The 72089-nt window shown below is 46.8% G+C and overlaps 1 protein-coding gene, 1 long non-coding RNA gene and 1 pseudogene across 3 annotated transcripts; all 3 read right to left on the bottom strand.

Moving 5' to 3' along the window:
* Positions 1-18631: 18631 nt before the first annotated feature.
* Positions 18632-34166, bottom strand: LOC148140868 (class I histocompatibility antigen, F10 alpha chain-like; annotated as a pseudogene). The gene is made up of 7 exons (XR_015753093.1): positions 34115-34166; positions 25236-25496; positions 24537-24812; positions 24142-24420; positions 22035-22154; positions 20315-20350; positions 18632-18952 (listed from the first exon to the last, which is right to left on the bottom strand). The product of XR_015753093.1 is annotated as a class I histocompatibility antigen, F10 alpha chain-like (transcript).
* Positions 34167-48390: 14224 nt separating this feature from the next.
* On the bottom strand, positions 48391-56676 carry LOC148140867 (uncharacterized). The gene is made up of 2 exons (XR_015753097.1): positions 56603-56676; positions 48391-48841 (listed from the first exon to the last, which is right to left on the bottom strand). It is a non-coding gene; the product is annotated as an uncharacterized LOC148140867 (long non-coding RNA).
* A 671-nt stretch (positions 56677-57347) lies between these two features.
* On the bottom strand, positions 57348-61153 carry LOC148140866 (class I histocompatibility antigen, F10 alpha chain-like). Its single transcript, XM_087979779.1, has 4 exons — positions 60883-61153; positions 60488-60766; positions 58308-58427; positions 57348-57388 (listed from the first exon to the last, which is right to left on the bottom strand). Exons 1-4 carry the CDS (start codon positions 61091-61093, stop codon positions 57348-57350), a joined length of 651 nt encoding a protein of 216 aa, XP_087835905.1. The 5' UTR covers positions 61094-61153.
* Between the last annotated feature and the right edge of the window lie 10936 nt (positions 61154-72089).

Here is a 72089-nt window from a genome sequence, read left to right as displayed (position 1 = left end):
GACAGAAAGAAACTGGGATGGGGAGCGGGGGGAGGGGTTGAGACCAGGGAGGGAAATGAGACTCTGGGGAAGGTTGGATAAAAGATTGGGGAGGTGATGGGAAAGAGGCTGAGGGTAGGTGGAGAGAGAGAAAAAGAAAGAAGGAAAGAAGAGAGAGACACTGGGGAGGGGAAAGATACAGAGAGAGAGAGAGAACAGTGGGAAGGAAGAGAGAGAGATTGTTGGGAGAAAGCAAGAGACGAGGAAGTTTGCTCAATTATTTGGTTGATATTTCCTAGTTCTGCCATTGGATGTTAAAAATGTCCAATTTCGCTTCATTTATCCCTGTCATTTAAACAGGAGCTGTGCCACATCATTTCATTCGGTATTCGAACTGGGGTTTGCTTCATTAATTGGGAGGCACTGGTGTTGGACTGGGGTGGACAAAGTTAAAAATCACACAACACCAGGTTCCAGTCCAATCGGTTTATTTGGAAGCACTAATTTTCGGAGAGCTGCTACTTCATCAGGTGATTGTGGAGAATAAGATTGTAGGACACAGAATTTACAGCAAAAGTTTACAGTGTGATATAACTGAAACCATATATTGAAAAAGACCTGGATTGTTTGTTATGTCTCACACACAGACGGACACACACAGACACTCCTACATACACACATGCACACCCACATGCACACATACACATATAAGTTTGTGGGTGAATTTGTACTTGCAGAATTACATTGTACTTTGCTCAAAAACTGCATGAATCCATGTAAGAGTCTGTAAATCCGTTTTTAGATTTTAATTATTCTGACCATTGTGGCACAGACATTCTCACACAGGGAGTTTACACCTTCAATACTTTATCTGGGCCGACATGACACCACTTGTTAAAATGCACTTGAGGATGTAACTTCTAAAAAAAATTAAAACAGTATTATCCCCTCAAGACTGATGACTAAACTTTGTGATCTCAGACTGAGCCTCACTCTCTGAAACTGACATGTTTCCTGACCCACAGGCTATAATCAGTGAAGATTGGGGACAATATTTCATCCTCACCAACACTTAATTCTGGAGCCCCCCAGGGGTGCGTACTCAGTCCCCTACACTACTCACTGTATACCCATGACTGCGTCACCAAATACCAGACTAATGCCATTTACAAGTTCGCTGATGACACCACCACAGTCGGTGAAATCTCAGATGGCGACGATACAGACTACAGATGAAAGACCTGGAAAAACGGTGCACTGAGAATAACCAAGCTCTCTCAATGCCGGCAAAACCAAGGAACTCATTATTGACTTTCGGTGGGATGTTACTCATGCCCCCCTACACATTAACAGCACAGAGCTGGAATGAGTGGAGAGTATCAAGCTCCTGGGAGTGGTCATCCACAACAAGCTTTCTTGGACTCTTCACATGGATGCATTGGTTACAATGGCCCAACAATGTCTCTTCTTCCTCAGGCAGCTGAGGGAATTTGGCATGACGCTCTGCCAACGTTTATAGGTGCGCCACTGAGAGCATTCTGTCTGGATGTATCACTACCTGGTATGGCAACTGTACCATTCAAAATCGGAGACGGTTACAGAGAGTGGTGAACTCAGCCCGGACAATCATAAAGGCCAATCTCCCATCTATAGAATCCATCTACCAGGCCCGCTGTCAAGGAAAGGCCGCCAGCATTCTCAAAGATCCATCCCACCCTGGCAATGTTTTTCTACAACCCCTACCATCGGGGAGAAGGTACAGAAGCCTGAACACATGCACCAGCTGGTTTTGAAACCATTTCGACCCTAAGTTGTTAGAATACTGAATGGATTCACAAACTCTTAACATTCGCCTATACCTGTGTTTTTGCTTTTGCTGCTGTTTACCTATTATTTACTTACCTGTGCTACTTAACTCTGTGATCTGCCTGTATTGCTCACAAGACAAAACTTTTCACTGTGCCTCGGTACACGTGGCAATAAATACAATACAATTTTGCTGTCAGCCCTGAGCTGTTCAGTTCCCTGACAACCAATCACCTTGCTGTTGGCGGGCAGAGGAGCTCTGTCATTACAACTGGCCATGAGGCCACAAACCAATCAGCTTCACTTTAAACCACCCCTCAGCCCCAGTTTACTGGTGCACTGATCCGTATGATATCACTCAGGTTTACCTCATCGAATATGAGTTCCCTGATTGTGGCTGTTAACTTCATCCTATCAGGAAGCCCCAGCTGACAGATATAAACAGGAGGGTCAGGGGTTCTGTCCACTCTAGGAGCTGGCTCCGTGCTAGCTGAGTCACTATGTACCTGTAAATAAAGGGTGACTCCCATTTGAGGGGAGAAAGTGGAGTCCACACTCGTGTTCTGGAATTAAACATAGGAAATCAATACATAAGAAACAAACAAATGACAGGCAAATGTAGACATTGGACCATTTCAAACTGATGCTGGAAGCCTAGTGATGGGAGATAAGGAAATAGCAGGAGAACGTAACAAGTACTTTGCGTCAGTCTTCACAGTGGAAGACATGAGTAATATCCCAACAATTAAAGGGAGTCAGGGGACTGAGTGGAGTATGGTTGCCATCACAAAAGAGAAAGTGCTAGAAAAGCTAAAAGGTCTTAAAATTGATAAATCTCTTGGCTCCGATGGGCTACATCCTAGAGTTCAGTTTTGGTCCCCACACCTCAGGAAGGACATAATGGCACTGGAGTGTGTCCAGTGGAGATTCAGATGGATAATCCCTGGAATGGTAGGTCTAACATATGAGGAACGGCTGAGGATCCTGGGATTGTATTCATTGGACTTTAGAAGATTAAGGGGAGATCTAATAGAAACTTAGAGGATAATACATGGCTTGGAAAGGGTGGACGCTAGGAAATTGTTTCCGTTAGGCGAGGAGACTAGGACCCGTGGACACAGCCTTAGAATTAGAGGGGGTAAATTCAGAACAGAAATGCAGAGACATTTCTTCAGCTAGACAGTGGTGGACCTGTGGAATTCATTGCTGCAGAGTGTAGTGGAGGCCGGGACGCTAAATGTCTTCAAGGCAGAGATTGATAAATTCTTGATGTCACAAGGAATTAAGGGCTATGGGGAGAATGCGGGTAAGTGGAGTTGAAATGCCCATCAGCCATGATTGAATGGCGGAGTGGACTCGATGGGCCGAATGGCCTTACTTCCACTCCTATGTCTTATGGTCTTATGGAGATGAGAGAGGCATGGGAACAGATTTGGCTCGAGTAGATTGGGCGGGAAGGCTCAAAGGTAAGAGAGAGGATGAGCAGTGGCAGTTGTTTAAGGGGCTAGTAAAATTCCTCACAACTAAAATATATCCCAGTGAGTAAGAAAGGTGGTAAGGCGTTGTGGTGGGGCGGGGTGGGGGGAAAGGTGGGGCGGAGGGCAGGGGGTAGAAGGTCAAAAACTTCCATAGCTAAAAAAGGAGGTCAAGGACAATATAAAGTCAAAAATGAAGGTCTACCATATTGCAAAGGCCAGTGGCAGGCTGGAAGCTTGGGGAACTATCAAACATAAGCAAAGGGATACTAAAAAATTAATAACAGGAGCTAAGGTAAGTGAAGAAAGAAAATTGGCACAAAAAAACAAAAAGGAGAGCAAAGGCTTCTATAAGTATACAAAAGGGAAGAGAGTCGCTGATGTGAATGTTGGTTCCCTTGGAAGGTGAAACTGGAGAGTTAATTGTGGGGACAACTGAAATGGCAGAGATGCCAAAGCAATGCTTTGCCCCAGTTTTCACAGTGAAGGACCATTCTTATTGGTTCGAGTCAGAGGCAAAAGAAAGGGGAGAACGTAAAACAATCAGCATTGATCAGGAAAAGGTACTCAGCAAACTATTAGGATTGAGAGCAGACAAGTCCCCAGGGCCAGATGGCCGAGAGCCGAGGGTATTAAAGGAAGTGACGGTGGAGATCATGGATCCATTCATTACAATATTCCAAAATTCCCTCGACATGGGAAAAGCTCCCATGGATTAGAAAAATACTAATCTTATTCAAAAATTATAGACCAGTTAGTTTAATATCTGTTGATGGAATCAATTATCAAGGAAGCAATATCAGGACAGGTGGCAAGTCAGAATGCGGTCCATCAGAGTCAGCATGGGTTTATGAAGGGCAAATCATGTTTGACTAATTTGCTAGATGGTTTTGAAGATGTGAGAAGCAAAGTGGATACTGGGGATCCTTTAGATGTAATGTATCTGGACTTTTGGCAGGTATTTGATAAGGTGCCGCACAAAAGGATAATTCACAAAGTTGGATCATATGGGATTATGGGTAATTTATTATCTTGGGCAGATGACTGGCTAATGGACAGTTTTTTTCCGGATGGCAAAAGGTTACGAGTGGGGTGCCACAGGGTTTGGTCCTTGGGCCCCAGTTTTTGACAATCTACGTTCACGACTTGGATATAGGGAAGGTTGCCAAAAATAGGTGGGATGGTAAATTGCAATAAGGAAACAGGAACTTTACAACAGATAGGGTAGGGGAGTCAGCCAAAATGTGGCAGATGGAGTTTAACCCGGATACGTGTGAGGTCATGCATTGGGGTCGAGCAATGGGAAGGTGACCTTTTATCTACATGGGCAGAGACTTGTGATGCTGAGGTACAGAGGGAGGTGGGTGTCCTCATTCATGAGGTACAGAAAGCTGCATGCAGGTCCAGCAGATAGTAAAGCAAGTGAATGGAATATTGTCTTTCCTAGCTCAGGGAATAGAATATAAAGGGAAGGCCGTATTGTTGCAGCTATACAAGGCATTGGAGAGACCGCACCTGGAGTATTGTGCACAGCTTTGGTTCCCTTATTTGAGGAAAGATGTAATGGCATTGGAGGCAGTTCCCAAGAGGGTTGGTGAGATTGATCCCAGAGATAAGGGGTTTGTCACATGAAGAGAAATTGACCAGTGTAGGCCAATACTATCTGGAATTTCGAAAAATGAGGAGACTTCAAATTGAGGTTGTCAAGATGATAAAAGTCACAGATAAAATAGATGGGGCATCCTCGGACTGGAGGTTGTAGGATGAGAGGGAGCAAATTTCAAACAGAGTTGGGGAGAATCGACTTCTCCCAAAGGGTTGTGAATCGGTGGGATTCATTCCCCCAAAGTGCGGTGGATGCTGGGACAGTGAGTAAATTTAAGGAGGAGTGAGACAGATGTTTAATTGGTAATGGGGTGAAGGGATATGGGGAGAAGGCAGGAAAATGGGGATGAGGAGCAGAACAGCCATGATGGAATGGCAGAGCAGACTTGATGGGCCGAATGGCCTAATTCTGCTCCTAGATCTTATGAACATGTGACTTGGTGACAGGATACCAGCCTTGGTGGAGATATTTCAGCTGAAACCAACAGCTACACAAACAGGGTTCACAAAAGGTATCGAATTCCTTACTTCCAAAACGTGCAGCCATCCTTGTAAATCCCTGCTGGAAAACAGGGCTTTCCCATTTCAGTCCACAATATTAAAAATCACAATAAAAATACACTGTTTTTACACATTTCAAACTGAGGGCCATCCACACCACAGCTCACATTTTATTATTGACAGAGACAAAAAAACTGCAGGTGCTGGGAATCCAAACCAGAGAGGCAGGAGGCTGGAAGAACACAGCAAGCCAGGTAGCATCAGGAGGTGGAGAACTCATCGTTTTGGTCTAACCCAGCTGCAGATAAAGGGGGTGGCCCCTCTTGTCCTCACCTACCATCCCGCCAGTCTCCACATCCAGCACATCACCCTTAAACACTTCTGCCAACTCCAACTAGACCCCACCAGAAGAACATCTCCCCCTTCCCAAAGAACATCTTCCCCTTCCCACCCCTCTCTGTTTTCCACAAGGACCATTCCCTCCGACACTCCTTGCTTTGCACCACTCTCCCCACCGAACCCCCCTGAACTCTCAGATACCTCCCTGTGCAACCAGAAGAAATGCAAAACCTGCTCAACACACCCCTCACCTCAATCCAGGCCACAAACCGTCCTTCCAGGTGAGACAGAGGTTCAACTACCTCTCTTCCAACCTAGTTTACTGCATCAGGTGCTCCTCGTGTGGTCTACTCTACATCGGGGAGACCGAACGTTAGCTTAGGGAATGGTTCACCAAACGTAACAGATCATTTCAATTCCCCCAGCCGCTCCCTTTCCAACATGACCATCCTCCCGGTCACCGCCCATTTCAATTCCCCAGCCACTCCCTTTCCAACATGACCATCCTCCCAGTCACCGTCCATTTCAATTCCCCCAACCACTCCCTTTCCAACATGACAATCCTTGGCCTTCTCCATTGCCAAAATGAGCTACAGCGCAAATTGGAGGAACGACATCTCATCTTCCACCTGAGCAGACACCAGCCCGGAGGACTTAACATCGAGGTCTCCAGATTTCAATAACCTTCCTCCCCATCCCCAGACTCACTTCCAAGCTCTCCCCTATCTCCCACTGGCCCCTGCCACCAACGGGATGCATACTTCCCATTCACCAACCAGGTCATATCCAATATCTGTCTTTACCTATCCCCACTTCACCATCCTTCCTCCACCTCCTCATTTATCTGCAGCTCCCCCTCAAATCGACCCCAATCCTGAAGAAGGGCTATATGCAAAACCTCGACTTCTCTACCTCCTGCTGCTGCCTTGCTTGCTATGTTCTTCCAGTCTCCTGCCTGTGTATTTCACATTTTGTTATTGCCTTCCAAGAAAATGAACATATTTCCTGTTAAGAAGAGTGTAGGTTTGCTCGCTGAGCTGTAGGTTTGATACCCAGACATTTCACTACCTGGCTCGGTAACATCATCAGTGGCGACCTCCAAGTGAAGCGAAGCTGTTGTCTCCTGTTTTCTATTTATATGTTTGTCCTGGATGGGGTTCCTGGGGTTTGTGGTGATGTTATTTCCTGTTCGTTTCCTGAGGGGTTGATAGATGGTATCTAGATCTATGCGTTTGTTTATGGCGTTGTAGTTGGAGTGCCAGGCCTCCAGGAATTCTCTGGCATGTCTTTGCTTAGCCTGTCCCAGGATAGATGTGTTGTTCCAGTCGAAATGGTGGTTTTTTATTCATCCATGTGTAGGTCTACGAGGGCGAGAAGGTCGTGTCTTTTTGTGGCTAGCTGGTGTTCGTGTATCCTGGTGGCTAACTTTCTTCCTGTTTGTCCTACGTAGTGTTTGCGGCGGTCCTTGCATGGAATTTTGTAGATGACGTTGGTTTTGTCCATGCGTTGTACTGGGTCTTTTAAGTTTGTTAGTTTTTGTTTGACAGTGTTGGTGGGTTTGTGTGCTACTAGGATTCCGAGGGGTCTCAGTAGTCTGGCTGTCATTTCTGAGACTTCTTTGATGTGTGGTAAGGTGGTTAGAGTTTCTGGCTGTGTTTGGTCTGCTTGTCGTGGTTTGTTCCTGAGGAATCTGCGGACTGTATTTTTTGAGGATCCGTTCTTCTTGAATACCTTGTATAGGTGGTTCTCCTCTGTTTTCCGAAGTTCGTCTGTGCTGCAGTGTGTGGTGGCTCGTTGGAATGGTGTTCTGATACAGCTTTGTTTGTGTGTGTTGGGGTGGTTGCTGGTGTAGTTAAGTATTTGGTCAGTGTCTGTCGGTTTTGTGTATACGCAGGTTTGTAGTTCTCCGTTGTCCTTTCTTTCGACTGTGACGTCCAGGAATGTGAGTTAGTTGTCGGTTTCTTCCTCCTTGGTGAACTTTCTGCCTGTGAGGGTGTTGTTGATGATGTTAAATGTCTCTTCTATCTTGTTTCGTTTGTGATGACAAAGGTGTCATCTACGTAGCGGACAAAATGCCATGCAAGGACTGCCACAAACACTACGTAGGACAAACAGGAAGAAAGTTAGCCACCAGGATACACGAACACCAGCTAGCCACAAAGACACGACACTCTCTCCCTCGTAGCCCTACACATGGATGAAAAAAAAACACCATTTCGACTGGGACAACACATCTATCCTGGGACAGGCTAAGCAAAGACACGCCAGAGAATTCCTGGAGGTCTGGCACTCCAACCACAACGCCATAAACAAACACGTAGATCTAGATACCATCTATCAACACCTCAGGAAACGAACAGGAAATGACATCACCACAAACCCCAGGAACCCCATCCAGGACAAACATATAAATAGAAAACAGGAGATAACAGATTTGCTTCACTTGGAGGTCACCACTGATGATGTTACCAAGCCAGGTAATGAAACGTCTGGGTATCAAACCGACAGCTCAGCGAGCAAACCTCCACCCTAAACCTTAACCTGAGCTACAAGCCTTGCACTGTTAAGAAGGTTTTAGGTTAGGAACCTGGACACAAATCCCATCACAGTCTTCCAGACTGTGCTGCCTTCAATATGTAAAAGATCAGGCTGGCTGTAGAACAGGCGGCTGATCAAACATCTCCCATTTCAAACTCTCCCCAAGAGATTCACATTCACCCCAGACACAGAGACAGAGACAGAGACAGAGAGAGAATGGAAAGCTGAATTCTGTACTTACCAGGAGAGACCCGGGAAAAACACAGGGAGATGGAGAGAAGGATCAGCATCATTCTGGGAATTCACTCTCCCTATTCCAATCAGGGATTGGGAATAAAAAGTGATTGGAAAATATCTGCTGTTCACAAACTGAAAAATTAACAAAATAAACATTCTATCCTACCCAGAATGCCATTTCCCGATCGACAAAGTAATTTGATCATTTGCTGAACTTGAAGCTGCCGAACCAGTCTCAGTCCCAGTCTCAGTAAAAAACCCAATAAAGAGATGAACAGATTTCTGTCACCAGTTCCCAGGGAGACCAGACACAGACAGGTTGAGTTACTCGCTGTGAAACAGACACAGGGTAAACTGACCTTTCTCCCATTGGCAGGACACAGGGTGTGGGGTCTTTGTGGGATACCCTTCGGTGGGTCAGGGTGGACTTGTTGGGCCAAATGGCCTGTCCCCATACTGGAGGGAGTCTATGAATCCATGATTCTAAAAACAGCCATCTCATGTTCATATGAACTTGTACCAGAAGCTGAAAGAAAACAATTTCAAAATCTAACGAAAGAACTTGGTCAAAGTTTGAAAAAAATCAAACAAAGTAACATTGCGAAGTGGATAAGGCCATGAAAATAAATCAGACACATATCACAGTCTTGGAGAGACTACTTTGTTGGAGTTCAAGAATTCACTTTGTGAAGTATTGGCAACTCATGATGAAGGAGAAAGTGAGGTCTGCAGATGCTGGAGATCAGAGCTGGAAATGTGTTGCTGGAAAAGCGCAGCAGGTCAGGCAGCATCCAGGGAACAGGAGAATCGACGTTTCGGGCATAAGCCTGAAGAAGGGCTTATGCCCGAAACGTCGATTCTCCTGTTTCCTGAAGAAGGGCTTATGCCCGAAACGTCGATTCTCCTGTTTCCTGAAGAAGGGCTTATGCCCGAAACGTCGATTCTCCTGTTCCCTGGATGCTGCCTGACCTGCTGCGCTTTTCCAGCAACACATTTCCAACTCATGATGAAGAGCAGAGAGTTAAAACTGCGAAGAATTTCTTTGTGTTATAAAGTGGAGGTTGACTCCACCCCCCCCCCCCCCGCCAATCCCCAAAGAGGAACACCTCACTTCATAATCTTTAAAAGCGGGTGTGCAGAGTGGTGTACCTCAGCAACTTCAAGTGGTTCAATAAAATAAATCCCTGACACTCACTTTAAAATCAACTCGGTACCATCTATTTATCTCACTCGAACAGTGAACAAATTAACTAAACTATTAACAAGCAGAATTAATCCCGATTAACTTCTAACTGTTCCCAATTACAGCAAGATTCTAATGGTATGCTGTTCCAATAAAGAACAGTTCCACTTATACATAAAAATATTTAGACTCTCAAAATTACATCCATGTTACGTGCCTTCTGGAATGTTCTGTGCCTTCTCCAACAATTCTTCTGTCAGGAATATTAACTAGCTGTACCATTGGTACCATTTTTATTTTAATGGCACTTTCTCTAAGACATAAATGAGGCTGCGAGAGCCAGTGATTCTCTCTTAAGAGCTGAGGGCCGTTGGCTCTGCTGGAGGGCAGTTAGCTCTGGGGTCTTTATCCAACTGCCCCCTTCCTTTATCCCCCTGATGACATATCAATATTTCACACAATAGGATTGGTCTTCTGTTGTTAAAATCATCAGCCTTACATTTAATAGCTTTTTGGTATCTAAGTCGCTGCTCAAATTAATTGGCTAAATTCAAAAGCCTGTTGTATTGAAAAAATAACTGGTGTTTAGCCTGCTAACTGTATAGCCTTTCAATATAGTGTTTCAATTTGGGTGCTCTCTGTGGATTTGCAAACTTTCAAGCTGCTGTTCACAGACATCCAGTTTAAATCTCTAAACATAGAAAAAGCACTAGATTTTTAAAGGGACCGTGCAATGCTTTCCCCCACCCACCCCTAGCCTTTTACAAATACCAAATTCTAACTTTCTACCTTCCAATCCACAAGTACTCTCTTCAACTTTGCAGCACTTGTGCGAGGAAAGTTTCCTCATGTTTACCAAGACGAGTAGGAAAAGAAATTAAGATTTTTAGAGAAATGGGAGCAAGTCTTTCTTTGCTAGGGAGAGATACAGAGATGCGTAATTAGAAAAAGTATTGCTAGAATACATGGAGTCCATGGTGAGAAACATAGTGTTCTTTCATGTACGGTGAAGTTAGAGGGTCTGATGAAAAGTGGTGGATGGAGTAACAGAGAAATTCTCGGTTCCAAACAGTTCATTCTGGAATGATTCCTGAATGTGTGATAACAGGGTCACAAAGCCACTTTTGCAATATTGCATGCAATTCTTTCAGAAAGATGTCGTGAAACTTGAAAGGCTTCAGAAAAGATGCATAAGGATGTACCAGGGTTGGAGGACTTGAGCTATAGGGAGAGGCTGAACAGGCTGGGGCTGTTTTCCCTGGAGCGTCGGAGGCTGAGGGGTGACCTTATAGAGGTTTACAAAATTATAAGGGGCATGGATAGGATAAATAGACATGGGCTGGAGGAGTCCGGAACTAGAGGGCATAGGTTTAGGGTGAGAGGGGAAAGATATAAAAGAGATCTCAAGTGCAACGTTTTCACATGGAGTATGTTACGTGTATGGAATGAGCTGCCAGAGGAAGTAGTGGAGACTGGCACAATTGCATTTAAAAGGCATCAGGAAAGTTAAATGAACAGGAAGGGTTTGGAGGGATATGGGCCGCGTGCTGGCAAGTGGGACTGGATGATGTCAAGATAACTGGTCAGCTTGGATGTGTTGGACCGAACTGTCTGTTTCTGTGCTGTATGTCTCTATGACTCTATAACCGTTTTTTATCAAATGATTGAGATAGATTTTTCTTGGGAATGTGCTTCCACAAATTGAATTGTGGATCCCAGATCCACCAGGTCAGAATCCTGATTCTTCAGGTGAGACTTTCCCCAGGAGTGGCTCCATCCAGTGTCAGCAAGGTGATGGCTCTCACAGTCGAAGGGATCTTCAGGGCTGGTTTCCCTCACTCTTTCTCATCTTCAACAACTTGTTCCCAATGACAGACATCTGTATTGCTTTGTGTCAGAGTCACTTTTAAATAGACATTATAATCTTACTGTTCACTCTGAAATTACCCAGAAAAGACCATCTTCAGGATTGGATCCTCAGACACTGGAACCACATGAGCTGAACATTGTCACCGTGATTCATGGTCAGAGCATCGATTGCTGGCAGCTCAGCGTTTAGATGGATTTTAGTGTCAGGATCTTGTTAACCGCCTGATCCCCATTGGCAGTGTCAGGTAGCTCAGGGGAAAGTGATTCCAGGTCAAAATGTGGTCTGAATACATGATCCACATTTCACAGACAGAGAGCAGGATCCTGTCAGTAGGTGGATTGCACAGAGTGAGAGAGAAAAGGCAGATAATGAAAGGGAGATGGACAGATATCGGTCAGTGTTAGATATGTCAGTGTGCACTCATACACAGTTCACTCAGGAGTGTAGGAGTGTAGAAAGATATACACGGATGGGGATAAGTACAAAGGCAGAGACATCTGTTTGCACCCACACACAACATACAGATGAACATACACATACAGATATAGATACAGTGTTAGATCAAGATATCCAGTGATGGTTCATTATCTGGATGGCGTTGGTCCTTCATTGTGCAATGATGGAGATGTTAGGAAGGTAAAATTCCAGTCTACAACAGAGTGGTACCCAGATCTCATTAACCTCGAGCTCTTCAAGAACACTTCCACGGCTGTTTGAAGGGATTGACACCATGAACCATTGACTTTTCAGACACGTAGGGTAAGATGGATCCTCCCCACAGCTCCTCCAGTTCCATCTGAGAGATTAAATGTGAACATCCTCTTTCCTGGTTGGAATCTCCAGGACCTGGTTGGTCAAGTGGTTAGTTGAGGAAAACCACATGAGAAGCTAATGAGAACAGGCTCTTGTTTTAAACAGGACTGAGTTTACTTCATGGTAACAGCTCAGTCCAGGATACACTGGCGTTGGGGAGTGAGGGGGACATTGTTTTAGAGACGATGAGGGAGATATCCATGCTGGGTCTCAACCCTTCAACATCCACAGCTGATCCCTTCATCCAAGTCCATGTGACATCATCATATTGGGCAGTGCTTAATGTACTCCTCAGCATTAACCCTTTCAGAGCCAAACCTCATTTACCAATAATATGTGAGACCCAGAATGGGGCATTTCATGGAAAGGGATTTCAAGTCCCATAGATGCTGAATGAAGCAAGGTCTTTGTCTGCAGCCCTCCCACCTCATTACAGGAAGAGATTGATGACCTTATAAAACCCCTTGAGGGAGCTGTCTGATTAACGTGATGTGTATATTGTAAAATATAACCGACAGTTATAAATGTCGTGAGGCAGCTCAGACAGCCACAGACTGCACTGAAAGAATGTGACTGACTTTGCACTTTGTGTCATGTAAATTGGATCCAATACGGAATTTTTGTTTACAATTTTTACAAAGCAAATATGCAAATGAGAAAACAATCTTTTCCTATTTATATCATTAAACTGACTGTAAATGCTGATAATTGTAGTCAGTCATCAATAAATAATTGTTCGTTGTTGATTGAATTCATTGCTAATAATTTCACGAGATTTTCACTCAGCAGCTTGTGGGTCCTCGTATCAGCAGTTGTTGAGAGTCAGTTCAATGTGATATGGGAGAGTTAAGGCCATTCATGGGTCACAGGTCAGTATCAGTCACTGCTAACCCTCGGCTGGCTGGGAATCCCATGGACCCTGGTGTTCTTCCTGGTACTGAGTCTAATTCAGGACACAGTCACAGGGGAGACACTCAGACCCTGGGAGAGGGAGGGGTGTGCAGAGAGAGAAATGAAGAATGTGGTGTGGGGTCTTCATGGAGTGGATTAATGACAGAGAGTTGTGTGGGACGTTTAGTTCCAGAGGCTCCAGTATGGGAGTTGATGGTGAGAGTCTGGTACAGAGAATCCAGCATGGAGATTCAGCTGGTTCCCTGCAGTCATGGGAGAGCCCATCACCCCAGTGATCCTCATGGAGCATTCCATGTGCTGGAGGCAGACCCACAATGTCATTAGGGAGGGAGGGAATTCCAAGATTTGGAGCCAGTGACAGTGAAGGAATGGATGGTCAGGATGGTGAGTGGCTTTGAGGGAACTTGCAGATGATGGTGTTCCTCGGTGAAGCTACAGAACAGGCCGAGGTGTGCAGAAACAACAGGAGCAGCAGAGACAGAGCTCAGTGATTCCACAACCAACAGATCAGATCTGCTGTCCTACCACATCCAGTCATGATCATTCAACAACTCAATGTAGGAGGAGGAGGCTCCACTTGGGTTGCTGGATTCCTGCTCCAGGGACAATCCCGTTGGAAGGACTGAGCCATATGTTTACTGTGAGAGGGGGACCCCAGGGTCCTAGTGCTGTCCTAATGTTTCTGAGCTGGTGGGGGAGGCCTCTTCTCAGCCCCAGCCTTACTGGCTCAGAGCCTGAACCTCAGCCTGGCTGTGCTGGAGCTTCCCCGTCACTGGGACCGGGTCATCACTTAGCACTTGTTCCATTTTTCTGTTTCTGCAGCTTCACATCAAACAATGGATCAAATTTCTCAACAAATAGGGTGCAGTCTCCAAAGATTGTTGTATTACTGGTTTTTCCAGTTTGTAAACAGAAGCTGTTTCCCCTCAGAGTGTTTAATTCCCAGTCCCTGATTGGAATAGGGACAGTGTATTCCCAGAATGTTGTGATCCTTTCCTTTACCTCCCTGTGTTTTTCCTGAGTCTCTCCCGATGAGTACAGAATTCAGCTTTCCATTCTGTCTCTGGGAACTGGGAAATTAAAGGCCATTCATGAATTATAGAATCACGACAGTGTGGAAACAGGCTATTCAGCCCATTGAGTCAACACCGACCCTCTCAAGATTTTCCTACGCAGACCCACCGCTCTATTCCATCCCGTAACCCTGCATGTTCCATAGATAATCCACATGCACATCCCTGGACATTGTGGGCAATTGAGCATGGCCAATCCACCCAAGGTGCACCTGTTCGACTGTGGCAGGAAACTGGAGCACCCGGAGGAACCCCATGCAGACTCAGGGAAACTACACACAGACAGTCACCCAAGGCTGGAATCAAACTCAGGTCCCTGGTGCTGTGAGGCAGAAGTGCTAACCACTGAGGTATGGTGTCACCCTGGGTCATGGGTCACAGGTCAGTATCAGTCACTGCTAACCCTGGGCTGGCTGGGAATCCCATGGACCCTAGTGTTCTTCCAGGTACTGAGTCTAATTCAGGACACAGTCACAGGGGAGACACTCAGACCCTGGGGGAGGGGAGTGTGGAAGGGGGGACTGCAGAGAGAGAAACACCCAGGCTCCCCCCCACCGACAGTGAAGTAATGGCAATATATTTCCAAGTCAGGTTGGTGAGTGGTTTGGAGGGGAACATGAAGGTGGTGGTGTTCCCATATATCTGCAGGGTGGGGGGGGTGGGGATTGATGGTGAGAGTCAGGTACAGAGAACCCAGTGGGGGCCGGGTGGTTACAGCCCATTCACTGCACCCTGCTCCTACCAATAACCATCAGATGGGAACACATTTCCCCATTAAACCTCATGGCACACCCCCAAGCCCCTCCCCTCCTGTAGGATGTGAACAGGTCGAGCAGATGAAGACTGTGTGTCCATGAGGTACTGTGGGTCATCAACACCAGCAGAACTGCCATCCAATACAAACTGTAACCTCATGGCTCACCCCAACCCCCAGTCTCTCAATACCACCAAGCCAGGGGACCAACCCCGGTTCAATGAGGAATGTGGGAGGGATCACAGGAGCAGGACCAAGCAGAGCTGAAAAATAATGTATTTTTTATTCACTGGAGAGACGTGGGAATCACTGGCTGCTGGAATTTATTTCCCGTCCCTAACGGTCCTTGCGAAGGTCGGGGTGAGGTACCTTCCTGAACAGCAGCAGCTCATGTGGTGGTGGGAGGGAATTCCAGGATTTTGACCCAGTGACAGTGAACCAAGTGCAATATACTTCCAAGTCAGGATGGTGAGTGCCTTGGAGGGGAACTTGTAAGTGATGGTGTTGGTCAGTGAAGTGACAGATCAGGACTGATTGTACAGTAAACAGCAGAGGGAGTAGAGTCAGAACTTAGTGATTCCACAACCGATAGATAAGATTGAAGCTCTGCTGTCCTGTCACATCCAGGTGTGAACATTGAACAACTCCCTGGAGGAGAAAGAGGCTTCTCATTCTGGAATGATACTTTGGTCACGGGATTCCTCCTCCAGAGACAATAACCATGTATCACACCTCCCCCAGTTTTTGTATTGATTCTGTTTGTGTGAGATGTGGGTGTCTCTGACTGGCCAGCATTTATTACCCGTCCCTAGTTGCCCTTGAGAAGGTGGTGGTGATCTGCCTTCTTGAACTGCTGCAGTCTACCTCCTGTGGGTTGAGCCACAATGCCATTAGGGAGGGAAATCCAGGATTTTGGCCAGCAACAGTGAAGGAATGGTGACATATTTCCGAGTCGGGATGGTGAGTGGCTTGGAGGGGAAGATGAAGGTGGTGGTGTTCCCATATATCTGCTGACCTTGACCTTCCAGATGGAGGTGGTTGTGGGTTTGGAAGGCACTGTTTAAGGATCTTTGATGAATTTCTGTAGATAGCAAACACTGCTGTAACTGAGTGTCAGTGGTGGAGGGACTGGATGTTGGTGGATACAGTGCCAATCAGTTGGGTTGCTAAGTCCTGGATGGTATCAAGCTTCTTCAGTGTTGAGATGGCTGGACTCATCCAGGCAAGCAGGGAGTATTCCATCACACTCCTGACCTGTGTCTTGTAGTTGGTGGACAGGCTTTGGGAAATCAGGAGATGGGTTACTTGCTGCAGTATCCCTAGCCTCTGACCTGCTCTTGTAGCCACTACATTTATGTGGTGAGGCCAGTTGAGTTTCTGATCAATGATAACTCACAGGCTGTTGACAGTGGGGGGATTCAGTGATGGTAACACCATTGAATGCCAAGGGGTGGTGGTGGGATTGTCTCTTGTTGGTGATGGTTATAACTTGGCATTTGTGTGGCGCAAATGTTACTTGCCACTTGTCAGCCCAAGCCTGGATATTGTCCAGACCTTGTTGCATTTGAACATGGACTGCTTCAGTGTCTGAGGAGTTGCAAATAGTGCTGAACATTGTGCAATCACTGGCAAGCATCCCCATTTCTGACCTTATGATGGAGGGAAGGTCATTGATGAAGCAGCTGAAGACGGTTGGGCCTAGGACATTACCCTGAGGGACTCCTGCAGAGCTTTCCTGGAGCTGAGATGACTGACCTCCAACAACCAAGACCACCTTCCTATGTGTCAGGTATGACTCTATCCACTGGAGAGTTTTCCCCCAATACCCATTGGTTCCAGTTCTGCTCGAGTTCCATGATGCCACACTCGGTCGAATGCAGCCTTGATGTCAGGGGCTGTCACTCCCCCCTCCCCTCTGGAATTCAGCTCTTTTGTCCATGTTCGAACCAAGGCTGTATTGAGGTCAGGAGCTGAGTGACCCTGGCAGAGCCCAAACTGGGCGTCACTGAGCAGGTTATTGCTGAGCAGGTGCTGCTTGATAGCACTGTTAATGACACCTTCCATCACTTTACTGATGATCGAGAGGAGACTGATGGGGCAGATTGGGTTTGTCCTGCTTTTTGTGTCTAAGATATACCTGGGCAATTTTCTACATTGTTGGGTCGATGCCAGTGTTGTAACTGGACTGGAACAGTTTGGATAGGGGAGTGGCAAGTTCTCGAGCACAAGCCTTCAGTACTATTGCCTGAATGTTGTCAGGGCCTGAAGCCTTTGCAGTACCCAGTGTCTTCAACTGTTTCTTGATATCACGTGGATATTGAATTGGCTGAAGACTGGTATCTGTAATGCTGGGGACCACTGGAGGAGGCTGAGATGACACTTCTGACTGAAGATTGCTGTGAAACCTTCAGGCCTATCTTTCATACTGGTGTAATGGGCTGTTTCATCAGTGAGAATGGGAATATTTAGGGAGCCTCCAGTGAGTTGGCTGGATGTGGCAGGACTGCAGAGCTGAGATCGGATCTGTTGGTTGTGGGATCACTTAGCTCTGTCTATCACTTGCTGCTTATGTTATGTGACTTGCAACTCGTCCTGTTTGGTGGCTTCACCAGGTTGACACCTCATCTTCAGGTATGTCTGGTGCTGCTCCTGACATGCCGTCCTGCACTCCCCATTGAACCAGGGTTGATCCCCTGGCTTGGTGTTAATGGTTCAGTGGGGGCTATGCCAGGCCATGAGGTTACAGATTGTGCTGGAGTATGGTTCTGCTGCTGTTGGTGGCCCACAGTGCCTCATGGATACCCAGGCTTGAGCTGCTAGATCTGATTCAAGTCTGTTCCATTTAACACAGTGATAGTACCACACAATACGATGGAGGTTATTCCCAATGTGACAGTGGGACTTTGCCTCCACAAGGACAGTGCGATGGTCACTCTCACTGAGACTGTCATGGACATTTGTACCTGCAGCTGGCAGATTGGAAAGATGGAATCAAGTATGTTTTTCCCTCTTGTTGGTTCCCTCACCACCTGCTGCAGACCCAGTCTAGCAGCTATGTCCTTTAATACAAGTCTGATGTTGGTATCAAACCCACCACACACACTCACATCCTCAGGGAATATCGATGGAATGGAAGCGATGTCCAGAATCTCCATCAGGTTCTGACACAATCTCCATTCCCTCACACTTGTGTGTTCCCACTCTCTGGGAATGGACTTTCCCTGATTGTGTTGACGGGTATGGAGTTATCATCTGGGAATTGGATTTTACAATAGAGGCAGATGGATATGGTCTTAACTCCCCCAGTTCACATTGAATTGAAGCTCAGCATCTGCTGGTTCCAAGAGCCACAAGCTGCTGCTGTGTAAATGAATAGAATCGTTCTTGTGAAATATTAATAAAAATATCAAAATTAATAAGTCAATAAATAACATTTAATGATTACAAATGACACGTATTGGTGATTGTAGTTAAACAATGGTGAGAAGTAGTGATAGATTTTAGTATTCAACAATAACTCAGATTTATAATATTTATATATTTATTTAAGAATTAGAATATGTAAAACTGATATTTATGTACAGAGATTTACATAACATTTGAAATTTGTTAACGTCAGATGCAAAATCAATTCCTTCAATATAAAAATTGCCTCTGAGTTGCCTCGGGATGTTGCTTCATTTCAGGTAAATCAGTGACCCACTGAAGACAGTGAGGATGAGAAAGTGTGAGGGAGGAACCATCTGTGAAGATCCCTCTGACGGTGACACTGCTCACATTTCTGAGACGGGATGGAAACACGACTTGAGAACGTCCCACTTGAAGAATCAGGATCCAAACCTGAGGATCTGGGATCCACTGCTCAATCTGTGGAAACACATTCCCAGAAAAATTGATCTCAGTCCTGAAGGAATTGAGTGTGAACAATGAGCTGTAATTCTGTGTGTCTGCTGTGATATGGAAGGATAGACAATGATGTCCATGTTCACACTCGAACAGGAGAATCCTTTTATTCAGCATTGAGGCTCCGGGAATGTCCTGCAGTGGGGCCCAGGAAACCCACAAGGTCAGGAATGGACAGACACAAGGCAATCACTTCAGGGTGGGGAGGGGAGGGGAATTAGTCTGACAGGGTTTAACAGTGTCTGGGAGGGTGGGACAGGGTCAGGAGGGGAGGGGAATTAGTCTGACAGGGTTTAACAGTGACTGGGAGGGTAGGACAGGGTCAGGAGGGGAGGGGAATTAGTCTGACAGGGTTTATCGGTGACTGGGAGGGTGGGACAGGGTCAGGAGGGGAGGGGAATTAGTTTGACAGGGTTTGACAGTGTCTGGGAGCATGGGACAGGGTCAGGAGGTGTGGGGAATTAGTCTGACAGAGTTTAACAGTGTCTGGGAGAGTGGGACAGGGTCAGGAGGGGAGGGGAATTAGTCTGACAGGGTTTAACAGTGTCTGGGAGGGTGAGACAGGGTCAGGAGGGGAGGGGAATTAGTCTGACAGGGTTTAACAGTGACTGGGAGGGTGGGACAGGGTCAGGAGAGGAGGGGAATTAGTCTGACAGGGTTTAACAGTGCCTGGGAGGGTAGGACAGGGTCAGGTGAGGAGGGGGATTAGTCTGACAGGGTATAACAGTGACTGGGAGTGTGGGACAGGGTCAGGAGGGGAAGGGAATTGGTCTGACAGTGTTTAACAGTGTCTGGGAGGGTGGGACAGGGTCAGGAGGGGAGGGGAATTAGTCTGACAGAGTCTAACAGTGTCTGGGAGAGGGGGACAGGGTCAGGAGGGGAGGGGAATTAGTCTGACAGGGTTTAACAGTGTCTGGGAGGGTGGGACAGGGTCAGGAGGGAAGGGGAATTAGTCTGACAGGGTTTAACAGTGACTGGGAGGGTGGGACAGGGTCAGGAGGGGAGGGGAATTAGTCTGACAGGGTTTAACAGTGTCTGGGAGGGTGGGACAGGGTCAGGAGGGAAGGGGAATTAGTCTGACAGGGTTTAACAGTGACTGGGAGGGTGGGACAGGGTCAGGAGAGGAGGGGGATTAGTCTGACAGGGTATAACAGTGACTGGGAGGGTGGGACAGGGTCAGGAGGGGAGGGGAATTAGTCTGACAGGGTTTAACAGTGTATGGGAGTGTGGGACATGGTCAGGAGGGATGTGAAAATGCTACAAATAAATCTAGAGAATATAAATCTGAATAAATTTCAGTCAGAGAAAAGTTGACATGTCACTTACTGAATCATGAAGAAGCTGCACCAGAGATATCAGAAGCTGAGAAAATAAAAACAGAATGTGAGAAGTTATATCAAATATAAAATGAGACAGTGTGAGATATTCTCTATCACTCACTGGACCCAGGATTTAATCGCCCTCAGCACTAACTAACCAGACTCTCCGAGCACCCCCCAGTGGGAATTAAGGGTGAGTGAGTGGAGGGAGGGGCAGTGGGGGAAGAGAATGGAGGGTGACAATTCGAAGGAGAGACACTGGGGACATGGAGTAGAGAAACAGGACGATAAGAGAGTGTTGGCTGAGAAACAGCATTGTGAGGAGACGGACCCATCACCCTGAGCAACACCCTGGCAAATATAACTCTGCACTCTAATAGGGGTAGCACGGTGGCTCAGTGGTTAGCACTGTTGCCTCACAGCACCAGGGACCCGGGTACAATTCCCACCTCGGGTGACTGTGCGGAGTTTGCACACTCTCCCTGTGTCTGTGTGGGTTTCCTCCGGGTACTCCGGGTTTCTGCCCACAATCCAAAGGTGTGCAGGTCAGGTGAATTGGCCATGTTACATTGCCCATAGTGTTAGGTGTGTTAGTCATTGGTAAATATACGGTAGGGGAATGGGTCTGGGTGGCTTACCCTTTGGAGGGTCTGTGTGGACTTGTTGGGCTGAAGGGCCTGTTTCCACACTGTAAGGAACCTACTCTACACCTCCCATTACCTTATCCATCATTCCCAACACTCTGTCCCCTCAGTCACTTACTGGGAGCTGTTGTGTAAGTCACATTTGGTGAACCTGCAGAAACAAAATAAATGTCCATTAGGATGGGGAATAATCCATTCTCAGAGAGTGAGAACACAACAAGTGTGAGGGAATGGAGATTGATGTGGGGGTGTTGGTATTGGACTCGTGTGAACACAGTCAGAAATCACACACGGCCCCAAGTTACAGTCCAACAGGTTTGTTTGAAATCACAAGCTTTCTGAGCGTAGCCCCTTCCTCAGGTGAAGTGAGAGAGAAGCTCACAGACACCGAATTTATCAGCAGGGAGATCAATGGGCAGAGAGATCAAAAGATCATCCAAATGGGGTGAGTGGAGTCTCTGCAGGTGATCACAAATGTCAGATGGTGGGAGGAAAGTGTCAACAGCTGGATAACAAGAGAAGGGATGACCCAGAATCCCATTAAATGGGGCAGAGAGATCATTCCAAAACATTAAAAATACGGTGGGACTGGAGACAAACCAAATGCCTGGAATAACATGATCGGTATCAGAGTCACACGCCGAGGGTCAAACCAAAGTAATAAGTCATCCAAAACTGCACAAACTCATTAAGGGAGAGAGATCTTCAAAATTTATCAAGGAGATGGTGCCCAAACAAGGCAGGAAGGAAGGTTTTACAGGGATTGTGTCAGAAATCCTCATTCCCACACTCCCGTTCATCCTTACACTTTATGGAGATGCAGAAAATCCCTTCCATTCCATTAATATTCAGTCAGTGAGGATCTGATTGGGTGCAGTGGGTCTAATGATAAATATTAGACCTAGTCTGGGCTGATCACAAAGGAAGATCAGACAGGGAACGAGACGTGTTTATACGTGTGTATCTGTGTGTGGGAATTCAATCAGTTCCATTCCCCACAGTGCCCTGTACTCCCAGTACTGGAGACTCCCCCACACTCACTCTGTCCCCTCAGTTCTACATTCTCCTCTCTCTGATTCTTACCTCTCCGTGACCTTTTCCAGATGATTATTCCGACTATCCCGACAATAACAGCCAATAGAATGACCATTGATGCAATGAGACTTCCAAGTTGGGAATGCAGCCAATTGCTTTTCAGATTTTCTGAAACATTGGAAATATATCAGGATTCTCTCTGTCCCTGGATTTATTTCTGACCCTGTGTTGATTGGGAACAATTATAACTGCTCCAAGCTGTTGCCAATTGTTGGGATTGGTTGAAATGCGGGTTTGACCCTCTCCCGATTTCACTCTCCAGTGAAGTCACCAAGGATCCCATTGACAGGGGGATAAACATCGTGTTGTGCCTGTCCTGACAGTTCAGTTCCCATTCTCCCCGATATCTCTGTGTCCTGTCCTTACTAGTGCTGGTGGGGTAGATCGGCCTTGGGTGAAGTGAAGGAGTGAGGGAATGGTTGGAGGGGTGTAGTTCAGTCTCCCAGAAAGGCACCTCCTCAGTGGTTGGGCAAGGGGCAGTTTGGGAACTCACTGGTGAGTGTTGGGGATGTTGAGTACCAATGGAATGGGGTTTGGGTGCCACAGTGGGTTGGTGAGGGGGCCTTGTTAGGGATCCAGTTGTGGAGTTCTGTGTTGTGTCCCAGTTGTCTGTCCAGGGTGATGCACTGCGAGTCTGACAGACGTCTGGAGGCGGTGAGCTGGTGTTGGTGCTGGAGAGAGGTCAAGTGTTGGTTGCAGAATGTCAGGTCATGTATTTTGAGGGGATGGAGTCAAAGAGTTAAAGAGTCACACAACAAGTGTGCGTGTTCAGTCCAACTTGCCCACGCTGACCAGATATCCTCGTCAGTGTGTGAATGGAGGGATCAGTAGTACGTTTGGAGATGGTCGGTTTTCCAGCTCTCTGGTGTTAGGGACCACACCAGGCCCCCTCAAAATATCTGAAGAAGGTAGTCTAGATCTGAACTGCTTCTTATTTTAAAACTGGATGGGAAGTGCAGTGTTCCAGATGCAATGCAAGTGTTCAAACAACTCAATGTTATTTAAACGCTGTAATTAAAATACAAACAAAAGAAAAAGGAAGTTTGAATAACTTAACGATTGAAAAATGTAACTGAACATAGTACCTATTATTAATTAACTGTTGCAATATTGTAACATCCTATAAACACCTTGGCAAAAAGGTAAATTCAGACACAGATTCTTACAATCCCGGAGGAAACAATATCACGAACAAAATGCAGACAGTAGCAGCCAGGTGACATTCACTGAAGCTGCCAACTCTTTTGAGACCCCAAAGGCTTCTGATGTAACTGAAAAAACCCAAACTGAGAAATCTGGATCTGTGAGAGCTGGCCACACCCATTCAGACTGCTTCTATTGTTGCAGCTTAAAAAAAAACTCCAAGGCCTCACAACTTGTGTACCTCAGTCATCATCAGCAGCGAGTTTGGTGCCTCTGCCTTACAACCTCTCTTCAAAACAAAAACTCGGACACCAACAACCTTTTAAAGTGGCAGCATCATCACACTAGGAGTTAAAGAAGCTTCCAATCCCTAACCTCAGAACCTGAGATCTTTCCAGAGGGTTCCGGGTACGGTTTGAAACTTTCCAGACAAATCCCATTCAGTGAGTCAGGAATTCTGAGGGGTCCAGACCCTCCTCTCTCAAGGTGTGTCCAGTCTCTGACTGTCTGGCTGCTGGACAATCTGGGCCCATGTCTGGTGCTGAAGCCTGGAATACAAGGAAATCTTCTTGTAATTCTGGTGAGATTATTCCGGAGTGAAATCGATGAGTACTTCACCAATAACAGGGCTGTGGGAATCTGGAATCCCCAAAAGGTGCTGGAAGTTTGGGAGTCGGAGACCCTTTCAAACTTAGAATTGAAATCTTTAACACAATTGAGACCAACATGACATATCAACGCAGAGAACAAGGTGGGTAGTTGCAAACAAGGAAGTGAAAAAGTGTCCTCTAAATAGTTTCATCTGTCACATGTACACACACACACACACACACACACTCACACATACACACACACACACAGACACAGACACAGGCACACAGACACACACACACACACACACACAGACACACACACACAGACACACACACACAGACACACTCCAGTTCCTTACCCCACTGATAGAGCTGGGCCTCTGCCAGGCTGCTGTGTTCAATGTGACAGGAGTATTGATCCTCATCCCCAGCATTGATCTCAATCTCTTTCTGGATCTGATGGGTCCCATCGTGGTTCGGTCGAACCCCCTAGGATTGGGTCTCAGACATGACCTCTCCATTCCTTAGCCAGGTCACCTCGATGTCTGCAGGATCAAACCCAGTGACCAGGCAGGAGAGAGTGAGTGGCTTGTCCTGACGATTGGGCTCCCTCCTGGAGATGAACACTTCAGGCTGAACTGTGATGGGAAAGGGTGAAACCACAAACAATAGACAGACACTGAATGGAATGGGAGAGCGGTTTCATAGATCAGTGAGGTTAGATCAGAACAGGGAACAGAACTGAAATATATACCTTTCCTTGTGAAATAATCCTTTCCAACTTCCAGATATCTGTTTAAATGTTCAACAGATGTTTTTTGCAGATATGATTCCCAATAGTAGTTCCAGGATTGATCCGAATTCCATTTCTCTTTATTGATCACTGCAAAGTGATTTGCGGCAACCCATCTCATTCTGTCTGGCTCTAAACTAATGTGGTCCTTTCCATCAAATCCAAATCTCATCGATCTCTTCACAGAGCCATCTTCACTGACCTCAACAGAATGTATCCATTGGAGAGTGTGAATTCCTGTCAGTGACCAGACAGGGATCAATCATCAATAAATAATAGATAATCACACACTGTCTGATCAGAGGGAAAGGGGATCAAATATCAGATGGAAATAGGGGATGAGGGTCACAGTCTGATCAGAGGGAAAAGGGTTCCAATCTCAAGTTAAAGTTGCAGAATTAGTTGACAGTCCTCATTTCACTTTACATTCCAAGGTCAGTGCCAGGGGATAGACGGATGGAGTGACCCAGGGGTCAGTGCTGGGGGAAGGACTGAGTGGAGTGACCCAGGGATCAGTGCTGGGGGATGGACTGAGTGGACAGACCCAGGGGTCAGTGCTGGGGGATAGACTGAGTGGACAGACCCAGGGGCCAGTGCTGGGGGATGGACTGAGTGGAGTGACCTGGGGGATAATGTGGACAATTGACGGTGAGATTTTACCTGAAGTCTGGTTTGTCCTTTTCATGATCGATTTCAGATTCCCCTTTGCCAGCCTGGCGTGTGTGATCGCCTGATCTGTAGCATCATCCCAGAATTTCACACTGAGTGAATCAGCCAGGAACTGCTGCCTGGGGACACAGCGACGGGTATCACTGTCAAAGTAACCTGTTTGTATTCCGTTGACCATCGCAACAACAGTGACTTCAGGGAAATCTTGTTCTCCTGAGACAATTGTATATTTTATAGTTCGTGAGTTAGTCTCTGTAATATAAACAGTTCGAGGAGCTGGTTATCAAACTGCAGAACAAGCACTGGAAGGAAAACTGGGAGGGAGAGGAACTAGCAAACAAGACAGAATGTGGCTGGTGGGGGGTAGGAAGAGAGACTTGGGGGATAAAGACAGCCAGACTGGGGAGGGACAGAGATTGGGGAGGGACAGAGACAGGGGAGGGACAGAGACAGGGGAGGGACAGTGATTGGGAAAAGACAGAAACTGGGGAAGGACAGAGATTGTGGTGGGATGGAGACTAGCATTGGAAAATAAATACTGGGGATGGGGGAGAGAGAGAGACACACTGAGGAGGAACTGGGAAATGAGGAAGAGAGACTGTAGAGCATGGAGGAGGGACACTGAGGAGTGAGGAGAGAATGTGGAGGGTTTGGAAATGAGATAAGGAAGGTCAGAGGTGAAGAGAGAGCATTGGGATGAGGACAAAAGAGACTGGGACCTGGAAGAATAGAATGGGTGGGGTTACAGATCGAGAAGGGCGAGAGGCAGGCGTAGAAGGCAAAGATATTGCAGAGGAGGGAAAGGGATTGGGAGGAGCAAAGGGTCTGATGAGGGGATAAAGATTGTGAAGGAGGGGGAGAGAGAGATTACACAGGACAGAAAGAAACTGGGATGGGGAGCAGGGTGGAGGGGTTGAGACCAGGGAGGGAAATGAGACTCTGGGGAAGGTTGGAGGGGATGGGAAAGAGGCTGAGGGTAGGGAGGGGATAAGAGCTGGGAGGAGGTGGAGAGACTCAGGAGGAACAGAAAGAAAGAGAGAGAGAGAGACACTGGGGAGGGGAAAGAGAGAGAGAGAGAACAGCGGGAAGGAAGAGAGAGAGATTGTTGGGAGAAAGCAAGAGACGAGGAAGTTTGCTCAATGATTTGGTTGATATTTCCTAGTTCTGCCATTGGATGTTAAAAATGTCCAATTTCGCTTCATTTATCCCTGTCATTTAAACAGGAGCTGTGCCACATCATTTCATTCGGTATTCGAACTGGGGATTGCTTCATTAATTGGGAGGCACTGGTGTTGGACTGGGGTGGACAAAGTTAAAAATCACACAACACCAGGTTCCAGTCCAATCGGTTTATTTGGAAGCACTAATTTTCGGAGAGCTGCTACTTCATCAGGTGATTGTGGAGAATAAGATTGTAGGACACAGAATTTACAGCAAAAGTTTACAGTGTGATATAACTGAAACCATATATTGAAAAATTGTTTGTTATGTCTCACACACAGACACCCCTACATACACATACACACACATACACACACACACAGACGGACACACACAGACACTCCTACACACACATAACATACACACACACACAGACAGGCACACATACACACACACACACAGATGGACACACACAGACACTCCTACACACACATAACATACACACACACACAGACAGGCACACACACACACACACACACAGACGGACACACACAGACACTCCTACACACACATAACACACACACGCACACCCACATGCACACATATACATATAAGTTTGTGGGTGAATTTGCACTTGCAGAATTACATTTTTTTTTGCTCAAAAACTGCATGAATCCATGTAAGAGTCTGTAAATCCGTTTTTAGATTTGAATCATTCTGACCATTGTGGCACAGACATTCTCACACAGGGAGTTTTCACCTTCAATACCTTATCTGGGCCGACATGACACCGTTTGTGAAAATGCATTTGAGAATGTAACTTCTAAAAAAAATTAAAACACTATTATCCCCTCAAGACTGATGACTAAACTTTGTGATCTCAGACTGAGCCCACTCTCTGAAACTGACCAGTTTCCTGACCACAGGCTATAATCAGTGAAGATTGGGGACAATATTTCATCCTCACTAACACTTAATTCTGGAGTCCTACAGCGGTGCGTACTCAGTCCCCTATACTACTCACTGTATACCCATGACTGCGTCACCAAATACCAGACTAATGTCATTTACAAGTTCGCTGATGACACTACCATAGTCAGTCGAATCTCAGATGGCGACGATACAGACTACAGATGAAAGACCTGGAAAAATGGTGCACTGAGAATAACCAAGCTCCCAATGCCAGCAAAACCAAGGAACCCATTCTTGACTTTCGGTGGGATGTTACTCCTGCCCCCCTATACATTAACAGCACAGATGTGGAACGAGTGGAGAGTGTCAAGCTCCTGGGAGTGGTCATCCACAACAAGCTTTCTTGGACTCTTCACATGGATGCACTGGTGACAAAGGCCCAACAACGTCTCTTCTTCCTCAGGCAGATGAGGGAATTTGGCATGATGCTCTGCAAACTTTTATAGGTGCGCCATCGAGAGCATTATATCTGGATGTATCACTACCTGGTATGGCAACTGTACCATTCAAGATCCGAGACGGTTACAGAGAGTGGTGAACTCAGCCCGGACAATCACAAAGGCCAACCTCCCATCTATAGAATCCATCTACCAGGCCCGCTGTCAAGGAAAGGCCACCAGCATTCTCAAAGATCCATCCCACCCTGGCAATGTTTTTGTATACCCTCTGCCATCAGGGAGAAGGTACAGAAGCCTGAACACATTCACCAGCTGGTTTTGAGACCATTTCGACCCGACTGTTGCTAGAATACTGAATGGACTCACAAACTCATAGCATTTGCCTGGACCTGTGTTTTTGTTTTGCTGCTGTTTTAATTATTATTTGCTTATCTATGCTACTTAACTCTGTGATCTGCCTGTATTGCTCACAAGACAAAGCTTTTCACTGTGCCTCAGTACACATGACAATAAATACAATACAATTTTGCTGTCAGCCCTGAGCTGTTCAGTTCCCTGACAACCAATCACCTTGCTGTTGGCGGGCAGAGGAGCCCTGTCATTACAACCGGCTATAAGGCCACAAACCAATCAACTTCACCTTAAACCACCCCTCAGCCCCAGTTTACTGGTGTACTGATCCGTATGATATCATTCAGGTTTACCTCATCGAATATGAGTTCCCTGATTGTGGCTGTTAACCTCATCCAATCAGGAAGCCCCAGCTGACAGATATAAACAGGAGGGTCAGGGGTTCTGTCCACTCTAGGAGCTGGCTCCGTGCTAGCTGAGTCACTGTCATGTGCTATGTACCTGTAAATAAAGGGTGACTCCAGTTTGGGGGGAGAAAGTGGAGTCCCACACTAGTGTTCTGGAATTAAACATAGGAAATGAGAGAGGCATGGGAATAGATTTGGCTCGAGTAGATTGGGCGGAAAGGCTAAAAGGTAAGAGAGTGGATGAGCAGTGGTAGTTGTTTAAGGGGCTAGTAAAATTCCTCACAACTAAAATATATCCCAGTGAGTAAGAAAGGTGGTAAGGCATTGGGAGTTGCGGGGGGGGGTGGGGTGGAGGGCAGGGGGTAGAAGGTCAAAAACTTCCATAGCTAAAAAAGGAGGTCAAGGACAATATAAAGTCAAAAATGAAGGTCTACCATATTGCAAAAGCCAGTGGCAGGCTGGAAGCTTGGGGAACTATCAAACATAAGCAAAGGGATACTAAAAAATTAATAACAGGAGCTAAGGTAAGTGAAGAAAGAAAATTGGCACAAAATATCAAAAAAGGAGAGCAAAGGCTTCTATAAGTATACAAAAGGGAAGAGAGCCGCTGATGTGAATGTTGGTCCCTTGGAAGGTGAAACTGGAGAGTTAATCGTGGGGACAACTGAAATGGCAGAGATGCCAAAGCAATGCTTTGCCCCAGTTTTCACAGTGAAGGACCATTCTTATTGGTTCGAGTCAGAGGCAATAGAAAGGGGAGAACGTAAAACAATCAGCATTGATCAGGAAAAGGTACTCAGCAAACTATTAGGATTGAGGGCAGACAAGTCTCCCGGGCCAGATGGCCGAGAGCCGAGGGTATTAAAGGAAGTGACGGTGGAGATCATGGATCCATTCATTACAATATTCCAAAATTCCCTCGAAACGGGAAAAGCTCCCATGGACTGGAAAAATACTAATCTTATTCAAAAATTATAGACCAGTTAGTTTAATATCTGTTGATGGAATCAATTATCAAGGAAGCAATATCAGGGCAGGTGGCAAGTCAGAATGCGGTCCATCAGAGTCAGCATGAGTTTATGAAGGGCAAATCATGTTTGACTAATTTGCTAGATGGCTTTGAAGATGTGAGAAGCAAAGTAGATAATGGGGATCCTTTAGGTGTAATGTATCTGGACTTTTGGCAGGTATTTGATGAGGTGCCGCACAAAAGGATAATTCACAAAGTTGGATCATATGGGATTATGGGTAATTTATTATCTTGGGCAGATGACTGGCTAATGGACAGAAGACAGAGAGTCGGGATAAATAGGGTTTTTTTCCGGATGGCAAAAGGTTACGAGTGGGGTGCCACAGGGTTTGGTCCTTGGGACCCAGCTTTTGACAATCTACGTTCACGACTTGGATATAGGGAAGGTTGCCAAAAATAGGTGGGATGGTAAATTGCAATGAGGAAACAGGAACCTTACAACAGATAGGGTAGGGGAGTCAGCCAAAATGTGGCAGATGGAGTTTAACCTGGATACGTGTGAGGTCATGCATTGGGGTCGAGCAATGGGAAGGTGACCTTTTATCTACATGGGCAGAGACTTGTGATGCTGAGGTACAGAGGGAGGTGGGTGTCCTCATTCATGAGGTACAGAAAGCTGCATGCAGGTCCAGCAGATAGTAAAGCAAGTGAATGGAATGTTGTCTTTCCTAGCTCAGGGAATAGAATATAAAGGGAAGGCCGTATTGTTGCAGCTATACAAGGCATTGGAGAGACCGCACCTGGAGTATTGTGCACAGCTTTGGTTCCCTTATTTGAGGAAAGATGTAATGGCATTGGAGGCAGTTCCCAAGAGGGTTCATGAGATTGACCCCAGAGATAAGGGGTTTGTCACATGAAGAGAGATTGACCAGTGTAGGCCGATACTGTCTGGAGTTTCGAAGAATGAGGGGAGATCAAATTGAGGTTGTCAAGATGATAAAAGTCACAGATAAAATGGATGGGGAATGGATGCTTCCCCTTGTGGGGCATCCTCGGACGGGAGGTTGTAGGATGAGAGGGAGCAAATTTCAAACAGAGTTGGGGAGAAGCGACTTCTCCCAAAGGGTTGTGAATTGGTGGGATTCATTCCCCCAAAGTGCGGTGGATGCTGGGACAGTGAGTAAATTTAAGGAGGAGTGAGACAGATGTTTAATTGGTAATGGGGTGAAGGGTTATGGGGAGAAGGCAGGAAAATGGGGGTGAGGAGCAGAACAGCCATGATGGAATGGCAGAGCAGACTTGATGGGCAGAATGGCCTAATTCTGCTCCTAGATCTTATGAACATGTGACTTGGTGACAGGATCCCAGCCTTGGTGGAGATATTTCAGCTGAAACCAACAGCTACACAAACAGGGTTCACAAAAGGTATCGAATTCCTTACTTCCAAAATGTGCAGCCATCCTTGTAAATCCCTGCTGGAAAACAGGGCTTTCCCATTTCAGTCCACAATATTAAAAATCACAATAAAAATACACTGTTTTTACACATTTCAAACTGAGTACCATCCACACCACAGCTCACATTTTATTATTGACAGAGACAAAAAAAACTGCAGGTGCTGGGAATCCAAACCAGAGAGGCAGGAGGCTGGAAGAACACAGCAAGCCAGGCAGCATCAGGAGGTGGAGAGCTCATCGTTTTGGGGATAACCCTTCTTCAGGACTTGGGGTGGGTATGGGGGGAGCTGCAGATAAAGGGGGTGGCCCCTCTTGTCCTCACCTACCATCCCGCCAGTCTCCACACCCAGCACATCACCCTTAAACACTTCTGCCAACTCCAACTAGACCCCACCACCAAGAACATCTCCCCCTTCCCAAGCAACATCTTCCCCTCCCCAACCCTCTCTGTTTTCCACAAGGACCATTCCCTCCAACACTCCTTGCTTTGCACCACTCTCCCCACCAAACCCCCGAACCCTCAGATACCTCCCTGTGCAACCAGAAGAAATGCAAAACCTGCTCAACACACCCCTCACCTCAATCCAGGGCCACAAACTGTCCTTCCAGGTGAGACAGAGGTTCACCTGCCTCTCTTCCAACCCAGTTTACTGCATCAGGTGCTCCCGGTGGAGTCTACTCTACATCGGGGAGACTGAACGTTAGCTTAGGGAATGGTTCACCAAACGTAACAGATCATTTCAATATCCCCAACCACTCCCTTTCCAACATGACCATCCTCCCAGTCACCGCCCATTTCAATTCCCCCAACCAGTCCCTTTCCAACATGACCATCCTCCCAGTCACCGCCCATTTCAATTCCCCCAACCACTCCCTTTCCAACATGACCATCCTCCCAGTCACTGCCCATTTCAATTCCCCCAACCACTTCCTTTCCAACATGACCATCCTTGGCCTCCTCCATTGCCAAAATGAGCCACAGCGCAAATTGGAGGAACGACATCTCATCTTCCACCTGGGCAGACACCAGCCCGGAGGACTCAACATCGAGGTCTCCAGATTTCAATAACCTCCCTCCCCATCCCCGGACTCACTTCCCAGCTCTCCCACTGGCCCCTGCCATCAACGGGATACATACCTCCCATTCACCAACCAGGTCATATCCTCTATCTGTCTTTACCAATCCCTACTTCACCATCCTTCCTCCGCCTCCTCATTTATCTGTAGCTCCCCCCGAAATCGACCCCCAATCCTGAAGAAAGGCTATATGCAAAACCTCGACTTCTCTACCTCCTGATGCTGCCTTGCTTGCTATGTTCTTCCAGTCTCCTGCCTGTATATTTCACATTTTGTTATTGCCTTCCAAGAAAATGAACATATTTACTGTTAAGAAGGGTGTAGGTTTGCTTGCTGAGCTGTAGGTTTGATACCCAGATGTTTCACTACCTGGCTAGGTAACATCATCAGTGGCGACCTCCAAGTGAAGCGAAGCTGTTGTCTCCTGCTTTCTATTTATATGTTTGTCCTGGATGGGGTTCCTGGGGTTTGTGGTGATGTCATTTCCTGTTCGTTTTCTGAGGGGTTGATAGATAGTATCTAGATCTGTGTGTTTGTTTATGGCGTTGTGGTTGGAGTGCCAGGCCACTAGGAATTCTCTGGCATGTCTTTGCTTAGCCTGTCCCAGGATAGACGTGTTGTCCCAGTCGAAATGGTGGTTTTTTTCATCCATGTCTAGGGCTACGAGGGAGAGAGGGTCGTGTCTTTTTGTGGCGAGCTGGTGTTCATGTATCCTGGTGGCTAACTTTCTTCCTGTTTGTCCTACGTAGTGTTTGTGGCAGTCCTTGCATGGAATTTTGTAGATGACGTTGGTTTTGTCCATGGGTTGTACTGGGTCTTTTAAGTTTGTTAGTTTTTGTTTGAGAGTGTTGGTGGGTTTGTGTGCTACTAGGATTCCGAGAGGTCTTAGTCGTCTGGCTGTCATTTCTGAGACTTCTTTGATGTATGGTAAGGTGGTTAGGGTTTCTGGCTGTGTTTGGTCTGCTTGTCATGGTTTGTTCCTGAGGAATCTGCGGACTGTTTTCTTTTGAGGATCCGTTCTTCTTGAATACGTTGTATAGGTGGTTCTCCTCTGTTTTCCGAAGTTCGTCTGTGCTGCAGCGTGTGGTGGCTCGTTGGAATAGTGTTCTGATACAGCTTTGTTTGTGTGTGTTGGGATGGTTGCTGGTGTAGTTAAGTATTTGGTCAGTGTTTGTCGGTTTTCTGTATACGCAGGTTTGTAGTTCTCCGTTGTCCTTTCTTTCGACTGTGACGTCCAGGAATGTGAGTTTGTTGTCGGTTTCTTCCTCCTTGGTGAACTTTCTGCCTGTGAGGGTGTTGTTGATGATGTTAAATGTCTCTTCTATCTTGTTTTGTTTTGTGATGACAAAAGTGTCATCTACGTAGCGGTCAAAATTCCATGCAAGGACTGCCACAGACACTACGTAGGACAAACAGGAAGAAAGTTAGCCACCAGGATACACAAACACCAGCTAGCCACAAAAAGACACGACCCTCTCTCCCTCGTAGCCCTACACACGGATGAAAAAACCACCATTTCGACTGGGACAACACATCTATCCTGGGACAGGCTAAGCAAAGACATGCCAGAGAATTCCTAGAGGCCTGGCACTCCAACCACAGCGCTATAAACAAACACATAGATCTAGATCCCATCAACAACCCCTCAGAAAACGAACAGGAAATGACATCACCACAAACCCCAGGAACCCATCCAAGACAAACATATAAATAGAAAGCAGGAGACAACAGCTCCACTTCACTTGGAGGTCGCCACTGATGATATTACCGAGCCAGGTAATGAAACGTCAGGACATCAAACCTACAGCTCAGTGAGCAAACCTACAACCTAAACCTCAACCTGAGCTACAAACCTTCACAAACCTTGCACTGTTAAGAAGCTTTTAGATTACGAACCTGGACACAAATCCCAGAGTCTCCCAGACTGTGCTGCCTTCAATGTGTAAAAGATCAGGCTGACTGTATAACAGGCGGCTGATCAAATATCCCCCATTTCTAACTCTCACCAAGAGATTCACATTCACCCCAGACACACAGAGAGAGAGAGAGAGAGTGGAAAGCTGAATTCTGTACTTACCGGGAGAGACCCAGGAAAAACACAGGGAGACGGAGAAAAGGATCAGCAACATTCTGGGAATCCACTCTCCCTATTCCAGTCAGGGATTGGGAATAAAAAGTGATTGGAAAATATCTGCTGTTCACAAACTGAAAAATTAACAAAATAAACATTCTTTCCTACCCATGATGCCATTTCCCGATCGACAAAGTAATTTGATCATTTGCTGAACTTGAAGTTGCCGAACCAGTCTCAGTCCCAGTCTCAGTAAAAAACCCAATAAAGAGGTGAACAGATTTCTGTCACCAGTTCCCAGGGAGATCAGACACAGACAGGTTGAGTTACTCGCTGTGAAACAGACACAGGGAAAACTGACCTTTCTCCCGTTGGCAGGACACAGGGTGTGGGGTCTTTGTGGGATACCCTTCGGTGGGTCAGGGTGAACTTGTTGGGCCAAATGGCCTGTCCCCATACTGTAGGGAGTCTATGAATCCATGATTCTAAAAACAGCCGTCTCAAGTTCATATGAGCTTGTACCAGAAGCTGAAAGAAAACAATTTCAAAATCTAATGGAAGAACTTGGTCAAAGTTTGAAAAATTCAAACAAAGTAACATTGCGAAGTGGATAAGGCCATGAAAATAAATCAGACACATATCACAGTCTTGGAGAGACTATTTTGTTGGAGTTCAAGAATTCACTTTGTGAAGTATTGGCAACTCATGATGAAGAGCAGAGAGTTAAAACTGCGAAGAATTTCCTTGTGTTATAAAGTGGAGGTTGACCCTGCTCGCCCCCCCCCCCCCCCCCATCCCCAAAGAGGAACACCTCACCTCATAATCTGTAAAAGGGGGTTTGCAGAGTGGTGTACCTCAGCAACTTCAAGTGGTTCAATAAAATAAATCCCTGACACTCACTTTAAAATCAACTCGGTACCATCTATTTATCTCACTCGAACAGTGAACAAATTAACTAAACTATTAACAAGCAGAATTAATCCCGATTAACTTCTAACTATTCCCAATTACAGCAAGATTCTAATGGTATGCTGTTCCAATAAAGAACAGTCCCACTTATACATAAAAATATTTAGTCTCTCAAAATTACATCCATGTTACGTGCCTTCTGGAATGTTCTGTGCCTTCTCCAACAATTCTTCTCAGGAATATTAACTGGCTGTACCACTGGTACCATTTTTATTTTCATGGCACTTTCTCTGAAACATAAATGAGGCTGTGAGAGCCAATGATTCTCTCTTAAGAGCTGAGGGCTGTTGGCTCTGCTGGAGGGCAGTAAGCTCTGGGGTCTTTATCCAACTGCCCCCTACCTTCATCTCCTTGATGACATATCAATATTTCACACAATAGGATTGGTCCTCTGTTGTTAAAATCATCAGCCTTAAATTTAATAGATTTTTGGTATCTAAGTCACTGCTCAAATTAATTGGCTAAATTCAAAAGCCAGTTGTATTGAAAAAATAACTGGTGTTTAGCCTGCTAACTGTATAGCCTTTCAATATAGTGTTTCAATTTGGGTGCTGTCTGTGGATTTGCAAACCTTCAAGCTGCTGTTCACAGACATCCATTTTAAATCTCTAAACATGGAAAAAGCACTAGATTTTTAAAGGGACCAAGCAATGCTTTCCCCCACCCACCCCTCGCCTTTTACAAATACCAAATTCTAACTTTCTACCTTCCAATCCACAAGTACTCTCTTCAACTTTGCAGCACTTGTGCGAGGAAAGTTTCCTCATGTTTACCAAGACGAGTAGGAAAAGAAATTAAGATTTTTAGAGATATGGGAGCAAGTCAATCTTTGCTAGGGAGAGATACAGAGATGTGTAATTAGAAAAAGTATTGCTAGAATTCATGGAGTCCATGGTGAGAAACATAGTGTTTTTTCATGTAAGGTGAAGTTAGAGGGTCTGATGAAAAGTGCTGGATGGAGTAACAGAGAAATTCTCGGTTCCAAACAGTTCATTCTGGAATGATTCTTGAATGTGTGATAACAAGGTCACAAAGCCACAGGTTGAACAGAAGGACAGATCAAAGAGAAAAGATAAGCAAGTTAAAATTCAATTATCAGAAACTATATTTATTCAATTTGTTGAGAAAAAGCAAGAACTGTTGGAGAACAAAGCATACATTTTGTAGCTCAGAGATGTTAGCGAAATTACAACAGAAAGGTGGAAAGATAACACAGTTTTACTGAAAAGGTGAATCTGCGCCTGTCCCACAATGTCACTCTCTTAAAAATGAAATGTTGATGAGGAAATGGAGACCATCACATATTCAAGTGGATGAAAAATGGGCAGAAGCTCATCAAGTTGTATTACTGGTGTGTGATATAAAGGAGGTATTGTGGGTAGCACCATGAGAGTTACCAGTAGGAGGTCATTTGGAAGTAAGGAAAATAGAAGTTTATTTTTATTGGCCTGGACTGCAGAAAGATGTTCGGCAAAAGTGAGGACTGCAGATGCTGGAGATCAGAGGCAAGGTTACAGTGGTGCTGGAAAAGCACAGCAGGTCAGGCCGTATCCGTGGAGCAGGAAAATCCATGGTTCTGGCAAAAGCCCTTCAAAATGTTGTTGCATTTTGCCAGACATGTCAGGCATGTCAGATAATTGGAAAACTCATTTATTGATCAAACCAACACCCTTAATACCTATTCCAGCATTTGATGAATCTTTTACAAAAGTTTTAATTATTTGCATCAGACCCAACCCTAAAACAAAAAGTGGGGATCAATATTTGTTGACCATAATGGATGTGTCTCTGAGATTTCCAGAGGCCATTCCAGAATGAGATAGCATGGCTGAAAGGAGTGTAGAAGAATTACTCAGTATTTTTCCCTCATTACAGACAAACCGTAGAAATGCAATTGGAACAAGGATCAAATTTTACATCAAAGTTATTCAAGGAAATTATGAAGAGATCAGGCATCTAAATAATTTAAATCAATTGTGTACCATCCAGAAATGGGGGAGTATTAGAACAGTGACATCAAACTTTAAATTGAATTGAATTTATTGTTACGTGTACCGAGGCACAGTGAAAAATTTTGTCTTGCGAGCAATACAGGCAGATCACAGACTGAAATAGCAGAAATAGTAAATAATAGGTAAACAGCGGCTAAAACAAAAACACAGGTACAGGCGAATGTTAAGAGTTTGTGAGTCCATTCAGTATTCTAACAGCAGTCGGGTAGAAACGGTTTTGAAACCAGCTGGTGCATGTGTTCAGGCTTCTTCACCTTCTCCCTGATGGTAGAGGTTATAGAAAAACATTGCCAGGGTGGGATGGAGCTTTGAGAATGGTGGCGGCCTTTCCTTGACAGCGGGCCTGGTAGATGGATTTTATAGATCGGAGATTGGCCTTTGTGATTGTCCGGGCCAAGTTCACCACTCTCTGTAACCGTCTCCGATCTTGAATGGTACAGTTGCCATACCAGGTTGTGATACATCTAGACAGAATGCTCTCGATGGCACACCTATAAACGTTGGCAGAGCGTCATGCCAAATTCCCTCAGCTGCCTGAGGAAGAAGAGACATTGCTGGGCCTTTGTCACCAGTGTGTCCACATGAAGAGTCCAAGAAAGCTTGTTGTGGATGACCACTCCCAGGAGCTTGACACTCTCCACTCGTTCCACATCTGTGCTGTTAATGTGTAGGGGGGGCATGAGTAACATCCCACCGAAAGTTAATAATGAGTTCCTTGGTTTTGCTGGCATTGAGAGTTAGGTTGTTCTCAGTGCACCGTTTTTCCAGGTCTTCCACCTCCCGTCTGTAGACTGTTCATTTACATCTGAGATTCGATCGACTGTGGTTGTGTCATCAGCGAACTTGTAAATGGCATTAGTCTGGTATTTGGTGACACAGTCATGGGTATACAGTGAGTACAGTAGGGGACTGAGTACGCACCCCTGGGGGCCTCCAGTGATGAGTGTTAGTGAGGATGAAATATTGTCCCCAGTCTTCACTGAGTGTGGCCTGTGGGACAGGGAACTAAGGATTCAGTTGCAGAGAGTGGGGATTAGTCCAATATCAGTAAGTTTAGTCATCAGTCTCGAGGGGATAATAGTGTTGAAGGCTGAACTGTAGTCAATGAGTAGGATTCTTATGTAGCTGTTCTTGGAGTCAAGATGCTCTAGGGACGAGTGAAGGGCAAGTGACATGGCATCTGACGTGGATCTGTTGGTCCAATGGGCAAATTGGAGTGGGTCAAGAGTAGTGGGGAGCCGAGAGAGGTTGTAGATGTCTGAGAAGACCTCTACCAGTTGATCTGCGCATGATCTGAGTGCACGGCCTGGTACTCTGGTCCCTTCACTTTGCTTGGATTCACACGCAGGAAAACTGACCTGACCTCTGATGCAGCGACGGTTTGGAGAGGTTCATCAGTACTTGTTGGAATAGGTGTTACCTCTCCACCAGAGGTCTGCTCAAAGTAAGCATAGAAGGTGTTGAGACGATCTGGGAGGGATGTGTCATCGTCTGCTATCTTGCACTGTCTCTTTTTCAAGCCTGTGATGTCATTCAGCCTTTGCCATAGTTGCCGGGTGTCTGTCTGGGTCTCGAGTTTGGATCAGTTTTGGTCCTTGGCTGTCTTCATGGCTCTGTGAAGGTCACACCTGGATTCCTTATATTTGAGTGGGTCTCCTGATGTGAGGCCTCACACCTGGTTTTTAGCAGGTTCTGTATGTCCTGATCCATCCAGGGTTTCCTGTTGGGGAACACCCGGATTTCAACACTATCTTGAGGGCAGACAGTCAAGACCATCCAAGGGATTGTGTTATGAACCAGACCAAATCCCCTCAAAATATTCCGAAGATAGTCTGGACACTAACTTTTTCTTATTTTAAAGCTCAACATGAGATGCTGCATTCCAGATGCAATTTGATTGGTCCATCTACCGGATTTAAAGCAGAACACACTTTATTCCCCCACTGTAGTCAAAATACAACAAAATAACAACTCTATTAAAAACATAACAGAATAATTGAAGCAATAACTATTAGTAATTAACTGTTCCAATAGAGTAATATCCCATAAATATATTCTTGGCAAATTGTAAATTCAGAAAACAGACTGTCTCACATCCAACTGCAATAACAGGAGGAGAACCCCCAGCTTTTGGCTGTAACTGAGAGAAGGATAAATAGATTCCACGTCTTCAAAACCCAACAGCAACTGTTGAAAGGTATAAAAAAATCCTGGTTCTGTGGGAGCTTGACCCCACAGGGTCATTCAGGCTGCTTCTATTATTCCAACTTATAAAAACCCCAAGGCCTCACAAGCTGTTTACTCTCACGGCTCAGCTGGACTGCTCACTACCTCTGCCTTAAAATCTCTCTTCAAATAAAAACCAGGGTAAAATCCATCACTTAATGCCACAGTGTCATCACAACTGGGAGAACAAAATTGTATTTGTATATTTTTGTCAATTTGGGATGTACCTAATAAATCAGCTAAATTTGAATTTGTATTCGGACATGAGGTGGGGGGACCATTTAAATTAATTCAGGAGATATTGAAGAGTCAATATTGAAGAGACTAAGTATTAGGACAACATGATAAATATTAGGGAGAAATTAAATAGAGTGGGTGAGTTGGCTGAACAGTGTGTAAACCCAGCACACCACGTAGTGATTCAGGAAGCAAACAAGTGCTCAGACATGTGTAGTTTTGCTAATGGGGATAAGGTGATAGTGTTCCTGTCAGTGGGAGGTGAACATTAAAAGGCAAGGGTTAGTTGGCTTTATAGAATCAAAAGGAAATTGAGTGAGGGGAATTATTTGATAAGAATGTCAGGTCGAAAGGAATCTGGGTGGGAATTTGCTCAGAAGGTGTTTGAGAAGGAAGAAAAGTGAGATGAGAATGGATACTTGTTACAACTCACAGGGAAGGCCCAAATCCAAATGAGTCTGAATTTGATTTTCCTCAAATTAAATTGGACAATGAGGAAATTTGCACTAAATTACTGAGTTCCCTTCCAGAGGAAAATCAAACTGACCTGAAAGTCTGATTGCAATCACATAAAGATATAGCTGTATGTGAGAATAAGCCAGGAAGTAGTCAAGTAATTGCTCATGGTGGAAATGTAGGAAATGCTTTTCCACTGAAGAAGCATTCTTGTAGACTTAATATTCTCAAATTTGTAAAAGTTCCAAAAGAGTTTGAAAACATGCTCAGCGATGACATAATTGAATGAGTTGCAGTGAATGGAGCTCACGCATAGTGATGGTACCAAAACCAGATGGTACCCAACAATTTTGTGTGGACTATCGAAAATACAACGCAGTGATGGAACCTGCTTTGTCCCCTATGCCAAGATTGAAAGATTATATTGAGAAGGTGGGACAAGCAACTTACATTTCTCAGCTTGAACTACTCAGAGGATACTGGCAGGTGACTTTAACTGAAAGAGTGAAGGCAATTGTGGCTTATATGACAGCGAGCAGCCTTTACCAGTTCAAAGTGATGTCTTTTGACACGAAAAATACCATATTTTGAAGACTAACTAAGAAGGCCATTTTGGGATTGTTCGATTGTGTGGTGTACTTGGATGATCTTGTCATTTTCAGACACATGTGGAAGGATCATTTGGAGTATCTCTCAGAATTGTTTCATCAACTTCAGAAGGCGTGCTTGGTGCTAAACCTGGTGAACAGTGAGTTCACAAAAATCCAAGTCATGTTCTTCCGGCATATCATTGGACAGATGGCCCCATAAGCTGTGAAAGGAAAGGGTAATGGGGAGCTTTCCATACAGTGGACAAAAAGAGGGCTGAGGAGTAGCAGATGGTGTTTAATTCAGATAAATGTGAGGTGCTGCATTTTGGGAAAGCAAATCTTGGCAGGACGTATACACTGAATGGTAAGGTCCCAGGGAGTGTTGCTGAACAAAGAGACCTTGGAGTGCAGGTTCATAGCTTCTTGAAAGTAGAGTTACAGGTAGATAGGATAGTAAAGAGGGCGTTTGGTATGCTTTCCTTTATTGGTCAGAATATTGAGTACGGAAGTTGGGAGGTCATGTTGCAGCTTTGCAGGACATTGGTTAGGGCACTTTTGCAATATTGCATACAATGATGGTCTCCTTCCTTTCAGAAAGATGTTGTGAAACTTGAAAGGCTTCAGAAAAGATGTATAAGGATGTTACCAGGGTTGGAGGACTTGAGCTATAGGGAGAGGCTGAACAGCCTCGGGCTGTTTTCCCTGAAGCGTCGGAGGCTGAGGGGTGACCTTATAGAGGTTTACAAAATTATGAGGGGCATGGATAGGATAAATAGACATGGGCTGGAGGAGTCCAGAACTAGAGGGCATAGGTTTAGGGTGAGAGGGGAAAGATATAAAAGAGATCTCAAGTGCAACGTTTTCACATGGAGTATGTTACGTGTATGGAATGAGCTGCCAGAGGAAGTAGTGGAGGCTGGTACAATTGCATTTAAAAGGCATCAGGAAGGTTAAATGAACAGGAAGGGTTTGGAGGGATATGGGCCGGGTGCTGACAAGTGGGACTGGATGATGTCAAGATAACTGGTCAGCTTGGATGTGTTGGACCGAACTGTCTGTTTCTGTGCTGTACATCTCCATGACTCTATAACCGGTTTTTATCCAATGATTGAGATAGATTTTTCTTGGGAATGTGCTTCCACAAATTGAACAGTGGATCCCAGATCCACTAGGTCAGAATCCTGATTCTTCAGGTGAGACTTTCCCCAGGAGTGACTCCATCCAGTGTCAGCAAGGTGATGGCTCTCACAGTTGAAGGGATCTTCAGGGCTGGTTTCTCTCACCCTTTCTCATCTTCAACAACTTGTTCCCAATGACAAACATCTGTGTTGCTTTGTGTCAGAGTCACTTTTAAACGGACATTATAATCTTACTGTTCACTCTGAACTTACTCAGAAAAGACCATCTTCAGGATTGGATCCTCAGACACTGGAACCACATGAGCTGAACATTGTCACCGTGATTCATGGTCCGAGTATCGATAGCTGGTAGCTCAGCTTTTAGATGGACTTTAGTGTCAGGATCTTGTTTAACCACCTGATCTCCATTGGCAGTGTCAGGTAGCTCAGGGGAAAGTGATTCCAGATCATAATATGGTCTGAATACATGATGCACATTTCACAGACAGAGAGCAGGATCCTGTCAGTAGATGGATTGCACAGAGTGAGAGAGAAAAGGCAGAGAATGAAAGGGAGATGGACAGATATAGGTCAGTGTTAGATATGTCAGTGTGCACTCATACACAGCTCACTCAGGAGTGTAGAAAGATATACACGGATGGGGATAAGTACAAAGGCAGAGACATCTGTTTGCACCCACACACAACATACAGATGGACATACACACACAGATATAGATACAGTGTTAGATAAAGATACCCAGTGATGGTTCATTATCTGGATGGCGTTGGTCCTTCATTGTGCAATGATGGAGATGTTAGGAAGGTAAAATTCCAGTCTACCACAGAGTGGTACCCAGACCTCATTAACCTCGAGCTCTTCAAGAACACTTCCACAGCTGTTTGAAGGGATTGACACCATGAACCATTGACTTTTCAGACAGGTATGGTATGATACTCCCCACAGCTCCTCCAGTTCCATCTGAGAGATTAAATATGACCATCCTCTTTCCTGGTTGGAATCTCCAGGACTTGGTTGGTCAAGTGGTTAGTTGAGGAAAACCACACGAGAAGCTAATGAGAACAGGCTCTTGTTTTAAACAGGACTGAGTTTACTTCATGGTAACATCTCCATCCAGGATACACTGGCGTTGGGGAGTGAGGGGGACATTGTTTTACAGACGATGAGGGAGATATCCATGCTGGGTCTCAACCCTTCAACATCCACAGCTGATCTCTTCACCCAAGTCCATGTGACATCATCATAATGGGCAGTGCTTAATGTACTCCTCAGCATTAACCGTTTCAGAGCCAAACCCCATTTACCAATAATATGTGAGACCCAGAATGGGGCATTTCATGTAAAGGGATTTCAAGTCCCATAGATGCGGAATGAAGCAAGGTCTTTGTCTGCAGCCCTCCCACCACATTACAGGAAGAGATTGATGACCTTATAAACCCCTTGAGGGAGCTGTCTGATGAACGTGATGTGTATATTGTAAAATATAACCGACAATTATAAATGTAGTGAGGCAGCTCAGAGAGCCACAGACTGCACTGAAAGGATGTGACTGACTTTACACTTTGTGTCATGTAAATTGGATCCAATACAGAATTTTCTTTTTACAATTTTTACAAAGCAAATATGCAAATGAGAAAACAATCGTTTCCTATTTATTTCATTAAACTGACTGTAAATGCTGATAATTGTAGTTAGACATCAATAAATAATTGTTCATTGTTGATTGAATTCATTGCTAATAATTTCACGAGATTTTCACTCACCACCTTGTGGGTCCTCGTATCAGCAGTTGTTGAGGGTCAGTTCAATGTGACCTGCGAGAGTTAAGGCCATTCATGGGTTACAGGTCAGTATCAGTCACTGCTAACCCTCGGCTGGCTGGGAATCCCATGGACCCTGGTATTCTTCCTGGTACTGAGTCTAATTCAGGACACAGTCACAGGGGAGACACTCAGACCCTGGGGGAGGGAGGAGAGTGCAGAGAGAGAAACAAAGACTGTGGTGTGGGGTCTTCATGGAGTGGATTAATGACAGAGAGTGGTGTGGGACGTTTAGTTCCAGAGGCTCCAGTATGGGAGTTGATGGTGAGAGTCTGGCACAGAGAATCCAACATGGAGATTCAGCTGGTTCCCTGCAGTCATGGGAGAGCCCATCTCCCCAGTGATCCTCATGGAGCATTCCATGTGCTGGAGGCAGACCCACAATGTCATTAGGGAGGGACGGAATTCCAAGATTGGGAGCCAGTGACAGTGAAGGAATGGATGGTCAGGATGGTGAGTGGCTTTGAGGGAACTTGCAGATGATGGTGTTCCTCGGTGAAGCTACAGAACAGGCCGAGGTGTGCAGAAACAACAGGAGCAGCAGAGACAGAGCTCAGTGATTCCACAACCAACAGATCAGATCTGCTGTCCTACCACATCCAGTCATGATCATTCAACAACTCAATGTAGGAGGAAGAGGCTCCACTTGGGTTGCTGGATTCCTGCTCCAGGGACAATCCCGATGTACCATCACCTCCCCCAGTTGGAAGGACTGAGCCATATGTTTACTGTGAGAGGGGGATCCCATGGTCCTAGTGCTGTCCTGATGCTCATTGAGCTGGTGGGGGAGGCCTCTTCTCAGCCTCAGCCTTACTGGCTCAGAGCCTGAACCTCAGCCTGGCTGTGCTGGAGCTTCCCCGTCACTGGGACCGGGTCATCACTTAGCACTTGTTCCATTTTTCTTCTTCTGCAGCTTCACATCAAACAATGGATCAAATTTCTCAACAAATAGGGTGCAGTCTCCAAAGATTGTTGTATTACTGGTTTTTCCAGTTTGTAAACAGAAGCTGTTTCCCCTCAGAGTGTTTAATTCCCAGTCTCTGATTGGAATAGGGACAGTGTATTCCCAGAATGTTGCTGATCCTTCCCTTTACCTCCCTGTGTTTTTCCTGAGTCTCTCCCGATGAGTACAGAATTCAGCTTTCCATTCTGTCTCTGGGAACTGGGAGATTAAAGGCCATTCATGAATTATAGAATCCCTACAGTGTGGAAACAGGCTATTCGGCCCATTGAGTCAACACCGACCCTCTCAAGACTTTCCCATCCAGACTCACCACTCTATTCCATCCCGTAACCCTGCATTTTCCACAGCTAATCCACATGCACATCCCTGGACTTTGTGGGCAATTGAGCATGGCCAATCCACCCAAGGTGCACCTGTTCGACTGTGGCAGGAAACTGGAGCACCCGGAGGAACCCCATGCAGACTCAGGGAAACTCCACACACACAGTCGCTCAAGGCTGGAATCAAACTCAGGTCCCTGGGGCTGTGAGGCAGAAGTGCTAACCACTGAGCCATGGTGCCACCCTGGGTCATGGGTCACAGGTCAGTATCATCACTGCTAACCCTGGGCTGGCTGGGAATCCCATGGACACTGGTGTTCTTCCTGGTACTGAGTCTAATTCAGGACACAGTCACAGGGGAGACACTCAGACCCTGGGGGAGGGGAGTGTGGAAGGGGGGAGTGCAGAGAGAGAAACACCCAGATTCACCCCCAGGGTCAAGGAAGCAACTGATGGGATTTATAAAACATTAAACAGTCTGGAAAAGGGAAATCTGAGATTGGTTTTAAACTAAACCGAGAGATTCAGAACAGGAGGACACAGTTACAGTGAGAGAGATTCTTCACCCAGTCAGTGATCAATGAGCTAAACCTGACAGAGAGTTTAATGTGAGGGAACATGGAGTGGATTAATTACAGAGAGTCAGGTTGGCCTGTGGGCTATTGTGAAAAGGAGTTTTACAGAGTTATTTGCATCATATAATCACAGAGAATCTGGTATGGGGTTTGGTGGGAAGAGTCGGCTAGAGAGAGCAAACTGTGGGGGTGAGGGGTGGGGGGGGGATTGATGGTGAGAGTCAGGTACAGAGAACTCAGTCTGGGGGGGGGATGAGGGGGGATTGATAGTGAGAGTCAGGTACAGAGAACCCAGTGTGGGTGGGGGGGGCTGGGGGGTGGGGGGGGGAGGGATTGATGGTGAGAGTCAGGTACAGGGAACCCAGTGGGGGCCGGGTGGTTACAGCCCATTCACTGCACTCTGCTCCTACCAATAATCATCTTGTGAGAACACATTTCCCCATTAAACCTCATGGCACACCCCCAAGCCCCTCCCCTCCTGTGGGATGTGAACAGGTCGAGCAGATGAAGACTGTGTGTCCATGAGGTACTGTGGGTCATCAACACCAGCAGAACTGCCATCCAATACAAACTGTAACCTCATGGCTCAACCCAACCCCCAGTCTCTCATTACCACCAAGCCAGGGTTTGAAAGGCACTGTTTAAGGATCTTTGATGAATTTCTGTAGATAGCAAACACTGCTGTAACTGAGTGTCAGTGGTGGAGGGACTGGATGTTGGTGGATACAGTGCCAATCAGTTGGGTTGCTAAGTCCTGGATGGTATCAAGCTTCTACAGTGTTGAGATGGCTGTACTCATCCAGGCAAGCAGGGAGTATTCCATCACACTCCTGACCTGTGTCTTGTAGTTGGTGGACAGGCTTTGGGAAATCAGGAGATGAATTATTTGCTGCAGTATCTCTAGCCTCTGACCTGCTCTTGTAGACACTGCATTTATGTGGTGAGGCCTGTTGAGTGTCTGATCAATGATATCTCACAGGCTGTTGACAGTGGAGGGATTCAGTGATGGTAACACCATTGAATGCCAAGGGGTGGTGGTGAGATTGTCTCTTATTGGTGATGGTTATAACTTGGCATTTGTGTGGCGCAAATGTTACTTGCCACTTGTCAGCCCAAGCCTGGATATTGTCCAGACCTTGTTGCATTTGAACATGGATTGCTTCAGTGTCTGAGGAGTTGCAAATAGTGCTGAACATTGTGCAATCACTGGCAAGCATCCCCATTTCTGACCTTATGACGGTTGAGCCTCGGACATTACCCTGAGGGACTCCTGCAGAGCTTTCCTGGAGCTGAGATGACTGACCTCCAACAACCAAGACCACCTTCCTATGTGTCAGGTATGACTCTATCCATTGGAGAGTTTTCCCCCAATACCCATTGGTTCCAGTTCTGCTCGAGTTCCATGATGCCGCACTCGGTCGAATGCAGCCTTGATGTCAGGGGCTGTCACTCCCACCTCCCCTCTGGAATTCAGCTCTTTTGTCCATGTTCGAACCAAGGCTGTATTGAGGTCAGGAGCTGAGTGACCCTGGCAGAGCCCAAACTGGGCGTCACTGAGCAGGTTATTGCTGAGCAGGTGCTGCTTGATAGCACTGTTAATGACACCTTCCATCACTTTACTGATGATCGAGAGGAGACTGATGGGGCAGATTGGGTTTGTCCTGCTTTTTGTGTCTAAGATATACTTGGGCAATTTTCTACATTGTTGGGTAGATGCCAGTGTTGTAACTGGACTGGAACAGTTTGGATAGGGGAGTGGCAAGTTCTCGAGCACAAGCCTTCAGTACTATTGCCTGAATGTTGTCAGGGCCTGAAGCCTTTGCAGTACCCAGTGTCTTCAACTGTTTCTTGATATCACGTGGAGTGAATTGAATTGGCTGAAGACTGGTATCTGTAATGCTGGGGACCACTGGAGGAGGCTGAGATGACACTTCTGACTGAAGATTGCTGTGAAACCTTCAGGCCTATCTTTCACACTGGTGTAATGGGCTGTTTCATCAGTGAGAGTGGGAATATTTGTGGAGCCTCCAGTGAGTTGGCTGGATGTGGCAGGACTGCAGAGCTGAGATCGGATCCGTTGATTGTGGGATCGCTTAGCTCTGTCTATCACTTGCAGCTTATGTTATTTGACATGCAAGTCGTCCTGTTTGGTGGCTTCACCAGGTTGGCACCTCATCTTCAGGTATGTCTGGTGCTGCTCCTGGGATGCCCTCCTGCACTCCCCATTGAACCAGGGTTAATCCGCTGGCTTGGTGTTAATGGTTCAGTGGGGGTTATGCCAGGCCATGAGGTTACAGATTGTGCTGGAGTATGGTTCTGCTGCTGTTGGTGGCCCACAGTGCCTCATGGATACCCAGGCTTGAGCTGCTAGATCTGATCCAAGTCTGTTCCATTTAGCACAGTGATAGTACCACACAATACGATGGAGGTTATTCCCAATGTGACAGTGGGACTTTGCCTCCACAAGGACAGTGCGATGGTCACTCTCACTGAGACTGTCATGGACATTTGTACCTGCAGCTGGCAGATTGGAAAGATGGAATCAAGTATGTTTTTCCCTCTTGTTGGTTCCCTCACGACCTGCTGCAGACCCAGTCTAGCAGTTATGTCCTTTAGTACAAGTCTGATGTTGGTCATCAAACCCACCACACACACACACACACACACATCCTCAGGGAATATCGATGGAATGGAAGCGATGTCCAGAATCTCCATCAGGTTCTGACACAATCTCCATTCCCTCACACTTATGTGTTCCCACTCTCTGGGAATGGACTTTCCCTGATTGTGTTGACGGGTATGGAGTTATCATCTGGGAATTGGATTTTACAATAGAGGCAGATGGATATGGTCTTAACTCCCCCAGTTCACATTGAATTGAAGCTCAGCATCTGCTGGTTCCAAGAGCCACAAGCTGCTGCTGTGTAAATGAATAGAATCGTTCTTGTAATATTAATAAAAATATCAAAATTAATAAGTCAATAAATAACTTTTAATGATGACAAATGACACATATTGGTGATTGTAGTTAAACAATGGTGATAAGTAGTGATAGATTTTAGTATTCAACAATAACTCAGATGTATAATATTTATATATTTATTTAAGAATTCGAATTTGTAAAACTGATATTTATGTGCAGAGGTTGACATAACAGTTGAAATTTGTTAACGCCAGATGCAAAATCAATTTCTTTCAATATAAAAACTGTCTCCAAGTTCCCTCAGAATGTTGCTTCATTTCAGGTCAATCAGTGACCCACTGAAGAGAGTGAGGATGAGAAAGTGTGAGGGAGGAACCATCTGTGAAGATCCCTCTGACGGTGACACTGCTCACATTTCTGAGACGGGATGGAAACACGACTTGAGAAGGTCCCACTTGAAGAATTAGGATCCAAACCTGGGATCTGGGATCCACTGCTCAATCTGTGGAAACACATTCCCAGAAAAATTGATCTCAGTCCTGAAGGAATTGAGTGTGAACAATGAGCTGTAATTCTGTGTGTCTGCTGTGATATGAAAAGATAGACAATGATGTCCATGTTCACACTGGAACAGGAGAATCCCGTTATTCTGCAATGAAGCTCCAGGAATGTCCTGCGGTGGGGCCCAGGAAACCCACAAGGTCAGGAATGGACAGATACGAGGCAAATACTTCAGGGTCAGGAGGGGAGGGGAGTTAGTCTGACAGGGTTTAACAGTGACTGGGAGGGGGTGACAGGGTCAGGAGGGGAGGGGAATTAGTCTGACAGGGTTTAACAGTGTCTGGGAGGGTGGGACAGGGTCAGGAGGGTAGGGGAATTTGTCTGGCAGGGTTTAAGAGTGTCTGGGAGGGTGGGCCAGGGTCAGGAGGGGAGGGGAATTAGTCTGACAGGGTTTAACAGTGTCTGGGAGGATGGGACAGCGTCAGGAGGGGAGGGGAATTAGTCTGACAGGGTTTAACAGTGTCTGGGAGGGTGGGTCAGGGTCAGGAGAGGAGGGGAATTAGTCTGACAGGGTTTAACAGTGACTGGGAGGGTGGGACAGGGTCAGGAGGGGAGGGGAATTAGTCTGACAGGAATTAACAGTGACTGGGAGGGTGGGACAGGGTCAGGAGGGGAGGGGAATTAGTCTGACAGGGTTTAACAGTGTTTGGGAGGGTGGGACAGGGTCAGGAGGGGAGGGGAATTAGTCTGACAGGGTTTAACAGTGTCTGGGAGGGTGGGTCAGGGTCAGGAGAGGAGGGGAATTAGTCTGACAGGGTTTAACAGTGACTGGGAGGGTGGGACAGGGTCAGGAGGGGAGAGGAATTAGTCTGACAGGGTTTAACAGTGTCTGGGAGGGTGGGACAGGGTCAGGAGGGGAGGGGAATTAGTCTGACAGGGTTAACAGTGACTGGGAGGGTGGGACAGGGTCAGGAGGGGAGGGGAATTAATCTGACAGGGTCAACAGTGCATAGGAGGGTGGGACAGGGTCAGGAGGGGAGGGGAATTAGTCTAACAGGGTTTAACAGTGACTGGGAGGGTGGGACAGGGTCAGGAGGGGAGGGGAATTAGTCTGACAGGGTTTAACAGTGTCCGGCAGGGAGGGACAGGGTCAGGAGGGTAGGGGAATGAGTCTGACAGGGTTTAACAGTGACTGGGAGGGAGGGACAGGGTCAGGATGGGAAGGGAATTAGTCTGACAGAGTTTAACAGTGTCTGGGAGGGTGGGACAGGGTCAGGAGGGGAGGGGATTTGTATGACAGGGTTTAACAGTGACTGGGAGGGTGGGACAGGGTCAGGAGGGGAGGGGAATTAGTCTGACAGGGTTTAACAGTGACTGGGAGGGTGGGTCAGGGTCAAGAGAGGAGGGGAATTAGTCTGACAGGGTTTAACAGTGTCTGGGAGGGTGGGTCAGGGTCAGGAGGGGAGGGGAATTAGTCTAACAGGGTTTAACAGTGACTGGGAGGGTGGGACAGGGTCAGGAGGGGAGGGGAATTAGTCTAACAGGGTTTAACAGTGACTGGGAGGGTGGGACAGGGTCAGGAGGGGAGGGGAATTAGTCTAACAGGGTTTAACAGTGACTGGGAGGGTGGGACAGGGTCAGGAGGGTAGGGGAATTAGTCTGACAGGGTTTAACAGTGTCCGGCAGGGAGGGACAGGGTCAGGAGGGTAGGGGAATTAGTCTTACAGGGTTTAACAGTGACTGGGAGGGAGGGACAGGGTCAGGATGGGAAGGGAATTAGTCTGACAGGATTTAACAGTGTCTGGGAGGGTGGGACAGGGTCAGGAGGGGAGGGGATTTGTCTGACAGGGTTTAACAGTGACTGGGAGGGTGGGTCAGGGTCAAGAGAGGTGGGGAATTAATCTGACAGGGTTTAACAGTGTCTGGGAGTGTGGGACAGGGTCAGGAGGGGAGGCGAACTAGTCTGACAGGGTTTAACAGTGTCTGGAAGAATGGGGCAGGGTCAGGAGGGGAGGGGAATTAGTCTGACAGGGTTTAACAGTGACTGGGAGGGTGGGACAGCATCAGGAGGGGAGGGGTATTAGTCTGACAGGGTTTAACAGTGACTGGAAGGGTGGGTCAGGGTCAGGAGGGGAGGGGAATTAGTCTGACAGGGTTTAACAGTGTCTGGGAGGGTGGGACAGGGTCAGGAGGGTAGGGGAATTTGTCTGGCAGGGTTTAAGAGTGTCTGGGAGGGTGGGACAGGGTCAGGAGGGTAGGGGAATTTGTCTGGCAGGGTTTAAGAGTGTCTGGGAGGGTGGGACAGGGTCAGGAGAGGAGGGGAATTAGTCTGACAGGGTATAACAGTGACTGGGAGGGTGGTTCAGGGTCAGGAGGGGAGGGGAATAAGTCTGACAGGGTTTAAGAGTGTCTGGGAGGGTGGGACAGGGTCAGGAGAGGAGGGAAATTAGTCTGACAGGGTATAACAGTGACTGGGAGGGTGGGTCAGGGTCAGGAGGGGAGGGGAATAAGTCTGACAGGGTTTAACAGTGTCTGGGAGGGTGGGACAGGGTCAGCAGGGGAGGGGAATTAGTCTGACAGGATTTAACAGTGACTGGGAGGGTGGGACAGGGTCAGGAGAGGAGGGGAATTAGTCTGACAGAGTTTAACAGTGTCTGGGAGGGTGGGTCAGGGTCAGCAGGGGAGGGGAATTAATCTGACAGAGTTTAACAGTGTCTGGGAGGGTGGGACAGGGTCAGGAGGGGAGGGGAATTAGTCTGACTGGGTTTAACAGTGTCTGGGAGGGTGGGTCAGTGTCAGGAGAGGAGGGGAATTAGTCTGACAGGGTTTAACAGTGACTGGGAGGGTGGGACAGGGTCAGGAGGGGGGGGGAATTAGTCTGACAGGATTTAACAGTGACTGGGAGGGTGGGACAGGGTCAGGAGGGGAGGGGAATTAGTCTGACAGGGTTTAACAGTGTCTGGGAGGGTGGGACAGGGTCAGGAGGGGAGGGGAATTAGTCTGACAGGGTTTAACAGTGTCTGGGAGGGTGGGTCAGGGTCAGGAGAGGAGGGGAATTAGTCTGACAGGGTTTAACAGTGACTGGGAGGGTGGGACAGGGTCAGGAGGGGAGGGAAATTAGTCTGACAGGGTTTAACAGTGTCTGGAAGAATGGGGCAGGGTCAGGAGGGGAGGGGAATTAGTCTGACAGGGTTTAACAGTGACTGCAAGGGTGGGACAGCATCAGGAGTGGAGGGGTATTAGTCTGACAGGGTTTAACAGTGTCTGGGAGGGTTGGACAGGATCAGGAGGGGAGGCGAATTAGTCTGACAGGGTTTAACAATGTCTGGGAGGGTGGGTCAGGGTCAGGAGGGGAGGGGTATTAGTCTGACAGGGTTTAACAATGTCTGGGAGGGTGGGTCAGGGTCAGGAGGGGAGGGGAATTAGTCTGACAGGGTTTAACAGTGTCTGGGAGGGTGGGACAGGGTCAGGAGGGTAGGGGAATTTGTCTGACAGGCTTTAACAGTGTCTGGGAGGGTGGGACAGGGTCAGGAGGGGAGGGGAATTAGTCTGACAGGGTATAACAGTAACTGGGAGGGTGTGTCAGGGTCAGGAGGGGAGGGGAATAAGTCTGACAGGGTTTAACAGTGTCTGGGAGGGTGGGTCAGGGTCAGGAGAGGAGGGGAATTAGTCTGACAGGGTTTAACAGTGTCTGGGAGGGTGGGACAGGGTCAGGAGGGGAGGGGAATTAGTCTGACAGGGTTAACAGTGACTGGGAGGCTGGGACAGGGTCAGGAGGGGAGGGGAATTAGTCTAACAGGGTTTAACAGTGACTGGGAGGCTGGGACAGGGTCAGGAGGGGAGGGGAATTAGTCTGACAGGGTTTAACAGTGTCTGGGAGGGAGGGACAGGGTCAGGTGGGTAGGGGAATTCGTCTGACAGGGTTTAACAGTGACTGGGAGGGCGGGACAGGGTCAGGAGGCGAGGGAAATTAGTCTGACAGGGTTTAACAGTGACTGGGAGGGAGGGACAGGGTCAGGATGGGAAGGGAATTAGTCTGACAGGGTTTAACAGTGTCTGGGAGGGTGGGACAGGGTCAGGAGGGGAGGGGATTTGTCTGACAGGGTTTAACAGTGACTGGGAGTGTGGGACAGGGTCAGGAGGGGAGGGGAATTAGTCTGACAGTGTTTAACAGTGATTGGGAGGTTGGGACAGGGTCAGGAGGGGAGGGGAGTTAGTCTGACAGGGTTTAACAGTGTTCTGGGAGAGTGGGACAGGGTCAGGAGGGGAGGGGGATTAGTCTGACAGGGTTTAACAGTGACTGGGAGGGGGTGACAGGGTCAGGAGGGGAGGGGAATTAGTCTGACAGGGTTTAACAGTGTCTGGGAGGGTGGGACAGGGTCAGGAGGGGAGGGGAATTAGTCTGACAGGGTTTAACAGTGTCTGGGAGGGTGGGTCAGGGTCAGGAGAGGAGGGGAATTAGTCTGACAGGGTTTAACAGTGACTGGGAGGGTGGGACAGGGTCAGGAGGGGAGGCGAATTAGTCTGACAGGGTTTAACAGTGTCTGGGAGGGTGGGACAGGGTCAGGAGGGGAGGGGAATTAGTCTGACAGGGTTTAACAGCGTCTGGAAGAATGGGGCAGGGTCAGGAGGGGAGGGGAATTAGTCTGACAGGGTTTAACAGTGACTGCGAGGGTGGGACAGCATCAGGAGGGGAGGGGTATTAGTCTGACAGGGTTTAACAGTGTCTGGGAGGGTTGGACAGGATCAGGAGGGGAGGCGAATTAGTCTGACAGGGTTTAACAATGTCTGGGTGGGTGGGTCAGGGTCAGGAGGGGAGGGGAATTAGTCTGACAGGGTTTAACTGTGTCTGGGAGGGTGGGACAGGGTCAGGAGGGTAGGGGAATTTGTCTGGCAGGGTTTAAGAGAGTCTGGGAGGGTGGGACAGGGTCAGGAGGGGAGGGGAATTAGTCTGACAGGGTATAACAGTAACTGGGAGGGTGTGTCAGGGTCAGGAGGGGAGGGGAATAAGTCTGACAGGGTTTAACAGTGTCTGGGAGGGTGGGTCAGGGTCAGGAGAGGAGGGGAATTAGTCTGACAGGGTTTAACAGTGTCTGGGAGGGTGGGACAGGGTCAGGAGGGGAGGGGAATTAGTCTGACAGGCTTTACCAGTGTCTGGGATGTTGGGACAGGGTCAGGAGGGGAGGGGAATTAGTCTGACAGGGTTAACAGTGACTGGGAGGGTGGGACAGGGTCAGGAGGGGAGGGGAATTAGTCTAACAGGGTTTAACAGTGACTGGGAGGCTGGGACAGGGTCAGGAGGGGAGGGGAATTAGTCTGACAGGGTTTAACAGTGTCTGGGAGGGAGGGACAGGGTCAGGTGGGTAGGGGAATTAGTCTGACAGGGTTTAACAGTGTCTGGGAGGGTGGGACAGGGTCAGGTGGGTAGTGGAATTAGTCTGACAGGATTTAACAGTGACTGGGAGGGAGGGACAGGGTCAGGAGGCGAGGGGAATTAGTCTGACAGGGTTTAACAGTGACTGGGAGGGAGGGACAGGGTCAGGATGGGAAGGGAATTAGTCTGACAGGGTTTAACAGTGTCTGGGAGGGTGGGACAGGGTCAGGAGGGGAGGGGATTTGTCTGACAGGGTTTAACAGTGACTGGGAGTGTGGGACAGGGTCAGGAGGGGAGGGGAATTAGTCTGACAGTGTTTAACAGTGACTGGGAGGTTGGGACAGGGTCAGGAGGGGAGGGGAGTTAGTCTGACAGGGTTTAACAGTGTTCTGGGAGAGTGGGACAGGGTCAGGAGGGGAGGGGGATTAGTCTGACAGGGTTTAACAGTGACTGGGAGGGGGTGACAGGGTCAGGAGTGGAGGGGAATTAGTCTGACAGGGTTTAACAGTGTCTGGGAGGGTGGGTCAGTGTCAGGAGGGGAGGGGGATGAGTCTGACATGGTTTCACAGTGTCTGGGAGGGTGGGACAGGGTCAGCAGGGGTGGGGAATTAGTCTGACAGGATTTAACAGTGCCTGGGAGGGTGGGACAGGGTCAGGAGGGGAGGGGAATTAGTCTGACAGGGTTTAACAGTGACTGGGAGGGTGGAACAGGGTCAGGAGGGGAGGGGTATTAGTCTGACAGGGTTTAACAGTGACTGGGAGGGTTGGACAGGGTCAGGAGGGTAGGGGAATTGGTCTGGCAGGGTTTAAGAGTGTCTGGGAGGGTGGGACAGGGTCAGGAGGGGAGGGGAATTAGTCTGACAGGGTATAACAGTAACTGGGAGGGTGTGTCAGGGTCAGGAGGGGAGGGGAATAAGTCTGACAGGGTTTAACAGTGTCTGGGAGGGTGGGTCAGGGTCAGGAGAGGAGGGGAATTAGTCTGACAGGGTTTAACAGTGTCTGGGAGGGTGGGACAGGGTCAGGAGGGGAGGGGAATTAGTCTGACAGGCTTTAACAGTGTCTGGGATGGTGGGACAGGGTCAGGAGGGGAGGGGAATTAGTCTGACAGGGTTAACAGTGACTGGGAGGGTGGGACAGGGTCAGGAGGGGAGTGGAATTAGTCTAACAGGGTTTAACAGTGACTGGGAGGCTGGGACAGGGTCAGGAGGGGAGGGGAATTAGTCTGACAGGGTTTAACAGTGTCTGGGAGGGTGGGACAGGGTCAGGTGGGTAGTGGAATTAGTCTGACAGGGTTTAACAGTGACTGGGAGGGAGGGACAGGGTCAGGAGGCGAGGGGAATTAGTCTGACAGGGTTTAACAGTGTCTGGGAGGGTGGGACAGGGTCAGGTGGGTAGTGGAATTAGTCTGACAGGGTTTAACAGTGACTGGGAGGGAGGGACAGGGTCAGGATGGGAAGGGAATTAGTCTGACAGGGTTTAACAGTGTCTGGGAGGGTGGGACAGGGTCAGGAGGGGAGGGGATTTGTCTGACAGGGTTTAACAGTGACTGGGAGTGTGGGACAGGGTCAGGAGGGGAGGGGAATTAGTCTGACAGTGTTTAACAGTGACTGGGAGGTTGGGACAGGGTCAGGAGGGGAGGGGAGTTAGTCTGACAGGGTTTAACAGTGTTCTGGGAGAGTGGGACAGGGTCAGGAGGGGAGGGGGATTAGTCTGACAGGGTTTAACAGTGACTGGGAGGGGGTGACAGGGTCAGGAGTGGAGGGGAATTAGTCTGACAGGGTTTAACAGTGTCTGGGAGGGTGGGTCAGTGTCAGGAGGGGAGGGGGATTAGTCTGACATGGTTTCACAGTGTCTGGGAGGGTGGGACAGGGTCAGCAGGGGTGGGGAATTAGTCTGATAGGATTTAACAGTGCCTGGGAGGGTGGGACAGGGTCAGGAGGGGAGGGGAATTAGTCTGACAGGGTTTAACAGTGACTGGGAGGGTGGAACAGGGTCAGGAGGGGAGGGGTATTAGTCTGACAGGGTTTAACAGTGACTGGGAGGGTTGGACAGGGTCAGGAGGGTAAGGGAATTAGTCTGACAGGGTTTAACAGTGTTCTGGGACGGTGGGACAGGGTCAGGAGGGGAGGGTGATTAGTCTGACAGGGTTTAACAGTATCTGGGTGGGTGGGACAGGGTCAGGAGGGGAGGGGAATTAGTCTGACAGGGTTTAACAGTGTCTGGGAGGGTGGGACAGGGTCAGGAGGGGAGGGGAATTAGTCTGACAGGGTTGAACAGTGTCTGGGAGGGTGGAACAGGGTCAGGAGGGATGCGAAAATGCTACAAATAAATCTAGAGAATATAAATCTGAATAAATTTCAGTCAGAGAAAAGTTGACATGTCACTTACTGAATCATGAAGAAGCTGCACCAGAGATATCAGAAGCTGAGAAAATAAAAACAGAATGTGAGAAGTTATATCAAATATAAAATGAGACAGTGTGAGATATTCTCCATCACTCACTGGACCCAGGATTTAATCGCCCTCAGCACTAACTAACCAGACTCTCCGAGCACCCCCCAGTGGGAATTAAGGGTGAGTGAGTGGAGGGAGGGGCAGTGGGGGAAGAGAATGGAGGGTGACAATTCGAAGGAGAGACACTGGGGACATGGAGTAGAGAAACAGGACGATAAGAGAGTGTTGGCTGAGAAACAGCATTGTGAGGAGATGGACCCATCACCCTGAGCAACACCCTGGCAAATATAACTCTACACTCTAATAGGGGCAGCACGGTGGCTCAGTGGTTAGCACTGTTGCCTCACAGCACCAGGGACCCGGGTACAATTCCCACTTCGGATGACTTGCGAACTTTGCACATACTCCCTGTGTCTGTGTGGGTTTCCTCCGGGTGCTCCGGTTTCCTCCCACAATCCAAAGGTGTGCAGGTCAGGTGAATTGGCCATGTTACATTGCCCATAGTGTTAGGTGTGTTAGTCAGGGGTAAATATAGGGTAGGGGAATGGGTCTGGGCAGGTTACTCTTTGGAGGGTCTGTGTGGACTTGTTGGGCTGAAGGGTCTGTTTCCACACTGTAGGGAATCTACTCTACACCTCCCATTACCTTATCCATCATTCCCAACACTCTGTCCCCTCGGTCACTTACTGGGAGCTGTTGTGTAAGTCCCATTTGGTGAACCTGCAGAAACAAAATAAATGTCCATTAGGATGGGGAATAATCCATTCTCAGAGAGTGAGAACACAACAAGTGAGGGGATGGAGATTGATGTGGGGGTGTTGGTATTGGACTCGTGTGAACACAGTCAGAAATCACACACGGCCCCAAGTTACAGTCCATCAGGTTTGTTTGAAATCACAAGCTTTCTGAGCGTAGCCCCTTCCTCAGGTGAAGTGAGAGAGAATCTCACAGACACCGAATTTATCAGCAGGGAGATCAATGGGCAGAGAGATCAAAAGATCATCCAAATGGGGTGAGTGGAGTCTCTGCAGGTGATCACAAATGTCAGATGGTGGGAGGAAAGTGTCAACAGCTGGATAACAAGAGAAGGGATGATCCAGAATCCCATTAAATGGGGCAGAGAGATCATTCCAAAACATTAAAAATACGGTGGGACTGGAGACAAACCAAATGCCTGGAATAACATGATCGGTATCAGAGTCACACGCCCAGGGTCAAACCAAAGTAATAAGTCATCCAAAACTGTACAAACTCATTAAGGGAGAGAGATCTTCAAAATTTATCAAGGTGATGGTGCCCAAACAAGGCAGGAAGGAAGGTTTTACAGGGATTGTGTCAGAAATCCTCATTCCCACACTCCCGTCCATCCTTACACTTAATGGAGATGCAGAAAATCCCTTCCATTCCATTAATATTCAGTCAGTGAGGATCTGATTAGGTGCAGTGGGTTTAATGATAAATATTAGACCTGGTCCAAAGGAAGATCAGACAGGGAACGAGACGTGTTTATACGTGTGGATCTGTGTGTGGGAATTCAATCAGTTCCATTCCCCACAGTGCCCTGTACTCCCAGTACTGGAGATCCCCCCACACTCACTCTGTCCCCTCAGTTCTACATTCCCCTCTCTCTGATTCTTACCTCTCCGTGACCATTTCCAGATGATTATTCCGACTATCCCGACAATAACAGCCAATAGAATGACCATTGATGCAATGAGACTTCCAAGTTGGGAATGCAGCCAATTGCTTTTCAGATTTTCTGAAACACATTGGAAATATATCAGGATTCTCTCTGTTCCTGGATTTATTTCTAACCCTGTGTTAATTGGGAACAATTATAACTGCTCCGAGCTGTTGGGAATTGTTGGGATTGGCTGAAATGCAGGTTTGACCCTCTCCCGATTTCACTCTCCAGTGAAGTCACCAAGGATCCCATTGATAGGGGTATAAACATCGTGTTGTACCTGTCCTGGGGGTTACCTCCCCAGACAGTTCAGTTCCCATTCTCCCCAGTATCTCTGTGTCCTGTCCTTACTAGTGCTGGTGGGGTAGATCGGCCTTGGGTGAGGTGAAGGAGTGAGTGAATGGTTGGAGGGGTGTAGTTAGGTACCCAGAAAGGCACTTCCTCAGTGGTTGGGCAAGGGGCAGTTTGGGAACTCACTGGTGAGTGTTGGGGATGTTGAGTACCAATGGAATGGGGTTTGGGTGCCACAGTGGGCTGGTGAGGGGGCCTTGTTAGGGATCCAGTTGTGGAGTTCTGTGTTGTGTCCCAGTTATCTGTCCAGGGTGATGCACTGCGAGTCTGACAGACGTCTGGAGGCGGTGAGCTGGTGTTGGTGCTGGGGAGAGGTCAAGTGTTGGTTGCAGAATGTCAGGTTATGTATTTTGAGGGGATGGAGTCAAAGAGTTAAAGAGTCACACAACAAGTGTGTATGTTCAGTCCAACTTGCCCACGCTGACCAGATATCCTTGTCAGTGTGTGAATGGTGGGATCAGCAGTACGTTTGGAGATGGTCGGCTTTCCAGCTCTCTGGTGTTAGGGACCAAACCAGGCCCCCTCAAAATATTTGAAGAAGTCTAGATCTGAACTGTTTCTTATTTTAAAGCTGAATGGGAAATGCAGTGTTCCAGATACAACGCAGGTGGTCAAATAACTCGACGTTAAGCAAAACATAATTTATTTAAACGCTGTCATTAAAATACAAACAAAAGAAAAAGAAATTTAGAATAACTTACAATTGAAAAATGCAACCGAATACGGTACCTATTACTAATTAACTGCAGCAATATTGTAACGTCCTATAAACATCTTGGAAAAAAGGTAATTTCAGACAAAGATTCTTACATGCAGTTCTCCAATCCAGGAGGAAATAATATCAAGAAATAAATGTAGAAAGTAGTAGCCAGGTGACACTCACTGAAGCTGCCAACTCTTTTGAGACCCCAAAGGCTTCTGTGGTAACTGAAAAAAACCAAACTGCGAAATCTGGATCTGTGAGAGCTGGCCACGCCCATTCAGACTGCTTCTATTGTTCCAACTTAAAAAACCCCAAGGCCTCACAACTGGCTTACCTCAGTCATCATCAGCGGCAGGTTTGTTGCCTCTGCCTTACAACCTCCCTTCAAAACAAAAACTAGGACACCAACAACCTTTTAAAGTGGCAGCATCATCACACTAGGAGTTAAAGAAGCTTCCAATCCCTAACCTCAGACCCTGAGATCTTTCCAGAGGGTTCCAGATGCGAGGTAATTGTCCATCGGAAGTTGAAACTTCCCAGACAAATCCCATGAGTGAGTCAGGAATTCTGAGGGGTCCAGTCCCTCCTCTCTCAGTCTCTGACTGTCTGGCTGCTGGACAATCTGGGCCCATGTCTGGTGCTGAAGCCTGGAATACAAGAGAATCTTCTTGTAATTCTAGTGAGATTATTCCAGAGGGAAATCAACGAATACTTCACCAATAACAGGGTTGTGGGAATCTGGAATCCCCAAAAGGCTCTGGAAGCTTGGGATTCAGAGGCCCTTTCATACTTAGAATTGAAATCTTTAACTCAGTGAGACCAACATGACATATCAACACAGAGAACAAGGTGGGTAGTTGCAAACAAGGAAGTGAAAAAGTGTCCTCTAAATGGTTCCATCTGTCACATGTACACACACACACACACACAGATACACACACACACAGACACACACACAGACACACACACAGACACACACACACACAGACACACACACACAGACACACACACACACACACACACACAGACACAGACACACAGACACAGAACACACACACACACACACACACCAGTCCCTTACCCCACTGATAGAGCTGGGCCTCTGCCAGGCTGCTGTGTTCAATGTGACAGGAGTATTGATCCTCATCCCCAGCATTGATCTCAATCTCTTTCTGGATCTGATGGGTCCCATCGTGGTTCGGTCGAACCCCCGAGGATTGGGTCTCAGACATGACCTCTCCATTCCTTAGCCAGGTCATCTCGATGTCTACAGGATAAAACCCAGTGACCAGGCAGGAGAGAGTGAGCGGCTTGTCCTGACCATTGGGCTCCCTCCTGGAGATGAACACTTCAGGCTGAACTGTGATGGGAAAGGGTGAAACCACAAACAATAGACAGACACTGAATGGAATGGGAGAGCGGTTTCACAGATCAGTGAGGTTAGATCGGAACATGGAACAAAACTGAAATACATACCTTTCCTTGTGAAATATTCCTTTCCAGCTTTCAGGTATGTGTTCAAATTTTCAATATATGCATCTTCCAGGTGTCTTTTCCAGTAGTTGTTCCAGGAATCATCAGAATCCCATTTCTCTTTAGTCATCACTGCAATGGGATTGGATGCGATCCATCTCATTCTGTCTGGGTCTAAACTGATAAAGTCCTTTCCATCAAATCCAAATCTCATCGATCTCTTAATGCTGCCGTCATCACTGACCTCAACAGTAGTTATCCGTTGAAAAATGTGAATTCCTGTTGGTGATCAAACAGTCATAGATAATTAATCATTAATAACCAGAGGAACAATCTGATCAAAGGGGAAGGGGGATCCTGTATCAGGGCCAGGGAGAGGGGGGTTACACACGGTGCTAATCTCCAGGGCCCCAGACTCGGGCAGCACTGACCCTTTCTCCAGTGGTTGCCTCACCCCTCAACCTGGAGCAGATAGGGAATGGGCTCTCCGATCCGGGTCAGAATTCCAGCGCTCACATTCCCACTGTCCTGGAACGACAGGCCCAGTCCTTCTGGTCATTTGTTTCAATCACAGGCTGCATTCTGGGGGATGTAGTCCATGTCTGTCTGTGACCACTCTGTCAGCCTCCCACAGGCTCTGGCCCACGATCGGACTCTGTGTGTTATTTACAAGGACCCTCTCCCTGCGTGGGACTCTTCCCCTGAGCCTGGCGGAATGGAGATGAAGGTAACTCTCTTTAAGTTACTCACTACCTGTGTCCACTGCTTTCTGTCAGTTTTATAAATGATTTGGATGAGCATATAGGAGGGAATGGTTCGTAATGGTTCGTTTACAGATGACACCAAAACAGGAAATGTAGTGGGCAGTGAGGAAGGTTATCTTAGAGTACAATGGGACCTTGATCAGATGGGCTGAGGAGTGGCAGATGGAGATTAATTTTGAGAAATATGAGATGTTGCATTTTGTGTAAATCATAGCAGCATTTACACAGTTAATGGTAGGGTGCTGGGGAGTGTTGCCAAACAAACAGACCTTGGGGTGTAGAGTCATAGTTCCTGAAGGTGGAGTTACAGACTGACAGGATAGTGAAGAAGGTGTTTGGTCTCCTTGCCTTTATGGGTCAGTGGATTGAGTACAGGAGTTGGGATATCATGTTGCAGCTGTACAGGACATTGATTCAGCCACTTTCCGAATGCTGTATTAAATTCTGTACTTCCTGCAATAGGAAATGTGAAAGGGTTCAGAAAAGATTTAGAAGGTTTGGAGCTATAGTGAGAGACTGAATAGGCTGGGGCTATTTTCCCTGAAGTTTATAAAAACACGAGGGGCATAAATAAGGTGAATAGCCAAGTTTTTTTCCCCAGGGTCTGTTTCTGAGATGTGCAAATCTATGAATCTACCTTCTGTACAATTTCCTCTATTTATTGCAGTGTTTTTACATTTGTTCTTGTTGGTTAATCCATTCCTCACAAATTAAACAGAATGAGTTGGCTTCTTTTGGGCAGTTTCCCAGAATGCCCTACTCCAAGTCCCAGCTGTCCCAAAGGGGTCACAATATATCTGCACAACATGATTCAAAACTATCTCCAGATCATGAATGGACCGTGACAGTCAAATGTTCTCTTTAATGTCCCTCCGGTCCTCAATTCATTAGTTATCACACTGTTTGCTGATTGGCTCATAACTAAACATGAATAATATTAATGATCATCCCTTCAATTTCTTCATTTGTTAAAAATATTCCTTCATTACTAGATTTGTTTACTTTACAATTTGTTTTTTTCTGTTTTAATGACAACAGATAATATATTCCAGTACTATACTTGATTTGCTGTTATCAAACACATTTTCAGTTAATTCTAGTAACACAGGAATTCAGAGGGAGAGTGGGCAAGTCAGCCCTTTGAGTCCACTCCACCATTTAACATGATCATGGCGATCTTACCTACCTCCTCTCTCTCTATACCTATGACCTCTTGTTCGAGACTCTCCCACAAAGGGAACATCTGCTAGATATCAATCTTATCAATCCCCTTTAGCATTTTATATTCCTCAATCAATCTCCCTTCATTCCTCTGATTGTCAGTAAGTATAAGCCAAGCTATACAATTGCTTCTCGTACAATAACCCTTTCATCCCTGGAACCAGCCTGGTGAACCTCGTCTGAACTGCCTGCAATGTCACCACATCCTCCCTTAGGTAAGGAGACCACAACTGGACATCATTCTCCAGGTGTGGTCTCAGCAATGCCTTATATTATTGTAACAACACTTTTTTGCAATAAATGCCAGTATTCCATTTACCTTTCTTATTATATGCTGCACCTGCATATCCAATTTCTGCAATTCATGCCCAAAAACACACAAATCCCTCTGCACTGACACACTGTGAATCTGCTTCCCAGTGCAATAACAATTTGTCTTATTTTCCAGCCAAAATGAACAACCCCACACTTATCCACATTAACCTCCACCTGTCAGAGTCTGGCCCATTCTCCTAGCCAATATCCATTTGGAAACGTATTATCTCCTCATCATAGCCTGGTTTCCCACCAATCTCCATTGTGGGTAAAAACCTGGTCATCAGGTGTGAGGCACTGCCATTGCTGTTATACGTGGCACAGGTCTGGCCTATTCCCAAAACCTGTGCCGCTGCAGTCACCCGGGCCATCTTCCAGTTTATATGGAGGTCAAAGATGGACCGGGTCCAAAGGGACTCGCAGTACAAAGATCTGGGCAACAGGGGAAAAAATACACCCAATGCCACTCTCACTCTGATGGCCACCTTTGTGTGTGGCTGCATCAAGCTGTGCGTGGATCCCCGGTACGCAAACACCAAGTGTCACTACGTACTGAGGTTCTACCTGTCCCCGGTGTTGCGAAGGATGGGCCTGGCCTCGCTGCCGCGGAACGCTCCGAGTAGTTGGACCGTTCCGTATCACCTGTCCTCCGTGGAGAAGTTTATGAAGAAAAACACCTTTGACCACAAGTCCATCAGGAAGTGGTCAGCACGTAGTGTCCTTGAGACCCTTCGGGAAAAGGAGAGGGCGGATCCTATCGAGCGGTTCCCTGAGCAGACTGTCAAAGCCATTTGGCAGAATGCCTCATCGCCAGAACTTTCCAACAAGCACCAAGACATGGCTTGGCTGGTGGTGAGAAGGGCTCTGCCTGTAAAATTATTTTGATATCTATACAAATGGTGATGCCATACATACATATACATTCCATTTCTTTACATACATAGATCAGAATTAATCATTCGTATGTACAAGTCTGTACATTGACCATCGAGGTATTCTGCTGAGGGGTCAGCAGAGCCATCTTTTTTTTTAATTTCAAGAATATACTTTATTCATAAAATATTTTGATGATCTGTACAATTGGTCATGCCATACATCCGTAAACATTCCATTTCTTGGTATACAGAGACAGAGTAATCATTCCTATTTACAGGTCTGTGCCATTACATATTTAGCTGAGGCGTCAACAGAGCCCAAATGATTGCATGGGCCCCCTGTTCTTCATTAGGCAGGCAGATGTTACACGGTGGTCTTTCCCCACCGCGCCTTGGCGGCAGCTGCCCCAAGCTTCAGCGCGTCCCTCAACACGTAGTCCTGGACCATGGAATGTGCCAGTCTGCAACACTCAGTCGGGGTCAACTCCTTCAGCTGGAAGATCAACAGGTTTCGGACCACCCAGAGAGCGTCCTTCACCGAGTTGATGATCCTCCAGGCACAGTTGATGTTCGTCTCTGTGTGCGTCCCGGGGAACAGGCCGTAGAGCACAGAGTCCTGTGTCACGGCGCTGTTCGGGACGAACCTTGACAAACACCACTGCATTCCTCTCCAGACTTCCTCTGCATAGGCACATTCCAGAAGGAGGTGTGTGACAGTCTCGTTCCGCCCCCCCAGCCGCTTCGAGGGCAGCGTGCGGTGCGGTTGAAAGTCCGGGCGTGCATAAAGGATCTCACAGGCAGAGCCCTTCTCACCACCAGCCAAGCCATGTCTTGGTGCTTGTTGGAAAGTTCTGGCGATGAGGAATTCTGCCAAATGGCTTTGACAGTCTGCTCAGGGAACCGCTCGATAGGATCCGCCCTCTCCTTTTCCCGAAGGGTCTCAAGGACACTACATGCTGACCACTTCCTGATGGACTTGTGGTCAAAGATGTTTTTCTTCATAAATTTCTCCACGAAGGACAGGTGATACGGAACGGTCCAACTACTCGGAGCGTTCCGCGGCAGCGAGGCCAGGCCCATCCTTCGCAACACCGGGGACAGGTAGAACCTCAGTACGTAGTGACACTTGGTGTTTGCGTACCGGGGATCCATGCACAGCTTGATGCAGCCACACACAAAGGTGGCCATCAGGGTGAGGGTGGCATTGGGTGTATTTTTTCCCCCGTTGCCCAGATCTTTATATATCGAGTCCCTTTGGACCCGGTCCATCTTTGACCTCCATATAAACTGGAAGATGGCCCGGATGACTGCAGCGGCACAGGTTCTGGGAATAGGCCAGACCTGTGCCACGTATAACAGCAATTACAGTGCCTCACACCTGATGACCAGGTTTTTTCCCGTGATGGAGAGCGACCATAGCTTCCATCTGCCCAGTTTCTGCCTCACTTTGCTGATACGCTCCTCCCAAGACTTGGCGCACGCCCCAGCCCCTCCGAACCAAATACCCAGCACCTTCAGGTGGTTGGTCCTGATGGTGAAGGGGATCGAGGATTGGTCAGCCCATTTCCCGAAGAGCATGGCCTCGCTCTTGCCTCGGTTTACCTTGGCCCCCGAAGCCTGTTCAAACTGGTCACATATGCACATGAGTCTGCGCACGGACAGCGGATCCGAGCAGAAAACGGCGACGTCATCCATGTACAGGGAGGCCTTAACCTGCAGGCCCCCGCTGCCAGGAATATTCACCCCTCTCAGGCTCGCATCCTTCCTGATGGACTCCGCAAATGGCTCAATGCAGCACACAAACAAGGCAGGAGAGAGAGGGCAGCCCTGCCTGACTCCAGATCTGACTGGGAAGCTATCTGATTCCCACCCGTTGATTGAGACTGCACTGACAATGTTGGTGTAGAGCAGTCTGATCCAATTGCAGATTCCCTCCCCAAAGCCCATTTTGGAGAGAACATCTCTCATATACCTGTGTGATATCCTGTCAAAGGCTTTCTCCTGATCCAGGCTGATCAGGCAGGTGTCCAACCCTCTGTCCTGCACGTAGGATTGCTAGACTCTCAGTGATCTTCCTGCCCCGCACAGCACAGGTTTGGTCAGGGTGAATCACCGACCCCAGAGCAGACCTGACCCGGTTGGCGATTACCTTTGACAGAATTTTGTAATCCGCATCAGGTCGCGGTTTCATTGTCTCAGGGATTTACAAGGATGGCTGCGTGTTTTGGAAGTAAGGAATTGGATACCTTTTGTGAACCCTGTTTGTGTAGCTGTAAGCTCCAGCACACTGCAGACAAACCCAAACTGAGGGTTGTTTAATGGGAAGCTGATTGAAACTGGCCATTAGTTCCCAAACTAAAGTATATCCCAGTGAAAGGGAAGGACTGTGGGAGAAGGGGTCCACCTGCTATGGGTGTGTAAGGAAATAAGGGAGGCTGTCCAATTAAAAGAGAAGGCATACAACATGGCAAAGACCAGCGGGAGACTAGAAGCTTGAGAAAACTTTAAAGGTTGACAGAAAGCCGCAAAAAGCTATAAAGAAATGTCAGATAGATTATGAGAGTAAACTAACTCAGAATGTAAAGATAGATGGCAAAGGTTTCTGCAAATATATACAAATATATAAAATGAAAAAGATTGGCTAAGGTAAACATTGGTCCTTCAGAGGATGAGAAGGGTATTTGGAAATGGGATATGAGGAAATGGCTGGTGCATTGAACAGATCTTGTATTTTGTGCCAGTTTTCACAGTGGAGGACAGGAATAACATGCCAGTAGCTGACAAGGAGATGAAGGTAGGTGAGGACCTGGAAACAATCATTACCATGAAAGAGGCAGTGTGGGCAAGCTCATGGAGGTAAAGGTAGACAAGTCTCCTGGCCCTGACTGAGTACATCCCATTGTACGAAAAGAGATGACGGGAGAAATAACAAATGCACTTGTGGTAACTTTACAAAATTGGCTGGACTCTGGGGCAATTCCAACAATTCAGTAAACAACAAAAACACGGTTTTAAAAAGGAGGTAGACAATAGATGGGGAATTATAGGCTGGTTAGGTTAACCTCTGTAGTGGGGAAAATATTTGCATCTGTTATCAAGAAAGAAATAGCAAGACATCCAGATAGAAATTGTCCCATTGGGCAGATGCAGCATGGGTTCATAAAAGGCAGGTTGTGCTTTAACTAACCAACTGGAATTCTCTGAAGGCATTAAGAACACAGTGAACAATGGGGACCCAGTAGATGTGGTGTATCTAGATTTCCAAATGGCATTCGACAAAGTGCCACACAAAAGGCTGCTTCATCAGAAAAGGATGCAATGCGTTATGGTTAATGTATCAGCATGGATAGAGGATTGGTTAACTAATAGGAAGCAAAGAATGTGCGTAAATAAGGGCTTTTCTGGTTGGCAATCAGTAACTAGTAGTATGTCTCAGGAACCAGTATTGGAAATGCAATTGTTCACAATTTACATAGATGTTTTGGAATTGGGGACCATGTGTAGTGTATCAAAGTTTGCTGATGACTATGACTGGTAGAGCAAAGTGTGCAGAGGACTGTGAAACTTTGCAGAGGGAAATAGATATATTCAGTGAGTGGGCAAAGGTCTGGCAGATGGAGTACAATGTTAATAAATGTGAAGACATCCATTTTGATAGGAGTAACAGTAAAAAGGATTATTACTTGAATGGTAAAAAAAATTCTGTCTTCATTGCTAAAGGGATTTAGCAATTTAAAGGGATTGGGTTTAAAAGCAGGGAGGTTATGTTGCAGCTGTATGGGGTGCTGGTGAGATCAGACCTGGCGTACTGTGTGCAGTTTTGGTCTCCTTACTTGAGAAAGGACGTACTGGCACTGGAGGGGATACAGAGGAAGTTGACTAGGTTGATTCTGGAATTGAGGGGGTCGGCTTATGAGGAGAGACTGAGTAGACTGGGATAATATACTTTGGAATTTAGAAGAATAAGTGGGGATCTTATAGAAACATATAAAATTATGAACGGAATCGATAAGTTAGAAGTAGAGAGGACGTTTCCATTGGTGGGTGAAATGAGGACAAGAGGGCACAGATTAGGGGGAGCAGATTTAGGTCTGAATTGAGAGGGAACTTTTTCATCCAGAGGGTTGTGAATCTATGGAATTCCCTGCCCAGTGAAGTAGATTAGATTACTTACAGTGTGGAAACAGGCCCTTCGGCCCAACAAGTCCACACTGACCCACCGAAGTGCAACCCACCCAGACCCATTCACCTAACACTAGGGGCAATTTAACGTGGCCAATTCACTTAACCTGCACATTTTTGGACTGTGGGAAGAAACCAGAGCACGGAGGAAACCCACGCAGACACAGGGAGAATGTGCAAACTCCACACAGTTGCCTGAGACGGGAATTGAACCCAGATCTCTGGCGCTGTGAGGCAGCAGTGCTAACCACTGTGCTACCGTTGAGGCTTCCTGATTAAATGTTTTTAAAGCTAAGATAGATATGTTTTTGAACAGTAAAAGAATAAATGATTATAGTGAGAGGGTGGGGAGTGGAGCTGAGGCCATGGAAAGATTAGCCATGATCTTATTGAAGGGTGGATCAGGCTCAAAGGGCCAGTGGCCTACTCCTGCTCCTAGTTCTTATGTTTGTAAGTTCAAAGACAGAGCTCCTCTGCCTGCCAACAATAATGTGATTGGTTGTCAGGTAATTGAAGTGTTTGAAGTGGGTTTTTTAAATCCTTTAAAATGATTATGATGTCTGTAGGAATAGTGGCAAATGATTTCCAACCTGTGAGTCATGACAATGTGAAAACAGAACCCCACATTCATACTGAAATAACCATAATCATATTTTACCAAAACCCACCATTTACACTTGTCCTTCCTGTTTGCTGTGTCCTCTACCCTCAGGCACACACACACACAGACACGCATTCACACTCACACTCTCTCACACACATACACACAGACACATACACACTCGAACACATCTCTCTCTCTTTAAAATATACACACAAACACACACTCCCTCTGCAGGCAGATAGTTTGCCTTCTCTTCAATAAAGTGCTCCTGTTGAACACACTGTTGTGTTGTGTCCTCGAGACATGATGTTAGAACAGGCACTGAGGTGAATGTTGCAGAGCTGTGAGAAAGCACAGCTACTGACGGGACACAGGTACACACAGCATTGACAGCTGCCTTTAGAATTACAAAAATGCCAAGATCAACAAAGCAAGCCACAGTTAATGTACCTGATGGAACAATGTGGTGCAGCTATTCCCTAACAGCTCCTGTTAAATGGCAGGGAAATATGAAGCTAAATTGGAGATGTTAGCAGGAGAGAATTGTAAAGAGTCCGCTGACATGTCTGTACTCTGGGAACGGGATTTTAACACCTTGATCATACCCTTCACCATTGAAACATGTCAATACCCTGATCGCCCTCTCACGTGACATGTTGTAGAGTCTTACCTATTGAAAGGCAAATATCTTGATGTGAAATCCAATTTCCATGTAAAGATCTTAGCAAGATCAAACTTGACAAAATTTTGTGAGACATCAGAAAAAAAATTCATAAAAAGTCTTGTTTATTTCTGGATATTGTAACATTAGTTCAATTTCATTAAGAAGAGCAATTAAATTAAATTCATTCAAAAAGTCAGATAGTCAGCCTAAAACTTTACAACCAATTGCAACATCAGCTCCATTTCAATATTGAAATGGACAAACTCTCCGTTCTGGAAGCTCCTTTCTGCTGGGGGTTGAATCTCCCTGGAAAGATGAGACTGGGTTCTGCTTCTGGATAAAGCAGCCTGAAGGTTTCTCAGTGAAAAACCAACATCAACTCAGGGAAATGTGCCCAAATTTTGAGACACATCCCATTGTTCGAGCAGCAGATCAGCAAAAGCTAATTTAAAGCTTGTTCAGAGCCAAACAGTATGTGACAGAAATCAGAATCATATGTTTAGACCACATTATGATCTGGAATCACTTTCCCCTGAGCTACCTCACACTGCCAATGGAGATCAGGTGGTTAAACAAGATCCTGACACTGAAGTCCATCTAAAAGCTGAGCTGCCAGCTATCGATGCTCTGACCATGAATCACTGTGACAATGCGTAGTTCATGTCGTTCCAGTGTCTGAGGATCCAATCCTGAAGATCATGTTTTCATCTACTGTGATATGGAAAATGATTACAGTAAGATTCTGTCGCTATTACCTTCTGCGCGAGTTCACCGTCACTGTCCTGAGAGCAGTTTACATTCCACCCCATGTAGAAGTGAAGAGTGCACTTGATGAAGTATACAATGGCACAAACAGTCTTGGGACAGAATATTCCGAGGCCTTGTTCATCATAGCCAGTCCCTTCAACCAGGCCAACCTCACTAAAGTGCGACCAAAATACTGTCAACTTGCCTCTGAATATCCTTGGCCTTTGCTACACAGATATCAAAGATGCCGACCACACTAACCCCATTAACATTTTGGAAAATCAGATCACAGTGCTGTGCTCCTCTTCCTGGTTTACACATGAGCAGAAACTGAGGTGTGAGGACCCAGTGCAGAAAGTAGTGCAGGGTGGGGCTGAGGCAATGAAAGGGTTTCTATGGGACAGCTTAGAGTCAGTGGACTGGTCCACATTCAAAACATAAATGGCCAACCTAAAGGAATATGCCACCAGTGACAGACTTCGTTAGTAAGTGTGTAGAAGACTGCATGCCCAAGACATTAATCTGAATGTTCCCCAAGCAGACACCATGGATGACCCGGATGACCCACTCCCTGCTGAAGGCCAAGTCTCAGGCTTAGAGGCCTATCCAGGAAATGTAGGTACGACTTTCATAATGCCATCAGAGATGTCAAGAGGCAAAACCAAACAAAGCTTTCAACCCATACCAACCGTACAGACACCCATTGTTAATGGCAATGATTGCACGACATAATGGGCTACAAAGTAAAGTTGAACTGAATCACATGCAATAGTACATTGCTCACTTGAACAGGCGGCCAGTGAGGTGTTGTCCCTATCTCAACAGCCTCGGATCCATCTGTACCCTTCAGCCTTCTTGAGAGTGAACCCACGGAAAGCGACTAGCCTGGATGGATTCTCTGGTACGGCATTTGGATTCTGTGCAGACCAGTTGGTGGGAGTATCCGCAGACAGCTTTAATCTCTCTGTGCTGTAATCTGAAGTCGCCACCTGCTTCCAGGAGATCACTACATCCAGGTGCTAAAGAAAGGCCATGCAGTGTGCCTCAATAACCTCTGCCCAGTGGTTCTGACTTCCATAATTAAGAAGTGCTTTGAGAGCTAGTCATAGCTCACATTAACTCCCGCCTATCAAGTTACCTCAATCTTCTGTAAATTACCGACCAGCACAACAGGTCCACAGAAGCTACCATCTCCCTGGCTGTGCACTCATCCCAGGAATGTCTGGATAACAAGGATATCTATGTCAGCCTCCTAGTTTTTGACTACAGTTCCATGTTCAACCTGATAATTCCAAACAAACTCATCTCTAAGCTCCGTGACCTCGGTCTTGGCTCCCTGGTCTGTAACTGGATCCTTCACTTCCTGACCCATAGACCACAATCAATAAGAACAGGTAACAACATCTCTTCCACCATAATCCTCAATGCTGATGCCCCACAAGGCTGCATATTCAGCCTCCTTCTGCTCTCCGTACACGCTCATGATTATGTGGCCCAATTCCATTCACAACCGCAGTTGTAGGTCGGATCTCAAACAATGATCAGACAGAATTCAGGAAATAGATTGTATGCTGAGCAGCAAGGTGTAAAGACAATAATGTCTTCATCAATGTCAGCAAAACTAAGGGGCTGGTCATTGACTCCAGAAAGCAGAGTGGAGGGCACATCCCTGTCTATATCAGTGGGGCTGAGCTGGAGGTGGGAGAGAGTGTCAAGTTTCTGGGAGTGATGATCATCAACAATCTGTCCTAACTCAACCACTTCAACGCAATGGTCAAGAAAGCACGACAACATCTCTACTTCCTCACAATGGCTTAGAAAATTCAATATGTCCACAA

Source organism: Chiloscyllium plagiosum, unplaced genomic scaffold, assembly GCF_037043375.1.
Source record: "Chiloscyllium plagiosum isolate Xiang-an unplaced genomic scaffold, Cpla_swu_hap1 HiC_scaffold_35, whole genome shotgun sequence".
NCBI classification, from domain to species: domain Eukaryota; kingdom Metazoa; phylum Chordata; class Chondrichthyes; order Orectolobiformes; family Hemiscylliidae; genus Chiloscyllium; species Chiloscyllium plagiosum.
This window is presented reverse-complemented; position numbering and strand designations above follow the sequence as displayed.

Bases quoted from the DNA above. Each gene is read 5' to 3' on its own strand.
- LOC148140866 (XM_087979779.1), bottom strand. From the start codon at position 61,093: ATGAGATTTGGATTTGATGGAAAGGACTTTATCAGTTTAGACCCAGAC. The intron at 58,428-60,487 runs GTAAGGGACTGG...AATGTGTTTCAG, and splicing joins GGCCCAGCTCTATCAGTGGG to AAAATCTGAAAAGCAATTGG. The intron at 57,389-58,307 runs GTAAGAATCAGA...TTGTTTCTGCAG, and splicing joins CTGGAAATGGTCACGGAGAG to GTTCACCAAATGGGACTTAC.